This window comes from Cornus florida, unplaced genomic scaffold (genome assembly GCF_030987335.1).
Source record: "Cornus florida cultivar Cherokee Brave unplaced genomic scaffold, ASM3098733v1 CherokeeBrave_3.0.0_Hap2_Chr05, whole genome shotgun sequence".
Lineage (NCBI taxonomy): Eukaryota > Viridiplantae > Streptophyta > Magnoliopsida > Cornales > Cornaceae > Cornus > Cornus florida.
The window spans coordinates 112740149-112803514 of NW_026775575.1; the positions used below are offsets into that span (position 1 = coordinate 112740149).

A 63366-nucleotide genomic window follows, 5' to 3' on the forward strand; every position below is an offset into this window, starting at 1 on the left:
CGAATCCCGTGATGAACTGCCAAATCTTAGACAGAATAACAAAGTTTCAACTTGCTATAAGCTGCTGATTAGCGCAAGCAACCGGACTTGACGTGGGTTTGAGCTTTGTTTAATGTGACAATCGGGAATTTTTTTTTCCCTTTTTCCCTATATTATTTTGTGCATTCACATGTTAGGGTCACGTAGGCCCATGTCGGGTCTAGTGTTTGGGATTTATTCCCGACACTATTTATATATTTATTTGAGACATGTTGACATGACATATTTATTTTATTTGACATATACATACACATATGTTAATATTTCTAGTTTTGTGGCCCATTTGTGATAAGTGAACATTTGGTGGGGCCTATGATTAACTAGAATAAGAGGTGCGTGTGTAGGGTAGATATTTCACGTGTGTAGGGAGAGAAACTCATTTTTTCTCCTCCCTTTTGCCGACAAAGACTCTCCCATTTTCCTTAGCTTTTTCATTTCATATTTCCACACATTCAAGGCTTAGATTCATCTACCTCCATTGGGATTCAAATTTATCGTAGAAGGAAAGACTGTAGAGCATATCGAGAGCAACAAAACCCACTAATCAATTTCGGATTTGGAGCACATTGTTCATTTAGAGTAGTTAGGGTTTGTTCTTAACTTGAGGTAGGGGTGTATTGTGCTTATAACCCAGGAATTCTTGAGATTATATGACCATTGTGTGAGTTATGCATGCACTTGTGTGTGGGGGTTGGATTAGAGAGCTTATATAATGACTTAATTGCATGTCCATAATGTTTCATTGAGTTCTTATATTAATTTTCATGTGTAACATGTTATTTGTTTCATTGTTGACATTATTGATGTTTGTTAAAGTGCTAAATCTTAGTGTGTACAATTACTTGTAATTAAAGTGCCTTACATGTTGTGGTTATTTATGAAATTATCATGTATTTGTTATCTTGTGAGGGTTAACTTTGAAGATGTATATTTCTATGATGATATTAAATTTTTACACACTTAAAATTTGATATAATGATAATATTAAATCATATGACTTTAAAATATCCAATTTGTTGACATTGCATCAAAGAGTATGCCGTTATAATGATTTGGATCGTAGGACATGGATTATGTGATTAGTATAATTTATGTGCGCTTGTGAAATGCAATTTGGGCATATCATGGTATATGGATTATTTTGTGGATTTGTTTGTTGATTTTGGGAAATACTCGGAGGTTTTTACTTTGAGAATGCGAGGGCTTGGCGCTTGCGGGTGAAATATAAGTTTCCCAACTTTATATTGGCTAATCAGTTGATTTCCGGCGGACTAGTAATCCGAGAATGACTATTTTTATTTAGGTGCATAGCATGGCTATGAGACCAAGAGTGTGAGTGTGTTCCGAGTTATCCCATTAATTGATTTCGACTTTTATTTTTAAGTAGACATTTATGTGTTATCGCAACTTGTGAATTTATGTACATTTCACTATATTGTTTATGTCTATCTTGATGAATGGATCAAATTTGTTTATGCTAGACTATGATGATCCTATTTATGTTTCCCTTGAGACTAGACGTTAGGAAATATGTTTCTTGTATTGTATGGCCATGCCATGTTTGTAGAATTTTGAGAAACCTAGTTTATATTCATGAGACATTCATACGAAGAAATTCGTTACTCACCCCATTGATCCTATATTTTTCAGAAAAGGGCATTGCCCAAGAGGAGGTTCCTCATCCCTAGTTTAATTGGGATCTTGACGATGTTTTGAGCTACCTTATGGTAATTGTGACATGCGTTGTATAGCTTACTTTTAGACTTATATTTTGACTCCTAGTGTATTTGGATAAAGTATTTGATGATACATGTATGTATTTTTGGAGGAGAAAAATAGCTTAGGAAATCACCCATATATCTTTTGGATTTTTGATGGAATTTTCTCTTTTATCTCTACTCATGTAATCCCATGATTTTATTTCTCACCTTATGTTTTAATGGGTGTAATGAGGTCATGGAGTCCATAACTTTTACTTGAATTGTATGTTCATCCTTATTATGTTATAACTTCGAAATTAAAATTATAGACTTGTGTAGTGAGATTGAACGATTATTGTATAATGTATATAAATGTGAGTTCAGTTGGATAGTTTAATGCAAATATTTAATTAATCATATTACTAATTATTATTATTATTATTATTATTATTATTATTATTATCTACTTACTTACTTACTTATTCATTTATTACTATTATTTTGTATCCTGGGCAATCACGAGTAGTCACTAATGTATTTTTGAGGGAGGCGAGTTCCATTTTGACTACCTGCCTGACTTATTTTCATTTTGTTATAAAACTATGTTCATATATTCATGGGTGGGTCATGACCAACATGCGTTATAATACTTGTACATTTCTACTTCTAGTCCAAGGCAGATTCTTATTTGAAACCATGACCATTAGTTTGGCCACGTACTGATTTTGTTACCTCCATGTCAACCATACCACTGTGTTGTCGCCCATATGGTAATCTGGTCATCCAAACCCTCGGCATTCAGCCCATTGATTTATTAATGAACCATTTGAGCATGAATGATATATGTGACAGGTGGAATCTGAGATAATTGATTTAACCCAGGGGATGAGGGTGTATTGTTTCGGCACTTGTATAGAGTGCTGCTGATGGTATTTCATTTTTATTTATATATTTAATTACTTAGTTATCTATTAATTTATTTAATTATCTATTTTTATTTTATTTCTTCGCGACCCGACTCATGGGATTTCGGGGCGTGACACTTAACCCGGAGACAGCAAAGTTTGAACCTGTTGTAATGAGACGAAGTGTTTTAAGGAGGGTTAAGAGTCTTGTCCAAAAACAACAATGTTGTGATGAAGTTAGATATGCCATAAGGTGACACCAGTGTGTTTCAGAGCTTGCAGTTGATCAGCTTAGCCAAAAACTGGTTTTCATCAATCACAAGATGAACCAAACCTTAAATAGTAGAATGACCTACTACAAAACCAGAATCAACAGGCAGTTCAAACTAGATTTGACAGGAAATCATTGGAGGAAGAACAGATCCAAACAGTGTGATTTACAAAATCAGAGCAGGACAAAGGGATTAATAAGATGTAGTGGTGGAGACGAGGAAAAACTTCTTAATTCTGCTTCCGTTTCAACAATTTTCCTCTTGGCTTATTAACTATGAAACAATAGTGTACCTCCTGCCGGAACTGCAAAGGTTCACAAACCTTGGTTGCTGGTACCAAGAATCCGGTTCTCTTCCCGGTTTCATATTTGTTTAGCATCACCAACTTGCTAACATAAACCCTGTAAAAGAACTCCATCTACTAAGATACTCTTTACCAGTAAGAATTTCAATTGTGATCATCCGTTTAAACTCTTAATTTTATCTGCTCAAGTCTTTGCTACTTTTAACACTTCGACTACTGAATTCCAAGTATGCTTCCTCCATCCTAAATGTAGCATGTTTGATTTTGATACATACATATGATAAATAAAAAATGCATTATGGGGTTACAAGCCTGTCAATGGAATTTGGTAACAGCAACTAAAGCCACCTACATACAACAATACATAGTTAATTTGGGGAAGAAATGTGTGTGTGTGTGTATACAGCATGTAAAATATCTACAACCCAAAAAAAAAAAAAAAAAAGCAAAAAAATGATGCGGATTCAGGATAGCATTCCGCTTAGTTGCAGCCACTTCCTAGATCTCAGTGGGTACCTAATAGCAAATGATTTATGATGAAAATCAATACAGTTCTGCTGCACAATTGCAATTTAAAAATGTTAGCTGTATACAATCATAAATAATCCACTCTGCTAAACTTCAGTTCTGCCAAATCAGAGCTGCATATATCAAGTTCAGCTATATGAACAATTTACACTCTTAGAGAATGCCAATGATATCATTAGTTACTGTTTCAACTTCTTTGATCTTCACAGTGACCCTTGGCACAATTTAAGAAAACAATGGAAGGGTTCATCTAAATTCTTAAATAGTACACAGTCGCGAATGACTCTTACTCTACAGAAAGTTACTTGGAACGAAGTATAAACGTTTTCCTTCAGTCTCTTGTAATTTTATTTATTTTTAATCAAAAGAATCAATTGATGTATATATTTTATCTTAGATGCATCACTTTTACAAAATGAGTATTTGTGACAGTGATTTGACTATACACGAGTATTCTGTACACAATCCCAGTTGAGGGGATGTTATCCACGTTTCCTTTTTCCTGCAAGAATTGGTTGAATATGCAATTTCCTATTGAACGCCTCGTTGAAAAGAAAACGAGTCTGGAAAGCCGAGATGATTGGGAGCCATGCCAAAGAAGCTATGGGTGCAAAAAGAAGAATGCCCATTCCATAATCATAAGCTCGAGCAAAGACCCGGGTGAAATCCCACAATCCTGTATCCTCTATCTTGGGTCTCACAGCTTGTGCAACCTGAACAAACCAAAATATCAGTGCAAAAAACTGATTAAGAAAATCACGTGTCTTCTTCTTCTTTTCTTTTTTTTTTTTAAAAAAAATATTTATTTGGCTAAGCCTACCAATATTAAACCCCATCCTGTTGGCAAAAATGCCAGACAGCACACGATCAAGTCCATCAAAGAGAGTTCACAGATGTAGGAGAGAGTTATTATGGTAGATAGGACACCGAGGAAAATAAATGCTTTAAATAGCCTGAATGCAAGGTGATATTTAGCACTCAACCGTTGCCTCCCCACGTTCACTACCTGTGTTAGCATGTTGAAATCATGTGCTCATTAGAATAAGTTATACACTGACCAATCAAAGCATAAGAAAATAATAGAAGTTGAATCAACCATTGCAGAAAGGTTATCATCAATCAGATGCATGGAACTACTTGATGAAATTACACAGTAGTCAATTAGCAATCAGATAGAAGCCAGAGATGAAAAGGAGAACACATTGTACTACTTGAAAGACTTTTAGCACATGATGCAGGAAGAGCTTTCTTCAGAAAGGTATATTGACCATCATAACAAGAAGAAGATAGTAATATACAGAACTTACTTAACACAGGCAACGGTGGCAACAAAACAGATTTTGTTGTTGCAGATACTCGTGTTGAAAAATTAGTAAGCTTTTGACAAGTATAACTTAAAGTACTAATCCAGAGTCCCAGTCTCAAATGAGGAAATTGAAGGAAGGAAATGAAGTTGATCATAATATGAAGCATGGCAAATGAAACCACGTTCCATGCATCTGATTGTAAGCTATAAGGAAATGAAGTTGATCAGGATTCGAAACCACGTTCTCATGCTTGATAGCCAGACATTTTACCAGTGCTCCAGGCAATGGTCCCTTATAGCTTACTATATGGGTCAATTTCAACGTCTAGGTGATGGTTTTCAAGTCTGTAAATTTGGAGGGATAACATCTGCATGTAATCTTAAGCTTTATGGGAATTTCAAATAAAGAATTTCAGCTGTTCTAGAATATACTTCTTTATCAAACATTCTCCTTCAAAACGTGCAAAAAAATCACTGCACTATCTAATCATTTAATATTTGGTTACACTTAATACTTTATGGTCCGGGCAGGTTTTTCCTAACCATGTCATTACATGAAAACTAAGTGTCATAAACATTAGTTTAACGTTAATTACAACAAATTTATAATATGTGGAGAACATGGGCTGGGTGAAGGGGTTGGGACTTAACATCTAATACAATGACTAACCATATCTCTTGGATCAGAATGGAATTGATTGGATGACTAACTGTGATTTCTATAAGTAAACTCATTTTCACAAAATTCAATTCAAGACCCATGATAACAGTAAGCAATATTCAAGACCCATGACTTAACAGGCGCATATAAGTAAATAAAAATGCATTTAGACATATTATCAAATAAAAGCATCAATAGGAGTTTACCTTGACTAACAGGAAAATCACAACAATGACAACCCACGAGAGCACATAAACTATGAAATTTTTGTTCTGCCCAGATATATCAAGGTGATAGACCAGACCATACTGGTAAATAAAAAATCTGAGAGAGAGAAATATTTCAATCAACCTAGAAATCAGCCCAGAATGACGAAGATGAGCTTGTTCATGGTTCCACCAGGACTGCCAACTCTTATCCTGATGGATTCCTATACCACCTTGTTGCTTAATCCACTTATTCCAATCTTTCCAATCATCCACTATCTTGCCCCAGTTAAATCCAGAAGGATTAAAAAGAAATGGTGCAAACAACCAAGTCAACGACATGAACCAAATGGCATATGTGATTAACACATATGCCATACTGTTTTGGTAGGGCCGTCTAAATAAATCATAAACAGTCAACAGGAGCAGCAGTTCAAATCCTTTCACGAAGTGACTTCGGGAATATAGTCTATAATTCTCTGTGAAGCTGGCATGAAACACCACAACCTTACGACCTGTGGGTCTGTACTTGGCGCCTCCATGAAGAATTGTTCTGCCATAATAATGAGATTTTGTTCCAAGAGAGAAAGTGAAGAATACAGCAGCCAGTTGCAATTGCATGAGGACAAAATCCTTCAGAGCAGTAAGAAATCCTCTCTCAAGTCCAATCTCAATCACCATTGGTAAGCCCGTTAAGAGTCCAAGCTGGATAAATGACTCAGAAGCTAGAGCTGTTTCCAGGGATTTTATGTTCTGAATTCTGGCCTCAAGAAGGAGTGCTTTTTCCAAACCACTAAGAACCAAGTAAAGCTGCCCATAAAGGAACACGTAAATTCCAATTACTGATATCTGCAGAGTTTCAACACAGATGGAACAAGCGTGAAACTTCAAAAATTCAATTGAATCAACACACCAAATTACTATGTCAAGGATCAGCAATTGTTACATATCAAAGAAAATGGAAAGATCAGCTCTTTTCTTTCCTTTTCTTTTTGTTCAAAACAAATAGCATGTAAAAATTAAAGATAAATAGATAATACGATATCTAGTATAACTTCTATGCAATCCATCAGAATTCAGAAATCATGACAACACTTTGTCATACAACTAACCTTTTTTAATATATACTTCAAGAGATCCTACAACTTCACAATTGCAATTTGATTATTTTCCCCGGATTTATACACGCGTCATGTGTCCAGAAAACGGAACACATTAAGGAAGTTTGCTAGGTGATTTCTTTTCTTTTTCCCCTTCTTATTGGTCCATTCGGTTATCACTTATCAGTAAAAGTTGATTTTGCACAACCTTCCAGTTCACAGAAAAAGGGAAATTGGTACTTATTACAGATCTTTCTTTCTCCCATCCAGTGTTTTTTCAAGGCCCATTGTACTTGTACAATAATGTCTAGTTTTTAAGTCAGTTACCATTACTTATCAAAAAAAAAAAAAAAAGTCAGCTACCACATTTAAGCCAGTCAATCCGTAAATTTTCCTAGGTAAAATTTAATCCTAAAATGTTTACAGATATAAAAATCCAATTCCAGTTCCAGGCTGAAATATGGAGGTCAATCTAAATGGATGTATCATATTCTACTATTCTTAAAGTTAAAATATTTTCAGGATTCAGACAAGTTACCAGGCTGTTAAAGTAAAACCCAATGGTTGTGAAGTATAATGAAAGCATCCGGAAGAAATCAAACCGACGACCAAGGCGGTATATATCACGGCTTAGAGTCTGTTCACTGTTTCCATTTGCTATTTTCGCTTCAAATTTTGAAATCTGGTTAAGGCCTACATCACGACCTTTGCCAACTTGCATATACTCCTGGTATGTAACATATCCCCGTCGTAATGTAGAATTAAACCCTACATTAAACCAGTTGATCTGTAACTGGAACTTAAACAAAAGACAATATATCTTCAAACAAGAAAATGAAGGTAACTAATTCCTACCAGCAAAAACATCCTCACTCAAGTTAATTGTCTTTGATGCTTTGCTTATGCCACCTCTTGTTAAGTGAAAAACCCTGTCAAACAAATCAGGATGTCCATAGTGGAATCGTACCCTGTATAATAAATTTAAAGTGAAAGAAAAACAAAAATTGGTCAAGATCAGTTGACTGGCAATACACAGCAATCAAAGCTTTCATCATGGAAAGCATAGTGAACAAAAATAATGGAATTGCAAACAATAACCAACGGAATTTTCTAAATCTAAGAATAAGATGGATATTGAGAAAAATAATCCTCGATTTTTTTCTGTGGCTAGTTGCCATCATGAGCATGCAAGCAAGGCATCCATTACCTGAGAGGATTCGCTAGAAGCCTTTGACCAATAGTGACAAAACTGCTCTCTTGATAAGACATGAACCATGCTAAAGAGGAAATACTGCAATTAGTGAGACAATATCAGATTCTTAGGCTTAAGTTCTAAAATGGCAAATATACTTTCTTACTAACAAATGATTTATTGAACACTATCAGCAAAATTTTTAGAGTTCAAATAGTTTTATCCTAACATAGGCAACATTATTCAGAAGGAAAAAAAAAAAAAAAAAGTTACAAGTTTCACAGCAGTATTAACATCAAATTAACTTCAAATGAAGAGCAAAAATCCACTAACTTGGGTACCTAAACCAGCCCCATCAGCAAGACATCCAACTCAAAACCACTGCAAAATCCCGGCAGATTGGAGTGTGTGGAAGGTCTGGGTCTCATTATTCCTTCTCCGGAAATCACTACAGATTATTATGTTTAAAAACCTACCTCAGCAACATGGGAATGCAGGCATTTGTATTTTTGTACAGACTATCAAACTTTGAAGCCCCACTTTCTGAGCAAACAAATTTGAATAGAAGTCTGTGAACTAATGAACTAGGGGTTTGTAGAAAGAAGAATAAGTGGAAAGAAAGAGTAAAAAAAAAGTGTGCTTAAGTTTGCCACGACACGAATTATATTATCTATGCATGCAACATGGATAACACTATTACATGACACAGAAAATAACAATTTTTTGGCAAGAAGAAATTATTGGAAACCTGATCTCATAACATAAGGATTTCTGCATTTGCTAAATTATCACATATAAAAAAATGTGGGGATAGATTCTAACAAGCTGGCAACACTATTTTTAATTGGAATATGGTTGTTTAAATTTATTTAGAAATTTGTGTTTTCATCTTACCGTTGGTATCCTAACCAGGTTTATGGTCATTCAACATTCTCAACCGACCTTCTAATCATCACTATCTTTTGGTTTATACCTTTTAAATGAAAAGGTTAACTGCTAATTTCAAAAGGTGAGAGTTTTTTATTCATCATTCTTTTCTACGAATTTTATAATTCTCTTGTGGAAATCCTCTCTTCTATTTTCTAGAGAGTTTTAGCACTAAACTACAAGTTGTCTCCAGTTGCATTTCCATTGGTGATTTTATTGGATTTTTGACCTAGCTGATATTAGCCACAAGAAGCTTAAGAAGGGGAAATTTAAAAATAAATAAATAAATAAAAGAAGAATTCTGGAAAGGGGTATGATATCTTCACTTTGCAAAAGTACTTTCATATTTCACTTGCTCTTTTTTAAGAAATGACATAATTGTCCTTAAAAGAATTCACTTTACAGTTGTCTCAAAAAAGTACTCTTACACTCCACTTTGTGGAGCAATTGTGTCATTTCCTTTATTAAGAAGGGGATATGATATCGGCACTCCACTTTTTCTTCATTTACACCACTTCAAGTTTTTAATAAATGAAATGAAAAAATTAACCCTCAAAAGTGAAGTGCAAGAGTACTTTTTAGAATAAATATGGAGGAGAGAGAGTGTTTTGGAAGTACAATTATGTCATTTCATTTTAAAAGAAAGCAAGTGGAGAAAGGTGACATGTGAATATCATTTCCATTAAAAGAATCAAATGAGTGTGAGAATATTGCTGGGAGTTCAAATACCACTTCCCTTTTCAGATTGGTTATATAGTCAAGCTTTAGGTTGTGTTGAGTCTTAGTTTAAAATTTTTTAGGTTTGGTTTGTCGCTTGTTTAATTTTTTTTGTGTTATATCAAGATTTTGGAGTCAAGGAATTTATGCTAATTATGGGAATTGTTGGAGGTGAGCAATAGTTAGCCCCATGTGTGTTTGTAAATGGCCCTTGCCCTATCGACACAATATTGTCCGCTTTTGACTCCCCCGGACCAGAGACTTCCCAGGTCACCCCTCCTAGTACTACTCCAGGTTAAGCATGCTTAATTCTGGAGTTTTAGTAGGCTCACGGCCGTCACGGCTTTAAAACGCGTTGTGTCATAGAAGGGTGATGAACCTACATATAGCACTTCACTCTTCCATAACCAGGCGATGTGAGAATTGTGAGCACACGTAGCCTGCTCCCGCCCATCGAGCCTCACAATTCCACCCCCCTTGGGAGCCTGACGTCCTCGTCGGCACACTTCCGGCTGGGTGAAGCTCTGATACCATTTGTAATGGCCCTCACCCTACCAACACAATATTGTCCGCTTTTGGCTCCCCCGGACCAAACTTTCCAAGAGGTCACCCATCATGGTACTCCTCCAAGTTAAGCACGCTTAACTCCGGAATTCTGATGGGTTCATGGCCATCAAGGCTTTAAAATGCGTTATGTTATAGAAGGGTGATGAACCTAAATATAGCACTTCACTCTTCCACACCCAAACGATGTGGGAATTGTGAGCACACGTAGCTCGCACCAGAGCCTCACCTCTCACAGGCCTACTCCCACCCACCGAGCCTCACATGTGTGTGTGTACACGCGCTCTTTTCAATAGAGATCAGTTTATTAGGTTCTTCTTCCTCTTCTTCTACCTCTGTTCTTTTTCTCTTACTTATCTGCCCTTGTTAGCCTTTAAAAGCCATAATCAGACATTATTCTATTTTGCAGACCTGAATCCTTCTATCTTCTAATTGTTCAACAGTAAAGCACACAAAAGAAAACAAATCAACCAACAGTACCATACACGAGTTAATGATTCACAATTCCTCTGATTTCATTCCTAAAAACCAACATTTTTTTTGATAAGTAATAATGAATTAAAAGAGGCATTTAATAGGGGAACGTGTCCCATAAACATTAGAGAAACCGGGGTCTAAGGCCCCAAAGAATCCAAAAAAGTAATTAAGTCATCAGAAGAGGACATTCCTAAAAACCAACATTACTGAACCAAAATTAAATATAACCTTTTCTCTTTCCTTTTAGCATTCAATTTAATATACCAGGCACCACACTTTCTGCTGCCCAGAATTTCAAGCAACCTAAACTTTAAAGTTATCAGGTGGTGGTGAGGTTTGAACTTAGAATCTTGTCTGTTATGATATCATGTTAACTATCACCTAATCTAAAAGCTTAGCTGTTAGAGAAGGTATAAATTAAGTATTTATATTCTCTAATGCCTTCACTTGCTAGCCCATTTAATTCTTTCACATCTGAAAATCCTCAAACTGTTCTTCCATAACTTAAATTTGTAGACAATCCTTTACCTAAGCCCTCCACAAGATCAATTCTAGGGTCTCTACAATTACTTCTACAATGTTTTCCTATTTAAATAACCTCATCAATTGGATAATCAAAACTCATAGAATGCTCACCACATTTGTCCTACTTCACTAGTTTAAGTACAGATTTTTAACCATTATATTCTATACAACCACAGCAACACATTGTGATAAAGAAATTATCTGAAAGGGGGTGAAATGGTGAATCAAGAATCAGAAATTCTCTTTTATTATGCATTGGTTGCTTGGATCTGATCTATTTCATTCCTCTCTTGCTTTTTTCAATTTTTAATTCCTTTTTTCTATTCAATTGTTTGTCTTGTATTGGATTTTCTGTTTCAACTTCTGCAGATTAAAACTTTATTTCATAATATATTGTAATAGGTGTTTTTTTACTTCCACAACCATTCAAATTGTTCATAATTTCCTAAACCATCATAGAACAGGAATTTTCTTATACTACTTATTTAAGAAATAAAATTCAATAAATGACAATGAGTGATACAAACATAAAATAACTGTCAAGTTAAAAACATGTTGACAAACCCGCCACATACCTGAAGAGTGTAGCAAATTGTGTGAAAATTTTATTGTTCAGGACATACATGGCAATCGATTTTCGGATTTGTGGCCCATGTGGAATATATTCTTAAATTAGTTATGTATTACTGTCTAAAGAAATCTTCAAATTCCTGCCGTGTAGTTTACTATATATGTGCATCATGCATGATGTGGCAGTTATAATTGAAAGAGTATAAGGAGCTAACCTTCCTGTGAATATGTGTTCCCTCAAACCAAGTATAGTAGGAGACTTCCGTCCTTGGTGCCGCATAAATTCTTGTAGAACATTTCTCATTTTGAAAGCTTCTTCCATATAATTATCCTGTAAGAATGTGAATGTAAAAACAAAATGGGTAAGAGCTACTAATCTTTTACGAGTAGGAGGAGGAAGAGCAAACCTGGTTCATATCAATCGCTTGGAGAGCTTCACCACGTGTAAAAATTATGGCATGATTTTGGTTTTCAGGTTTCCCTTCCCCAATATTTGGTGGTCCAGGAAGTTTTATGCGATATATCTCCTATAAAGTTTGACAATTCAACAATAAAAAACAAGGATGCATATCAAATTACACATGAAAAGGTGACAGACTTTCATCAAATAAGCAGATTGAATGAAAATGATAAATATTCAAATGCATTAAAAAAGCATCGGTATTGCAAGGGTAATCAATGTAGACAATTAAGTAGCTTGTGGTGTATAATGCATGGTGGTGGTCATTACCTTTTAGTATTTAGGCAATTCAAAAAGTTTCCACCACATTAAGATGACTTATATCACATGGACTTATTTGATGCTAGACTATTCAAACAATTTCGGCTAAAATAGTGAAATGATCAAGTATAATTACTGATGCAACCCAGATGTAGTCTTTATTAGAAGTCTGCCTGTGCAGGAATAAGGTGGGAGAGTCCAGGACCACCACATCATGAAATATTTTAGCTTACTTCTTTATTTCTAGAACAGAGAAGCATACAAGTCATTTTAATGTACTTAAGGCTGTTTTTTATTTCAAATAGTGGGCTTTTTGGGCGTTTGATTGGGGGCGGGATGTAAATTGGGTCTTGCACCCAGGTTCTTTTCTAAGAATTGCTGCAAGGAGAAACTGTCATTTTTAGGATTTCTGTTATGTTATTGCTACTGTTGCTTGTATTTGGGAGAATTGAACCAGCATTACAAACATTAATTTTCACTTCATTGTCATGGAGAGTGATATAATTTACAACAGAGAAAAGATGTACTTCAGAATTATTTTTATTTTCAAGCAAGAACGATATAACTACAAGAGGCAGGTCCATCTTGGGTATTCTCTTGCTTGTACAGGCATCCAAGACATTATATTAGAGCAACTAATCTAGATTTTTTTCTTTCTTTTCTTCTTTTCCCTTACTTTTATTTTCTCCTTTACATCTTTACCATTAATTTTCTTATAAAACCAATTGACACCTCCATGGATCGTAACGTCATATATGAGAAGATGATGGTTTGTCATTTGATGATCATACTTGATATAGAAGATTGATAGAAATTAATGCAGCTTATATATGCAGTGCCTCATTCAAATATTGCATTTGCAGTGAGACTTGATAATCAATTTGTATTAAATCCAAGACAACATAACAGGAAAAACAGCAGATCATGTTCTGTAGTATCTCAAAGGAACTCTGGGAAGAGATTTATGTCCTGTAATCAAAGTAGTAAGAGATCAGCGTATTGGTATTGCACATTTGTTGGTGGAAAGGTAGGTATAGATGCTAAATATAGAGCTATTACTGCTACAACGTGTGAGAATATTTAACTTAATCAAGCCGCTTTATATATATAGCCTCTAATCCAGTATTATAAGGAAGAATTGAACAATTGGAGGTAGAGTGTAATTCAGAATAAGGCGATGAGGAACAAGATTCCAAGCTATAACATATCAGAAGATCAGTTAGGTGCCATATATACCAAGTTCTAGGAAGGAGTTGTTCTATTTGAACTATTTAACAGCCAGGCATGATTGATTTTTGCTCTACCCTGAGGGGAAGTAGAGTGATTCATTTATTGACGCAAAGGTGCACTTTACATTAATTTTATTTTTAGTAATAATAATAATATAACTAGAGGATCCGGACCCATCGTGGATATGCTTCTGTTGTTTTTGCAATCTCTTTCACAGTTTCACTCTCTTGCTCATACAAACATCCAGAAAATTTAAAATAAAAATTCAGGTTTAAAAGTTGAGTTTCCAATTAAAGTCTGCAAAGGTTTTCCACAATCTTTGGTAGTGGGAAATGTGGACAGGAAAAGATTTCCCAATAATTATGTTAAATAAGAAAAATATATATACATATATGTTAAATAGATTTTCTTTCTAAACGTGTTGTCCTTGTTCATGTTGTTTTCTCTTGTAGCATATTAAATTCTTGTGCATATTACTTTTTTGGTAGGGAATTATTGGGCATAATTAATTTTATACATGTAGTTTAGAGTTTAACAGAAAATGTAAGCACTGTTCCTCCAACACCTTTGTACTTTTAATCTAATTCCTCCCCCCTTCGGCCCTTCCTCGATAAAAATGAACCAAATGATGCTAATCAATTCAATTCCTATTTAAATCAGAGAAGATACAGAAGAAAGGTAAATAAAGAATAACACTTCAAGACGATACTGCATCTCTAGCAACTACCCTTATTGTATTAAGCTTTAACAATTTATGGAAAAAAAATGTATCCAGTGCCTAAAGAATGAAATAAAAAGGTAAAAAATATGGTTGGTACGGTGGAATCATTAAAAGTAAATTAACAGTGGGGGAGCCGCATGGCATCCAGAGATGCCCCAGCTCAAATATTTTCTCTTGATTTTCTGTTCTATATATTTTTCTCTAATTGTAGATGTTCCCAAACTCAAAATTGGGGGGGGGGGGGGAAAGAAAAAAAAAAAAAAGACACTTTAGTCTTTTAGTCCACAATGAAAAGTCATTAATTTCTCTTCAAACTCAGAGAGAGAGAGAGAGAGAGAGAGAGGGGAGGAGGAGGAGGAAAGGGAGAAGAAGTATGTTACAATGTTTTGGCATTTTATTACGTCTAGTTTTCTATACAAGAAGTTCTTAGTGTAGAAATTTTCTATTCTCCTCATACGTCCCTTTATTCCTACTCAACTTAAGGTTAAAGATTTGTCTTTACTCTATATTTTGTCTGTAATCTAATTTATTTTCTTAATTTATAAAAATATATATATTTGTAAATCTATTAGTTGTGTTTATTTTCACCATAGTTTTAGGGTTGATGACTTGTGTTTACCATCTAGATTTTCTTTTTCTAAATTAGGATTCCGATAATTTTTATTATATAATTTATATTTATTCTCGAAATCCTACCATATTAAAATTGCTTTGAAAAAATATATGATGCAGTCTAAAGTGATCATAACGAAATCTCCAAGCAAATGCTGATTAACACCACATATTGCAGTGCATATTTCACAAATTGAACACGGACATTATGAATGCATGACATTTGAGTTATGCTAACACAACGAGCAATAATCTAAATTAAAAACTTTACAAATTAAAAGAATGTTAGATTAAACATATTGACTACTTAACTATGACCTTATAAATGATTAAACTACAAAATCTTATGGCCTAATGAGCTATTATCAGATTAAAAAATAGTAAATTATGTTTTTTTTTTTTTAAATAGTACATTATGTTTTTATGTACTATTATCAGATTAAAAAATAGTACATTATGCCATTCAACCCACTTACCTTCGCTAGGTTGTATGTTTTGAAAAAGCATAATTAATTGCAATGACAGAGGTTATCATGTGACCTTTCAAAACATAAAGAACTTGTCGAGAACAATTATAAAATAAATTACACTAAGCAGTTTCATAAAATAAATTCTGTAATTGTTATTTAGTTCAATTTGGAAATCAAGTAATAATGTGACTCTTCTTTCTCCAAGAAAAAATATCTTTATATATGGTCCAGATTCCAGAATACTAGGAATTCGTTCAAATAATTCACTGAATTCCCTCAACATAAGAAAACTGTTTATCATGTATTAATCTTTTATTTCTGATTGCAATAAGATATCAAAATAGTCTGTTACCTGGTCAAAGCCATTGACAGCTTTAACTAATATGGATGAATATACTTTTCGAGACTTATCTGTTGCAATCTCTTCTTTCTCCTCAACATAAGCAACACGCAAAGAGGGGTACCTTCAAGAAAATATTGCATAGGTGAATATCACTAGCTTCTAAATTTTGTTTCAAGCAAATATTGATAGGGGCGACTGAATAGTGAAATAGTAAACATTCAAGCTGCAAAGCGTGAGAACACAAGTTCCAGCCTAAAAGCAGTCACTCTGTGCAAAGATAATGGAAAAAATTACATCTTCTTCAGCCCCCCTCTCCCAGCAACCCAAATAGACGCGATTAACACTTATTAATAGCCTTTTTTCTTTTATATCGAGTATTTCATTACTGGAGGAGGACTACCTTATCATTAAATCAATTATGTCATGGGCCTGAGGTTCTCCAGAGGATTTCTGTGATCCAAACATTTGACAAGATATAACATGTGTGAATTTCATGTCTGCATGTGCATCTAGTTGAGCCGATAATGTATCACTTCCCCTCTCGATGGCATCATAACGTTGAAGAATATCTGGATAAAAAGAGGTCATTTGAAAAAGGATTATAGTGATTCCAGTCCTTATCAAACATCTCCAGCCTTTTAAATGGGCCTTTGATTGGACTCTCACTCTAATAACAGTAGCATCAAATATGCATTTTCAAAAGAGAAAGTTGAATACTATTGTATTATATCCCAAATTATGCATTCATGCAACATACCTTCGTCTTCAGCCATGTCAAGAAAAGCTTGTAACTTTAAGGCTTTTCTGTAGTACATCATTCCTCGAACTGGTATAACATCATAAAATAAAAGTGGAGGGGTTATATTCACCATAACAATATTATCAGATACTTCTTTAAAAAAAAAGAAAAAAAAACTATAATCTCAAGAAGAATCTTATTATTATTATTTTTTCTTTCACCTGTTCTGCTCAGAGTTTGCCCCCTGAAAGAAGTCCAATTTCTAAACTCTTCCTCCAATTCCACATTTAATTCATCGGAATATTCACTCCCCATGCGTTCCAAAAAGTTTTTCCACTCATCTGAGAGAAAAAAAAATAAATTTGTGAGGGAATCAGTTATGTGTGCACATTTAAATCTAAATGGATGAACAAAAAATGCTTTTTGAAAATTTAAAGATGTTCTAAATTTTAGAAACCTGGATATATCTTCTGCATATAAAAGCCGATGGAAACCCCTTCTTGGCTTGAATGAAGCTCCTTTGTTGAGAATGTAACTTCTTCCATGTAGTGTGGAGTCAAAACACTGCATCCAAAAGAGAATTACTGGATCAGCAACAAGCTATTGGCTTAGGTTCATCTCTCTATTAGCATAATTGAATTGCATCAGTGTCGTGTAATTTGATGCTGGTATAAATTGTTAGTATTTATCTATTTCCCACATGATTTCAGATAATTACTTTAGGAATCTTCTTCATGGTAACTATCAGCATTCATATGGCGAGATGAAGAAACTCGCACAAACAAATATATACAATATAAACTTTGGCAATGGTTCTGGTGACTCCAGACTTGCATAAGGAACTGTATTTGATGTGGTAATATAACATCACCATATTAAGTTTCAATTATAGAAGTTGAAAATGTGGTAACACAACATCACCAATAGAAGTTGAAAACTGGACAAGAATTGAAGGAGAGAAGTGAAAATTTCAAAGATTAAGAAGAACAATCATGAAGCTATGCACTTTAAATTAGTAATGTGGTCTATTTGACACGCTGAATCGCTTAAAATACATCAAATATTGTAATAAATTTCAAAAGAAATGGACTTAATTTAGATCAAGCTTTCATGTGTATTCTAATAATAAAGTCTGTATTTGTATCCTATTGAACCCTTTTATGTTTTAATTTCATTGACAGCATCACTAACACTGTTTCTAGTTCTACAGAAAATCTATTCCTTCCCAGCTGGTGAATGTTAGCATATTTTTCTTTCTTGTTTTATCAGTTATTCTCTCATGTTCCTTATTGGCAGTTTCCTATCAGTGTTTCCATGTTGGATCTTGACTTTCTATTAGGTAGGGAAGGCAATCAGATAAATTTGGGACATGGCACTCCTTCCTTTGTAGATTTGTTTTCTTGTTTCCTTTTGTCTGTTGTACTAAGTTGCAAATACAAAGTTGCAACCTTCAGCACCCTTTAACGCATCATCTTTGATTATTTACTTATCAGAAAAAGGACTGCTCGAAAGAAAAAAGAGAGAATGTTTTTGTATTATGCAAAAATTTATCATTTTGAGTATCCATGATACTTTATCATTTTCGTGTTTAATCTCCACTATTTACTTAAAAACTGCAAGAGACAATGTCTAACTATAAAGTCAGGACTCAACTTCTTAATTTCATGATTCAGGTGTTAAATATATTTCTGGCGTCTTTGCAGTCAAAATTAGGTGGCCTGGTTACCTGGTGACAAAGACAAACTAGTTTGATACAAAGACAAAGCAGAGGTCGCTTCTCTTCCAAGTGTTAATTCATTTTCTTGTACATGAATTGTAAGACATGATATCTATATCGATAACCACTAATAGCCATGAGCAGTGCATGCGCAATAAGGGTTCATATGTACTCCTTTCCCGACCCAACTCGGGAGATTGATACCGTTCCCGGTCCCTGTCCCAAACCTCTGACGGCACATGACAGGGAATAATAAAACATTCTGAAACTGAGCCAAGATTTACAGTTAGCATTTAATCATATATTGTGAATCAACTCGTGACCCAGCTTCTAAATATTTAACATGACTATTCAACTCTTCGATATATATCTATTATTTGTACATGTTGCACACACATTCTATTTCACAGTAGATGATTCTCGGAGAGAAGGCTGGTTGTTGTTTTTATAAACGATCTTTCCTACCTTTATCTTAGACTTTTGATAGAGGCTGAATGTACATGAAGATGCATGATAAATACATGAATTGTTAGCAGAACATGCAAAATCCGGACAGAACGGGTTTTGCTTATTTCCACCTGCTCCTTGTCCTGATTGCATTTTAATACTTTCTCCCATCCTGCCCCTACCACATTTAATTGCACCCAGAACTTGTCCTTTTAGGGAAGGGGAGGGGTCGGGTGGATCAGGGCAGGGCAGGGACCTGAGATCAGGCAAAATCGACATCCCACTAGTAGGTGAAGAAATGTTTCTAAATCAGCAACAGTGCTTTCATTGAACAAATTGGATTTTGTCGCTCATGTGATAAAATCATTTGAATAATCCTTTGCCATCGGAAAGCAATTTTTGTCAGGGCCATCTGTTTTCATGAATCACGAGATTACAATAACTTAGTTTCACATGGTCATTTTTTTTCTTTTCCTAGTTGGTACTAACACACGCTTGTCTCTTCTGAGACTTGAACCTCTGACCTCCCTTTTAGGAAGTAAGAGGTTGATACCGCTAGGCCACTGGCCCGTTGGTCACATGGTCATATTAAATAAAAGGTGAACAAAGTGTGAGGCTCAGTGGGCGGAAGCAGGCCAGTGAAAGGCAAGGCTCTGGTGCGAGCTACGTGTGCTCACAATTCCCACATCGCCTGGGTGTGGAAGAGTGAAGTGCTACATGTAAGGTTCAATACCCTTCTATTGGACAATGTGTTTTAAAGCCGTGATGGCCGTGAACCTATCAGAACTCCGGAGTTAAGCGTGCTTAACCTGGAGTAGTACTAGGATGGGTGACCTCCTGGGAAGTCTCTGGTTTGGGGAGCCAAAAGGGGACAATATTGTGTCTGGATAGGATGAGGGTTGTTACACAAAGAGAGTAGGGGGTCAATTATCTCATCAAAAATTCCATTCATACTTGTTCACTTGAACAATTACTTGACTACAAAGAGAGATAGGTTCGGCCACTGCTTCTTCTTACGTTGAGGCTATCTTGTGAGACTAGGTACCTTGTTTCTGTCTAACTTGCAGCCAGTCAATGGTTATCCTAGGTCAAGAAATAGGAACAAGGTGACTCAACTCTCAAGTGCCTTGGAGACACCAGAGAAGAGGAACAGGAACCTTGTATTCAAAAAACAAGGTGCACTAAAAGAGTTATTCACAAAACTACTTTTTGGATTATTTGTAAATTGTAAAATTATTTGTATTTATACCTTTTCTTGAACCACCTCTTTCCCTTCTTATTCCCAAACAAACTAAATAAATAGAAAGTTACCAAATTCCTCTTAAATCTTCTATTAAGGGTTTAACCAAAACGTAGATACTGAAGAAAATGATGATTTATTTTATGTTATATATGCCACTTTTCAATGTTTAAAAATAAATCTTTTGTCATTAGACTACCGATCAGGTACAGCTAGTGAAGGTACAGTTGTATCATTCTAGGGTGCAGAAAGAGATTGAAAGAAGAGAGAGAGAGAGACATTCTTAATAAACTCTAGGATATTACAGTAGTGGCACTGTTTCAGACAATTGTAGCACAAGACTGATGACGATAATAGCACTATTCTACGTTGTGTTGCTTTAATTAAGTTTGTTTCATTTTATTATGTATCTCAACAGAGTCATTCCTGTTAATAAGTAACTATATGATCACTTTTTTCTTTTACATTATGCGAACTTGAAAGTTTGGTGCATAAATGGAAAAACTGAAAACAGAGCAAATATAACCACAAATTGCCAAGAAACACAAAACGGACAAAACAACACGACCTGACCTGAATGACAACATATTGCGCACTTTAGGAGCATTAGGCATATCCATAAAGAGAGAAGTAGCGAAAAACAAAATCCGCCTCCGAGCCTCTAAATTTGCTGGTACATCCATTGCTTTATCTTTGACAGTAAGCAGCAAAAGGAAACGCTTGATCTGGCATCCAAAGGTTGAAGCATTTTTGTTATATCATATGTATCATATTCATGTTATTATACATGCACATACGTTTATTTGTGTTTATACATATAATTATATGTAAGATATATACATCCATGTATTACTGATCGAAGACACTCATGTCACAGAAATGACTGCCAAAGCCAAAACAAGATTCCTGATTTTCCCAAATAGAAGGATGAAGCCCTGTTGTTGACAAATTTAAATAGGAACAAACACAGATATCACAGAAAAGGAGTAACAAAATCACCTTTTCATTCAGAGGGCCACTATCTGGCAGTGGGAAATGGATAGATTCCTTCGATGCAAACAATTGTGGTTCAATGTTACTGAAAAATTCAGTTGAATCTTCTTCTCTCTGTTGGAAAGAGTAAAGAAAATCCAGTATTCTGTGTGCATTGAAAATGAATTTCAGTACGGTGAATATTTTAAATTAATCAGATAAAATTAAAGAACTGACTGCACTGAACCTGGAACTATTTAGCATCATGTCATTGGTTACAAGCTCAAATGTATCTTGAAGTACTTCCACAACTTTACAATAGTTCTCTTCATTTCCTTCAACCTTAAATAACAAATTTTTTAAGGCTCAAAGAAACAGAGAAAACGAAGCACATATTCAACTAAAACTAAAGTTTTGAAGTTAAACAGATACCAGAAGTTCTACTAAACTGACACATTTAGCCTGTAGAGCAGGTAGCTCGATCATCTTGAACTCCTCAAGAAGGCTTGATCTATTAAAGCTTTCCTCAATCTCATCAAAAATGCGAAAAACAATCCTGAGAAGCAAGCGACAATGGGAACAAGGTGATGGAGACAAAGTGAAATGAATGCAGAAAAGTCTTCAGAAAATGGTCTAGCAATAGAAGAAAAAAATTGCAACTTTTATATATCACTCGCTAAAATGTCCAGAAACATATTTAAGCCCAACAAACATAGAAGAGAGTAAATGTCAACAAACGAAGAAGTAACTCTACCTTCTCTCTAGATCACCCACAAGTAAAATGTCAAGGACGTACTTAAGTAATTCATAGCCCTCTTTTACAGCGCAGTACATGTAATAATCTTTTCTAATCTTTCTAATAAGATTTGCATCCTTCCCAACATAATCTCTTGAAATGCTCAAAGCTGTTGAAAACTGGTAAGAATAGGAAAATAAGTGTTGAGATCAACGATATGGGAACATAGATGCCAAAAAAAAAAACGAAAAAGAAAATTGAATATGAGCACTATTACCTTATTTGATAGAAGGAAAACAGGCCATTGAACTACACCAGATAATAACTCTGATGATAAAGGTATTTTCATCAAATCCATCTCCCTGTTTTTGAGAAAAAAAAAAAAAAAAAGAATCGGTTAAGGTATTGTAATGGACGAAAACTTTATTAAAGTATAATCAACCTGTTGCTTATCAAGTCCTCCTCTCGGAAACCACTGATAATTTGATTCCATACCAGAACAAACTTAACAACATTATTCTTTCCATTATCTGACACCTGAGACAAGATAATTCCATAATCAGGCAAAAACAGCACACAAAATCTTTCCAACAATCTAGCCACGCATCATAGAGTTGAAAACCTCATACCTTCTGAAATCTATGGTGTAAAAAACCTTTCCAATTTCTGTTTTGATCATTTCGGGATGGGGGTGGGATAAGGCACGTATGAAATGCAGATGGCAAGGACTGGAATCTACTTCTCAGCATGCCTAATGTCCGAATCTACAAGGACAATAGAGGTCAGACTGCAAGCATATTAATTTGAGAAGAATAAGACATCTTACCTCACCAAGATGATGCAAAATCCCATAAACTCCACCAAATATTGAACAGAAAACAGAATACCAAATTTGTGTGTCCATGAAATATACCTGAAACAAAAGCAAACCATTATGTCATGCATGAACTCTTTGCAAAACAGAAATTTTAATTGATCAGAGAACTTGATTCATATTTTCAAGATGTGTTAAAGTAGGTCTTTACTATATTAAAATAAGCACCAGTCCAGTTCATACATTGAATGCTCAGTCACAAGGAACTGATTAGGACATCTAGAAACTCACAAGTATTATGGGAGCCCAAACAGCTGCGATTGCACCAGCATTGCTCTTGACTGAATTGGTAGTAACTCTTAATGTTAGACAAATGAACAACAATAAAGCACTAATCCAATTCTATAAGCAAATAATAATAAAAAGAGCCAATATTACCTTTAGGGAAGAGCTCATGCCAGTCGTAATTTTTTACCCCAATTTTCATGATTTGTCTTGTTGGTGCTATAAGTGGCTTTATCTGCAAGATTTTTTTTTTTTTTAATGGCACCAAAAGTCTACAAGTCAGCTTAGGCATGCACAATCCCTCACATTATCACCATTAGAGAGATGATATATTATTCCAGGGTGTTATAACTTATAAGCCCATCTAATTTGCTAATTATTACATCGTGTAGTTAAAAGTTCACAGTTAAGGACCGTGTTTATATTAATTCTATGCTCATTATATTCCTCTGAAATGTTTCTTCTTCTCTTCTTCTATTATCAACCTCACAGAGTTAACCTTGGAACCTTCAAATGAATATTCATTACAGCATCAGAGTAGAGAATCTTCAGAAAACATTAGAAACCAAAGGATAAGTTCATGTGACCATAATGCTGTTACCAGCAACTATACAACCAGGTCATTTCATTATGGAAGTAAGGACTATTTATCAAGTGAGATCTAACACCCAAATATTGGTCACCCTTAAATTGTGGGAAAACAGAAAAGAAATTAACTGTTGTATAAGGTTCTAAGAAAACAGAAAAAAAGTGCAATTTATGATTCTGGGTGATTAATCAGAGTACAGTTACATGATACCGAATGCCCTAGTTGATATGGCCATTGTGACAAGGGCAAAAGGTAGGGTCTGGATCCTCTGCTGTAGCGTGTCCCGGATGTAGCGTGCCATAGAGTTTTTCAATGCACTTAAATGTAATGGTTTTGATGTTGAAATCTAGAACAAATGTGTTGAAACCCAATTTAAGTGCTTTGAAAATCTCTACAACAGGGACCAGCTACAGCAGAGGATCCAGACGCCAAAAGGTAATACCTAGTGTGAACATTGTAAGTTGTAGCGGAAGTATAAGCTATAACATAATTACTCACCTCAAAGTTGTAGCTAAATGAGAACTTGCTTAGCAATAACAGCACCCAAAACAGTGTGTACCTGAAATAACACAAGGACAGACCTCAAGAAGGGATCCAGAAAACAAAACAGGAAAATGGACCAAAAAAGCTTTTATAACAGGGACAAGGAAATACTTCAAAAGGGAGGCTTGACTTTCTTGCATACCTCGTCCAACAAATAACCTGGGCTACATGGTGCAACAAAATTTAGAAGGAAAATTTAAATAGTTCAGAATCAACAATAAGTCACAACTATAAGCATCTTATATCCATGACAAAATACGACACAGTCCAGCAAAAATATTAGAAGATGAATGTTGGGAACCTAAAAGAGAGACTTTTATCGATTATAAACTAATAAAGAATCATCTGAAAAATCATAAGTGCCCCATTATTTCAATTCAGATGTCAATAAAACACGTCTCTAGAAAGTAATAACATATACTTTGTCATTCAAATTACTTGATGGAGTCTCAGATGACTAAAGAAAAGAGAGAGAACTATTGTATAGAAATCAATTTTCTGCCTTCTAGAGATAGCAAAGAAATCCAACAGGCTTTCCAATAACCCAATCCTCAAGAGTTACAATGACAGATGGGATTAGAACCAATGTTCCGTGGGGTCAAGTACTCAGTCGTGGCCATCATATTCTTGATTGGACATTCCTTTTCAGTATGCATCAACAAGTTTGTGACTAACAGATTCCATACATATGGCCATGTCTCTTCATTTCTAACACAAGTACTCTGCACAATTTGAAATTCCCAAGTACTAAATATCAAGGTTTTCTTTTTCATACCCATACCTTACTCCCATAATGGTGTAAGACATAACTAAAAGTAAAAAAGTTTTGTTTACTATTAATTGGATATTGGGTGATAATTTAAGACAGACTATGGCTTTAGAATTTGTGAAGGCAGAAGAGGGTACTAAAGTGTCTAGATTTTGTAAGCTGTACAACCTGAAGAAGTAGAATTTCAAGACAACAATGATTTCAAAGTTTGAGATGTTGAATTGCCTAAAGTAAGGGAGAGGATAGAGTTGTGGAAGTAGAATATTAGATTACATGTAGGACTCATAATGACCTATTGTGATTTTATAAGCAAATTCAATACCGATAGGAAATAAAAGAAGTAGAATCTAGTAACCACCCATGTAATTGCTTGGGCATCACATCTGGTACTAGGGCTGCATTACATTATCCTGGAGTATTTCACTGCTGTTGGAACATTTTGTAGAATGTGCATGGCTATACAGCTTGCTAGTTGACAACCTTGAAATAATAAGATGAGGCACTTCAAAATTAGGAAACTTCAGAAAATTTTGACATGTCAAATGGGACCTAAAACTCTAGCTGACCACAAATTAACAAAACTAAGCACATCTACAAACAAAAGACCCATGTCCTAAGTATTACAGACAATGCCTACAAAATATGAAAATTCAAGATATGCGGACAGCTCAATTGAAGTCAAGAAAACTCAGAAAACTGAACCAGCAGAATACAACCTTAAAGGAAATATGAACTAAGATTTCATTCGAGAATTTAGCTATGAAAGATCCAAGTGAGCTTCGCATAACTTGATGGTAAAGAAGATAAGGATTGGGCTACAACATCCTTCTTGCACCTGCTTTTAGACCTTTAAAGACAAATAGCATTGTTCTGATCACTGAGATTTCACATTAACTTTTTCCCAGTGTGGTTTCTACAGACCTTTGCATTATGATAACCAAGTGGAACCAATATTATCATTGCCAATGCTGATTAAAATAATAAAGCTTTTTCCTAAGTAGAGTTGAATTATTAGAAGCCCTTTTTTTATCAGCTGCAGCATGTACTTAACCTGATCCAAAGCATGCAATTCTATGACAGGTGCTTTTTCCATGCAGCCCTTTACACTTTTAGTGAAGGTAATTATAGTACATTGAAGTTGAGTACATCTAGCAAAAAGAATGGACCTCGTGTAGCTACATCATTTAATAATTCGTAAACTAAAAACCGAAGACCCCATTATCCAGTGCTGATCCAGCCAATACAGCGTTCCATAAGGGATGGATTGGAGAGATACATAACCCTTAGCAATATTGGCACCAAGTGACTGCTCTTAAACTCAAATCCAGGCTAGAACACTCTGTAGTCCAAGTTTGTACTACCATTCCACCATGACCAAGCAATTCAATGTGTATAGATGTAAGCATGTTGTAAAGAATAGAAGCCGCGCTGAATATGAATCTATCACATCTTCAATAACTTCATACATCCACTTTATATTTATTGCACAAATAAGGCTTCACCATAAACTTTGCTTTAGGCAAAAGATAACGTTTAGAACATGTAATGCCTATGACTATTTGTAGCGGCATTATGAGTATAGCAATAACATGTGGGCACAGAATGCCCTCCTCTAGTAATTATCAACTTATAAATATATTTTGTTGAAGTATTGATGCAAATAAAGAATGGTGCCTTGAAAAGCATCTTGTTGTTTAATGAGGTCAAAGTTCATCCTTGTTTCTATAAAAAGTTAATAACAAGGTGTGGAACTACTAAGATAATGTAATACTAATTTAATTGTATATAGTTTTATATGTGCATAAAAAATTAAATTTTTATTGTATTTTTTTCCTTCCATAATTAATAATGATTGAGAGTTATTGTAACGACCCCAACCATATCCAAAGACAATATTGTCGCTTTTGGCTCCCCCGGACCAGAGACTTCCCAAGGGGTCACCCATCTTGGTACTACTCCAGGTTAAGCACTCTTAACTCCGGAGTTCTGGTATGTTCACAGCCATCACGGCTTTAAAACGCGTTGTGTCATAGAAGGGTGTTGAATCTACATATAGCACTTGCCCCTTCCACACCCAGGCGATGTGGGATTGTGCACCTGTAACTCACCCAGTGTGGTAGCCTACTGGTGCCACCTGCACACGCTCACACACACCCGCCCATAAGGTCACCACAATCACCCCCCATTTGGGGCCATCGTCCTCGTTGGCCACACTTCCGGCTGGTGGGTCAGGCTCTGATACCACTTGTAACAACCCCCACCCTATCTAGACACAATATTGTCCGTTTTGGCTCCCCTATACCAGAGACTTCCCAAGGGGTCACCCATCCTGGAAACACTCTAGGTTAAGCACGCTTAACTCCAGAGTTCTGGTAGGTTCATGGCCATCATGGCTTTAAAACGTGTTGTGTCATAGAAGGTTGTTGAATCTACATATATCACTTGCCTCTTCCACACCCAGGCGATGTGGGATTGTGCACCAGTAGCTTACCTAGTGTGGTAGCCTATTAGTGCCACCTACACACGCTCACACACAAGGGCGAACCCAGCCTTTTTGAATGAGGTGGGCTAATTTTGGACTAGACTAACTTTGGACTGGGCTACCATTACTATTTTTTTTTTTTTTTTTTTTGGGCTGGGCTTAAAGTAGTATGGTAAAAAAAAATTTTTTTTTTTTTTGGGTGGGCTGAAGCCCAGCTTCGCCCACCCTTGGATCCGCCCTTGCTCACACATACCCGCCCACAAGGTCGCCATAGTTATATATATATATCAGAGTATTTAGTAACAGAGTGTTAGGTGAAAAACTAAATTAGTGTCTCTAAGTATACAAGTTTTGAAATTATAATTTAATTCATACATGTATTTTTTTTATACATAGACTTCTCGTGACTTTAGGAATTAGGACGTAAGGTATATTAGATGTACCAAACTAATTTAGTTCTAAGTACTTTATTTCGATTAGACTAAACTTTTTTTTCTTTTTTTCTTTTTTTTTTCTATGACTAAAAGTATATATATTAACTTCAACCTTTTATCCTTAAGATTTTTTGGATCAAAATTTTTTATTAATTAAACTTACACCTATAATCACATATATCTAATTATTAAACATCAGAAGACAAATACTATACTGTTCATTGTTTCATCTTTGAACTTGAAATTTCATTTTTGTTCATAATTCAGGAGATATGATAGTGTCTCAAAAGAGTACAAAGTAATCTTATAATTAAAAGGGTAGTTTTGGAAACTACAATCACTTTCTTTTCACTTTCATTCTTTCCAAACTCACAAAACAATATTGTTATGACAAACGCAACGAACCCAAATTGAATCAAGAATCACAACTAGAAAAGTAAACACGCCACACAAAGAACACAAAGATTTATACGTGGTTCGGCAACAGCCTACATCCGCGATTAGGATCTGGCGAAAGTTTTCACTATGTGTAAAATCGGAGATTACAAGAGTTCATCCCCTCACTCTGTTTCTGTATGAATTCTAGTGTCTCTCTCCCACAATCTCTTAAGTCTGAACCCACAACATATGTACCAATTTATAGAGTTACAAACATAATTCCTTCTTAGACAAGGATTACAATCCCTTAGAGGCCAAGACTTGCCAAATAAGAAATTACCTACTAGAATACAACTCTAAAATAGAATCCTAATTAGAATAGGAATTTGAGACACAATTTCCAACAATCTCCACCTTGGCTCAAATTTCATCCAGTTATTTCTTTCGCCGCCTCCAAATGCCCCTAAGGGCCTCAGCAACTGCATATACCAATCAAGTCCAGACAGTGTCTGAACTTGAGTGTAAGAATGACCTTAGTCATCATATCTGCCGGATTCTCTGTTGTCCCAATTCTCCTCACTGCAATAACACCCTGTGCAACCACATCTCTAAGGAAGTGAAACCTGACATCAATGTGCTTGGTCCTCTCATGGAGCATCTGATTTTTAATCAAATGTATGGCACTCTGGCTGTCGCAAAACACAGTCAAATCATCCTGCTGCAAGCCCAACTCACCAACCAAGCCTTTCAACCATATAGCTTCCTTCACCGCCTCTGTAGTTGCCATGTACTCAGCCTCTGTAGTAGACAATGCAACTACGTGCTGCAAAGTCGCCTTCCAACTGATCACACTCCCACAAAGAGTGAAAACATACCCTGTCAAGGACCTTCTCCTTTCAAGATCTCTAGCATAATCAGAATCAACATATCCACTCCCACATGTGTCGCTGCCTTTGTCATAGACTAACCCAACATCTGCAGTGCCTCGCAAGTATCGTAATATCCACTTTACAGCCTGCCAATGGACCTTCCCAGGTCTATCCATGTATCTGTTCACTACACTAACTGCATGTGAAATGTTTGGCCTAATGCACATCATAGCATACATAAGGCTACCAACTACACTAGCATAAGGAACACGAGACAAGTGTTCCACCTCCTCCTCGATCTGTGGTGACAATCGTGCTAAAAGTCTAAAATGGGCAGCCAATGGAGTATTCACAGGTTTTGATGCCTGCATACCGAAGCGTTCCAGCACCTTCTCAATGTATTTCTTCTGTGACAAATACAATCTGCCCGCTCCTCTGTCCTTGTGAATTTCCATTCCTAATATCTTCTTTGCAGCACCAAGATCCTTCATCTCAAATTCACCACTAAGTTGAGCCTTCAACATGTTGATTTTAGACATGTTCTTGCAAGCTATCAACATGTCATCAACATACAGCAACAAGTACAAATAGGAACCATCTGAGAGCTTCCTGTGATACACACAATTGTCAAACTTACTCCTACAGTAGCCATTGCCAACCATAAATGTGTCAAATCGCTTGTACCACTGTCTAGGAAATTGTTTCAACCGGCAAACATGATCTTCCTTTCCCAGAATCTCAAACCCCTCAGGCTGATGCATATAAATTTGCTCTTCCAACTTACCATGCAAGAAAGCAGTCTTGACATCAAACTCCTCAAGCTCCAAGTCATACAGAGCAACCATAGCAAGTAACACCCGGATTGAGCTATATTTCACCATAGGAGAAAACATTTTATTGAAGTCCATCCCTTCCCTCTGTGTATAGCCCTTCCCCCACCAAGCGTGCCTTGCACCTTGCATCTTCCACCCCTGGAATTCCTTCTTTTTTCTTGAAGACCCATTTACAGCCCACAATCTTCTGGCCCTTAAGCTTTTTAACTAGCTCTCAAGTCTGGTTCTTATGAAAAGACTCAATCTCCTCACTCATAGCAACAGACCACTCTGCTAACTCTCCACCTGTGATGGCCTCGTGATAAGAACGTGGCTCATCAATATCCTTTGCCAAACTAAGTGAATAAGCAACTGAATCAGCATGTGAAAACCTATACTTCTCAGATGGCCTAATATCCCTCTTAGGCCTGTCTCTAGCCACACTATACTGCTGCAAATGTGCATCTCCCTCAGCCCGAAATTGCACATGCATGTGAGTTGACCGAACAGGACTATCCTCTAACTGAACCTTTACATGCTCCACCTGCTCACCAACTGCATGTGAAATGTTCCTTCTGCGGAGTAAGCATCGCAGACTTATGAAAGGTCACATCCTTGCTAACAAGTATCTTCTTTCCCGAAGTCTCTGGGCACCATAATCTGTATCCCTTAACCCTAGGTTGATAACCAAGAAATATGCATTTCTTAGCCCTCAGATCAAGCTTCCCCTCATTCACATGAGTATACGCTGGACACCCAAATATTCTCAGATTACTGTAACTTGCAGGAGAACCAGACCATACCTCCTCTGGAGTCTTACAGTCGATGGAGACCAATTCACCAAGTAACTAGCTGTAGAAACAGCTTCAGCCCAAAACGCTTCGTCTAGCCTTGCATTGGACAACATACACTGTGCCCTCTCCTATAGCATTCAGTTCATCCATTCTGTAACTCCATTCTGCTACGGAGTCTTCCTCACTGTATGGTGTCTCACAATCCCGTGAGTCTTGCAGAACTCATTAAATTCCCCATCACAAAATTCCAAGCCATTGTCTGTCCTCAAGCGCTTGACCTGTTTTCCTTTCTATTTCTCAATCAAGGTCTTCCACTGCTTGAATGTAACAAAAGCCTCATTTTTGTGCTTCATAATATAAACCCAAACTTTCCGAGAAAAGTCATCAATCAGCGTCATTATATATCTACCACCACCATGTGAAGTAACCTGAGAGGGACCCCAAAGATCAGAATGAATATAATCCACTGTACCCTTGGTTATGTGAATTCTTGTATTGAACTTCACTCTGCACTGCTTCCCGAAGACACAATGCTCACAGAAATCCAACTTCCCAATTTTCTGACCACCAAGCAAACCCTGCTTACTCAGAACATCCATCCCCCTTTCACTTATATGCCCAAGCCACATATGCCACAATCTGGTAGTATCTGAATCCGGATCCGAGGACAATACAACAACTGAACCCGTGATTGTGCTACCCTACAGAGCATATAAACCATGCTTCTTCAGTCCCTTCATCACCACAAGAGCACCCTTGGAAACCCGAATGACTCCACCTCCAGCCTTATAAGTGCACTCGATGGAATCCAGCGTACCCAGGGAAATCAAATTCTTTCTCAGTTCTGGTACATGCCTGACATCAGTCAATGTTCTCACTATGCCATCATACATCTTGATTTGAACTATATCGATACCTACAACCTTGCACGCCGCATCATTCCCCATCAGAACTTCCCCTCCATCAATAGATCGATAAGAGGTAAACCAGTCCCTGTTTGGACAAGCATGAAACGAGCAACCCGAATCAAGAATCCACTCATCGCAAGAGCTACCGACTGAAATTGTGAGAACATTACTACCATTTGAATCATTACCCTCTGCAATAGCCACACTTTCAATTTCAGAGGATTTTACCTTTCCCTTTTTATGCTCGGGACAATCCTTTTTGAAGTGCCCTTCCTTGTGACAGATGAAGCATCTTAACACCTTCGTTTTGTTCTTAGACTTAGAACAACCTTTGCTGCTAAGCCCTCCTTTCTGATTCGTTATCCGTCTAACAAATAAACCCTCTGCCGAACTTTCTATATTGCCCTTAAACACCCTTTTCTCCAACTCCTTAGAATTTAAAGTTGCCTTCACGTCTTCCATGGACAAGACAGTTCTGCCATACATCATTATATCGACAAAGTTCTCATACGAGGGTGGTAGAGAACACAACAGAATAATAGCCTGATCTTCATCCTCTATCTTAACATCAATATTATTCAAATCCATGATGATACTATTTACCTCGTCAAAATGGTCTTTCAGAGACGACCCTTCGTGCATCTAAAGAGTGAACAACCACTTCTTTAGTTACAAGCGATTCGCAAGAGATTTCGTCATATACCGGGACTTTAACTTCTGCCACAGCCCATCCGCCGTAGTCTCTCCAGCAGCCTCTAGCAGAACCTCATTACTTAAGCACAACAAAATCGTACTGTGTGCTTTCTCCATAACCTCATCTTTGTCCTTGATCTTTTCTGGCAGTGCATCCTTCTCCTTTAGCGCCTTGGATAACCCTTGTTGAACCAACAAAGCCTGCATCCTAACCCGCCACAGGTTGAAATCGTTTCTGCCGTTAAACTTCTCGATTTCCAGAAACTTGGACAACATTCCTACTTCGAACCGAAAGCTCTGATACCAGTTTGTTATGACAAACGCAACAAACCCAAATTGAATCAAGAATCACGACAGAAAAGTAAACACGCCACACAAAGAACACAGATTTATACGTAGTTCGGCAACAGCTTACGTCCACGGTTGGGATCCGACGAAAGTTTTCACTATGTGTAAAATCGGAGATTACAAGATTTCAGCCCCTCACTCTGTTTCTGTACGAATTCTAGAGTCTCTCTCCCTCCCTCAATCTCTTAAGTCTCAACCCACAACATATGTACCTATTTATAGAGTTACAAACATAATTCCTTGTTGGACAAGGATTACAATTCCTTAGAGGCCAAGACTTGCCAAATAAGAAATTACCTAATAGAATACGACTCTAAAATAGAATCCTAATTAGAATAGGAATTTGAGAAACAATTTCCAACAAATATTTTCTCACATTTTTTTTGAAAAATTTTTCTTACTAACCAAATACATGACGGAAACTTGAATTTCTTTTCCTTTCCTTTACTTTCTTTCACTTTCACTATCCATCAAAAATTTCTATCTAACCAAACGGACCCTTAGGGAAGTGGTAAAATGTTATTAATGCTATGTGGATATTCTAAAGTCATCCAAGAGAAATCAAGAGTCATTAGAAGTTATATAAGGTACAGCCCTCTCTCTTCTGTAACAAGTGTTAATCAATATAATTTTGAGATATTATCAGATTATTAACTTCTCTTCAGGTTTTTCCAAGATTTCCCTTTAGAAACCTAGGCTCCGACAGTGATTGGAGTGATTCTAGTCTATCTTACTGCTGTAAGAAGACTTCCATTTCTCTCTGTTTGCTTCAAGTATGCCTTTAAAACTTTAACTGATTATCATTGGCATATGATCATAATTGATTGCTCTGCACTGGAGTGTTCATTGTTGTTTATTGATTGCAAAACATGCCTAGGCAAGAAGAATATAGAGAGAGCCTTTTGCAGATAGTTAAAAGCATGAACATTAAATTACCAATAAATAAATAAAAATACAATGCGTGCGTTTAATAATTTATGAGCATATTATGAGTCATTATGAGCCAGGCCCAGAAACAAAAAAGTTTTAGCACTGTTGATCCAAAAGCATCGCAGAAGGAAATGACCTGTATAAATGAATTTTACCTGTGTCCACCATGACAAAATAGTGCATATATGGCAGTTTGATGTCTCAATGTATCTGCCAACCACTGGTACGAAAAATAGAACCATATTGATTGCATTAGTCATCAAGTAAAATGCAACAGCCACCATGTAGGAAGAGTAACACCATTCTCCAAGCCAGCTCCCATATTGTGTGGAATAACAAGTATATTTTCTTCTAGAGCTAGCATAACAAACAGGAAGAACGATGGTCCATATAATTGCAACAACCACCTTCAGCACGTGTTTTAGGATTTGAGAGAAGTCTGTTGTGAATCTAGCCTTCCATGTAAAGGCGATGTCAAGAAGAGCTGCAAGACCAAACATTTTTTCAGATTTCTGTTGGCAAGAAACACCCTTCTTGATAACACATAATAGTATAAAACTGGAGCATGGACTTCCCCAGTGGGCTTAACTCCCGATTTCTTAGACAAGGCCACTTGGGAAGCCCCTTGATGCCACTGGAGGTGGCAATAATGTAATGAAAGAAGTCTAAAGATTCAGCTTTCAAGATTAAAAACCTACCAAGCATTTCTATTTACGCTAACTGCCACCAAATCAAGTGCAACAAGCCACAAATATACTAATTAAGGTATCAAACACATGTAAGGCACAATAGTGATAAAATAGATGGCACTATTTTCCTCACTGCAGTTCCTTCAATATCACTAGTAGAGAAAATTACTAAAAACACCACACAATTTACCAAGATTTTCTTAAAACAAAAAAAAAAAAAAAAAAAAAAACCAAAGGAAAAAAAAGGGAGCAAATCATCAAAATTATATCCAAGCAACTTCTGAATCCAATAGACAAGCATTTTTTTTTTTTTGCACAATTAAGTAACAAAATCACAATAAAAGTGCTTCACATTCAATAGGATACCCAATCCTCAAACACTGGAAACAACCTCTTGGCATATGAAGGCTTTTACAGTTGTCTATGACTATGCAAACAAATTATTGTAAAGCAGCCAAACCTACTCCAGATGAATGCTTTAGTGGCAGATGAACATTCGAAAACCTTCAACATTTATTGTATCACCAATTCTAATAATTACAGCCTTCAAACAATTATGAAGCACATATACAGCCAAGAAGAGAAAAATAATAACAGATGACCAGTCCAAGAAGAAAAAAGGACTTTCTAAAAAACCATATCTAAACAGTAAGCTGTACTAACAAGAACATCAACAAGACAATAACAGGTCACAGTTCAAGAAGAAAACAGACTTTATAAAGAGATAAAACGTCTAAAGGCAGAGTGCATTGCAGTGACTGAGGAAGTGAAGAAGCTATTTGGTTGAGAGGTTTGGTTAGTAATCTAGCTTACAGTAGAAGGTGACTATTGTCCACTGTGACAGCTAGTGCGCAACATATTTGACCAAAAATAGAGTAATAATGAGAAGACCGAAAAAGATTTATGTCAGATATCGCTTCATCTGCGGGGTCATATCTCAAGAGATTATTATAGTGAAGAAGATTGTTATACTAAATAATCCAGTAGGTATGATGACCAAAGTATGTTCCTGAATTTGGGTTAAGCACTGCTTTAACTTAATTAGTCTATGCAACTTAGTCTTGGGGGGACCTTTGTGGAAGGTCATGAAAGAATTAAGTTATTTTATGAGGCTTGATAGAATTCATGCTAAGGAGGAGAGATTGTTTTTTTTTTTGGGTGTCATGACCCATTTGTTCAATTCATGCACGGTGTAATATGGATTTCTCTTGTATTTTAGATTTAAGAATGCAAGGACCAAATCTGGGGGTTCTGACTTCTGAGAGAGAGAACTCATTGTTACAAGGAGGGTTACAGTTTTGTGAGTTTGGACAGCCACTTTCTTGTGCTCTCTTTGTCCTCGTAGTGATTTTTCCCCATCATTTTGGTCAGTGGACGTCAGCTTAAATCACATAAATGTTGTTTACTTTGTGTACCATTGTTTTGGTGTCCTTCCCTATTTCATAATCATATTGATCTCCGATCTCATATTTGTTGCAACAAGAGCAAATGAAAAAATCAGCCTTGCAGTTCCTTCAAAATAAATAGACCTAGCTATTATCACTTGAGAAAAACCATCATTCTCTTGGACTCTGTTAGGCTTACTCTTTCCTAGTGTAGCACAAAGATAACTGTCTACAACACCTTCCTTGTAACTGTGAACTTCTACATTACCTCTGTCACAACAAAAGAATTTCCGGTTCTGCAGTCATAATATTATCATGACGAAATAATCAGAGCCGCAATTTGTAGTGAAACAACATTCTACTAAATTTGTTTTTTTATAATGAGAAATTACTGAAGTGCAAAACATAACCACACCTTCTATGAGTTTAAGAATAGCAGATGTAATGAAGATGCTCATGATATCCTCAAGTACAGTTGCTTCAAATACTTGCAGGGGAGATTCCAAATCATGAGATGCCATAATTATCATTGCCTATGAAGCAACAAATAGAGTTCAGCTTCCCAGCCAAATTATTAGAAGAAATAATTTTTTAAGTAAACAGATTTAGCATTTTAGGTCACACCTGAAGGGCAAGAATAAAAAAGCTCCACATCCTCTCAAAGCTCCTGAAAATCTGCCAAAATGTTCGGATTTCCACAAAAAATGTCTTTCCTAACCATTTCTGCTCCCCTACTTTTGTGGTAGCCTGAAAATCACCATGAGAATAATAAACGAATTTTGGAAGCAAACATTATGGGAGAACAAAAACATGAGAACAAAGAATCACAAAAATATAAGCAGGAAAAGCAGATTGTCTTGGTCATAGTGCAATAAAGAAGAACAAAAAATGCAACTGACAGCAACAAAATTTCAGAAAATACCAAATGAGTGCCAACCCATGGAAAGAGTCAACTGAAATCTTATTACTCAAATTTTGTGTCTCATATAGAATGAATTAAGATAAGTCCTTTAAAATGTGTTTATCATATATGCAATCACTTTAAGTCTCAGTTTCAATTATCTTCGAGTTCATTGTTGAAATCATCATTCATACCAGAAAAAAGGGTGATGCGTACATCAATCCATCAATTATTCTTTCCATGTGAATATTTGATAATCTAATACATAATTGTTTTTCATGCCGCGCCCTGCTTCGGGCGGCCCCGCGGGGGGGGGGGGGGGATTGGGGCTCTTTCTTGGGTCATTAAAAACATTTAGAGATTGAGATCTGGAGAGATAAAGTTGCACCTCTCCAAGGCAAGAAATCTATTAAGCACGGAGACCGACATTGGATATGGACACTAACCGCCACAGACATACTCAAGGAAAATCTTAAAATATGTAGGACACTGATATAGTAAGGACGCAACAATAAAGAATATATTTTTGTTTATAAATTTATAGAATGTATGGCGAACATTATGTGTCCAGGTTTATTCAGAAAGTGTCCAGGATGTGTTGGTTGGGCGTCCGAAATTAAGAACTCTTTTTAAATAAATAAATAAAAATGGACCCATCCCAGATGAATTGGACATGTGTCAAGGTTTATTCAGAAAGTGTCGATATCCTGCATGTGTCCTCAAAGAAACGGCTCCTTAAGAGTGATCGTGTATATGCACACAGCACGCACTACTATACACAATACACATATATACTTATGTTCATACACAGACACGGAGGCATGCTTTTGTATGTGCGCATGCTAGAGTTGAAGAGTTGACAGATAGATGTGCATGTACAAAAACCTGGAAGTAATAGTATTTTCTTCTTTTTTTCCGGAAAATTGAATTTCTATGTTTAATTCAACAAGCTAGATGTTTATGGTCCAGAATGTAGGGTCTAGCAATCAGAGATTTAAGTTGGATTGCCATTAATCTCTATAACTGTAACTGTGAAACGTCTTGAATAGGTAAATTGGCAGGCAAAGTTTACCCCCATTTCTTCATCCATCCCCATTTCTTCATCTTCATTTTCTTCTATCTTCTTTTCCTCAGTAGTATTAACCAATCCCCGAGCATTTGTGACCTTTTGGTCATTCAAAGGCTGTACACAGAAGAAATCATGGTCCAGACGCATGGGCCAACCTATTTGGAAACAATCAGGACACCTGCAGATATATCATAAACAAAGACAACTTTCCTAAATAATGACTTGCAGAAGTGCAATGAAGCAAACATGTCATTCAGATTTTTCTTTCCAACCAGAAATACTCGTTCAAATCATCATAGTTTCTCCATGTAGAATGATCAGCTGTCCCATTTTTGTTTTTCATGGCTTCCTTCGGCGATTGAAAAATAAAATAAAATAAATTAATAAATAAAAAGTTAAAAACTATATCAAAAATGATATACAGAACGCATTTTGAAGTTTGGAGTACCTCTTGTATAACCCTGTATATTGGGCTAACTACTTCATTAAGAAAAGACTCGGACTCTCCTCTGTATGCTGGCATGACCTTTTCCCTAGTTGTCATGCTAACAGCGCCAATCAACATACTGTGCAATTCATATGCCATCTGAAAGAGAACAGAAATAGATTTTGTTGCAGAACACCCAATTTACCTCCAGAAGATGAATGAAGCTATTTATCATCTAAATGCTGGAATTAGAAAAATGCGTACTAGAGCATTAAATTAAAAGTTAAAACCATAATATTTGCTTTATTACAGGTTTGATCATGAGTTTTTGCATTGATGTATTTGCCTAGACAAAATCTTTCTGTAGTTTATCAACTTAATGCCAAGCAATAATCAAGATTATATCATTAAATAAGCTAACAGGATTAGATATCAATTTATATTCAGATTGCATGAATCATTATGTCAAATCACGCAAACAGGTTCACAACAGGAAACTGCAGAATTGAGGGGAAAAAGTTCCATGAATCCTTCAAAATGAATGCATGATATTTAATTTCAGTTTTCATTACAGTGCATCATGAATCAAGAATGTGTTAGGTCAATAGGACTTGGTGGACAAATTTTGTAAAAAACTTGGAGTCCGAAATTTTATTTTAGCTTTTGATTAGATACTCAAAAGTTAGTTGAGTTACCTCTGTCCAAGGGAATTTCTTTTAAAACTTGGAGTACCCTAATTAGAGGATTCTCCTAAAAGGAAATTTTACCGCTTTTCAACAACTAAAATCGATAAAATATAAAATCAAGTAAATATGAGTAATGAATTCCAATGACGACGGTCATTTTTCCTTAATAACTAGATTGGAATTTAAATATTCTAATTCTTACCATGTGTGGTAAGGATAGCAAAGCACCAAAGCAAACCTGCTCACTAAGAGATCTCCATAACTAGTTCCACTCCAGAGCTATGGTCCTCCCTCTCAATGTCCATGCTGATCAAAGAAAATCCCTCTGCAGCTTCTCAATCCTATAAGCCATCTTAACCTCAATTCTGAAGTCTGAACTAGATAGAAACAGTAATCGACTAAAGGCAGTAGCTTGAGGGTAATTTTCCCCCCCTCTCCGCCCGCCCCCCCCCCCACCAAAAAAAAAAAAAAAAATCCTAATTGGCTAAAGATTTCCCCTAAAATTATAACTGAAGTCTATCACCATAAAAAAATCAGCTAAATATTGCATCTCTTAATAAGCCATCTTAACCTCAATTCTGAAGTCTGAACTAGAAAGAAACAGTAATCAACTGAAGGCAGTAGCTTGAGGGTAATTTTCCCCCCTTCCCCCCACCCCCGACAAAAAATTAATAATAATTCCTAATTGGCTAAAGATTTCCCCTAAAGCTAAATATTGCATCTCTTAAGTCTTGAATAGTTGCTTAGATGGAGATCAGAACAAATGGGAGAACCAAAAGATAATGATGTCAGGAAGTACAGAGGTTAGGTTTTGAATGTGCATGTTTCAAATGTAATTTTGGGTATAATGTTATTCTTAAATAAAAATATAAGATAGAATGTTTTGGTATACATTTAGTCTGTCCCAAAATGATGCATACAAATTATTAAAGATAAAGAACCTTCGCTTGCTTGCTCTTTACCAAATAGGCAAACATCTGTACAACAATATGCTTGTTTAAAAGCGCGATCTAAAAACTTACTCAGATAAAACTGAATTTTGTTTTGAATTAATAATATACAAAAAGAATAATTTTATTCATGAGGGAATAGCAAAAGAATCCCACTTACATGGTGAAATATATAACAGAGGCACTCTGGCATGAACCGTAGGTTTGCAGCCTCTCCCCATATAAGAAGGTAAAGCCCTATATATAAAATTTTATATTGTTGGGCCTCCTGCTTCAAATATGGTAACCTGCATAAAAAATGAAATATATATATATATATATATATATATATATATATATATATTATAGTGAAGAACAAACATCACTTGAATATTCAAAGCCTAATAAATGTTCTTAAATAGTATTAAATAGTGTTAGGAATTGTGTCTCAAATTCCTAGTCTGATTAGGTTTCTATTTTAAAGTCATATTTTGTTAGGAAATTTCTTGTTAGACAAGTCTTGCGCTCCGGCATTAGCCAAAGGACGTTATATCTTGTGTTTGTGTGTGATTGCTTTGTAAGCTTTCATTGGATCTCGATGTTCGCGTGTTTTTGCTGCCACAACAAATAGCAATCATTCAATAGAACAAGTAGAAAGAAAGGCAATGAAAGATGGAAAGGCTTTGATAAAATTCCTATGTCTATATAAAACATTTTAAAAATAATAAATAAATAAAAGAAGGCCGGAAGATTGACTATTTTGTTAACATCTGATAGAAATAACAAGATTTCACACTTTCAAAGGATAGAAGTATTAAGTCACCCATCTCACCTAATGTTGCTTTTTCTCCCCAAAAACTTGCACCAATTTGTATAATTTTTAAAAAACTTCTTCAACAATTCATCCACAGCTTCATCTGCTAACTATGATCACAAAGATAATACATCTTTTAAAATTGAATAACAGACCAGTTCAAACCAATAGATTACATATGTAATTTAAGCACACCTTGGACATATATGTTTGCTTATGGATTTGCCGAATATGGGTGTTGGCAAGGAGTAAAATTAGGTGCTCCTTCTGGTTAGCAACATTTCCTTTCTGACAGGAAACAAACAATATGAGTGCAAAAAAAATCCTCAATTTCCGAAAATAGACAGATAGAAAGGGAGCAGTACATAGTCTACAACACTAGTTCCCAATTTGCAAACTCAATACCATTTATGATGTAATTCTATACTCGCAGAGTGCAGAAAAAGGAAAACAAATAAGAAATGTTAGGAAGAGATACCTGAAACCCAAAGCAAATTTGAAGCCAATCAAACAAATCCGTGGAAGGCACACGTCTTTGAAAGTCTCCAGGAAAAGGTAAACCACGAACATTGCGAACAGCAGCCACTGCAGCTTTAACCTGCAGCATTTCATTGATTAGTGAACAAACTAAATCCATTCCATCACAGTTTGGTTATGCTGCAACATTGGCACAGATAACTTAGCTCAAAAGCTGCTAGTTAAACATACCAGCCTTTCAACTACAGCAATTAGGGGCTTAATGACTAAATCATACAGAGAGGCTTTCTAAAAAAAGGGGAATAAATCTCAATAGCTTATCTCTGTGACATCAAACCTCAGGGAGTTGCATTATTGCTTCATGAACACCTGCTTGATCGAGTGGAAGAATGTTATATGGCACGTAGAATTCAGATTTTCTATTGTTGTTGTCATTATCTGCAAATGCCTATCAAGGATATAAAGAGTAGAAATGAAGATATAGGATGTAATAGAACAATCTGCTACATGTTGTAAAAGTCCTATTTCCGTGATAACTATAATAAATGGAAGGAAAATAAATTACAAAGAAATAGGGAAGGAAACAAGATAAACCTGAGAGCCAGCTGCATGTGTAACTGTGTTCAATACTTCAAACAAAGCAGAAGCAATTGCACATGCTTTAATCAACTTCCCTCTGAGAAAATTCAGGCATAACTTCTTTATCAGAAACTAAAGATATCTAATACATTCAGCAGAAATGCAGCAAATATAATATCCAGAAGTGTGGGATCAATTACCTATGTTCAAAATTACATTCTCCACCATGTTTGATAATGTAGTCTTTGTAATTACGATAAACACGTCTAAGTTCACGTAAATCACTCTTTTCCTTCCGTTTTCTAATAGTAACTTCTTCGTCCTATGAATTACCAAAGCAAACAAAAAAAAAAAAAAGTATTCCAATAATATAAGTAAGTAGTTGAAAAAATTTTGAAAAATAAAAGGAAATAAGAAAATTCAAGAATGCATCATCTGGTATTCTCACTGTATGAAAATTGGTTAATAGACAGAAAGACTAAAAACCCATCTGAGCAAAACATAAATAAATGAGGGAGTGGTTGCAAACAGAGAATCTACTACTAGGTGAAAGAATAATGTTTAGATATACTACACAGAGAATCTAAAACTAGGTGAAAGAGTAATGTTGAGAGATACTCCACGTCTTACAAGAAATCTTGGAATGAACATTGTTACTTTTCAGATAGGAAAGACCACGTTATTATAGCTTTTGAGACATGAGGTAAGACAGATACATTATTCACACAAAAAACTGGGCAGTTGCTAGTTGTGGAGAAGTATATCAGGACTTGGTCTTAAAAAATCAAGTTCAAGTGAATTTTCTCACCTAATTAATGGAATTATTTTGCTGTGCGAAGGTTTACTATGAAATCAAAATATCAAGTACATAGATAAGTAAGGCCTTGTACTTTGGCTTTGAAATAGACTACAGTTACTCAGGAAAAGAATTACATCAGTAGTTCACAAAAGTTTACAATGACATACAGGGTGCCAATGACATTCAGTCATCTAGAATACATACCTAAGTGAATCAAGATGCAAATTGCAACAACTCAAATGCACAATTATTTATAAAACAAAGTATTAATGGACAATAATTGAAATATTAACTACCAATGTATTCATAAGAAGGTGCTATTAAAGAATGAGACGTAGAGGTTCAAAATATGGAGTTTGATTCAAACAAAGGTAGGGCAATAGACTAATTGTCATTCCTAACACTAGATTTTGGGCAGTACTATTTTTCCTCCCATGAGTCAGATAGAATCAATCAGAAACAGGTTTTTATAGTGAAAATGTTGCTTGGTTTTGGAACTTAACAAAGGCATATGAAAATGTAGTGAAAGGACGACTTCATTGGGCATGAACAATAATGTACTTGTACTAACTGGAAAAACATCACACAATCTTACCTCAGTTACCTGATATAATGCTAATATTTCAAAAGCTTTAGTGGAATCATGTCAAAACCAGAAGGGGCTGGAATAAAAAACATTAGAAAGATATGTAGAATACCAACAGGCCGTGACCTAGCAGTACCAAGCCCCTACTTCCCAAAGGGAGGTCAAGGGTTCAAGCCTCAGTGGAGGCATGTGTGTGTGTGAGTACCAACTAGGAAAAAAAAAAAAAAAAATTATATGTAGAATAAAAATTGAGAGAAGTGCATTCACATTCATGAAACTGTTTCTGTCAAACAGAATACATTTTAGTATTTTAACAGGTTACACACGTGCATATATGTGTACACCCCCCCCCCCCCCCCCCCCCCCCCCCAAAGCACCACCACCGCCACCACCAAATTTGCTCTTTTATCAGGAAATCAATTAGGATACCTGTTCAAGTCGCTGGAGAAGAGAAGTTTTGAATTGTCGCACACCGCGCCCACTTGAATTTCGGTCCAGGTTATGTGCTACTTCAAAAGCATGAAATCGACCTGCCCACAAAATCCTATCACAAATGAGCAATAAACTTCCAGCGTATGAATGTAAAATGTCACGTGTTTGTTGTCATTAGCCATAATATCACCAAAAAAAGAACTCCAATTTCTCATATGCTCCATTCGGTGGCTAAAAAAATGTGGGAAAATTAAATAATATAGAGTTGTTGTTGTCAGGGGCTTATTTGTTATTACTTATATAATGTTGGGGCTTACGTGTAATTTCTGAAACTTGTTATTATAAATAGAATGTGGTGGAAGGAAGAAAGTATTCTTTCATTCGTTCTCTCTTTCCCCATCTCTCTCTTTTTCTCTCATCCACTTTCTTCTCTTTTTCTTCTTCTTTATCACTTACTCTTAATTTGATTGTATCTTAAAGTCAACATGGTATCAAAGCATGGTTTGTAAAGCTCTAGGTGAGTAGTCGAAACCCTAGGGCAAGTTTGTGTAACCCCTAGTGGGTGTGAAGGGTTTTGAAGAGATTTCAAGATGGGATTTGTTTGCAAGGAAGTAGTGTTAATCACATCCACACGTACCATGGATCCAACTTCGCGGTGAGTTGATTGGGAGTCGCAGGGGGCAGCGAGCCCCTACTCGGGGTTGGGGCGAGGCCCCAAAATTTTTTTTTTTTTTGGACCTGTTTTTTATCTATTGTAGTCTCGATTGGTTTTTTTTTTGTGTTCGCGAGGTTCTGCAACAACGGCTTTTTCTTCATCGTTCGCGATTCTGGTATGGTTTACTTTGTCGCTTTCTAGGGTTTATGTGGTGACTGTGTGGTTGCTTTTTATGCATCTCAGAAGACGGTAATCTTTCTAGTTGAAGTTTGTGTGTTAGAGGTGGTTCTCTACGTATTTTGTTGCTGCTTTTGTTTCTAAGGATTATATACCCATAAACTGTTTGATAAAATGTCTGGCTCAGAGCTATGGAGTGGATGAGACAAACTATATGGAGTGGGCTCAATCTGTTCATATGCATATCACTAGTCGTAGGATAATTAACCATATCGAAGGGACTGTCACATATCCCTCCAAGAGCGATCCTGAATTCAAAGAGTGGAATGCAAATAATGCACTAGTTATGGCGTGGTTGTTGCAGTCAACACAGCCACAGATCAGCAAAGGGTTTCTGTTTGTGAAAATAGCTAAAGAGCTATGGACGGATGTGGAAGAGACGTATTCATCGGTTGGTAATTTTGCAAAACTGTATGAACTCCAACAATAGATTTCAAGATTCAAGCAGGAAGACCAAACTCTTGCCACATATTACCACACTCTACGTGGTAAATGGGAAAAGTTAGATCACTACCAAGACTACATACCTGTATGTGTAGCTGATGTTAAAGCATTTCATGTTCTGTTAGAAAGAAATCGAATCTATGAGTTCTTGGGTGGTCTGCATCCGAGATACGAACATGCTAGGGTACAAGTGTTAGGCAGGTATCCAGCCCCTACTTCTGTTAGAGATGTGTTTTCATATTTCTAGACTGAGGAGAGTAGAATGAAGACTATTTCTGCACCTGTATACACTAAGCCTGAGCCAGAAGTACCATTGTCTGATAAGTCTGCTCTTGCCACACAACAATGGAACAAGCCCAATCCTACAAAAAGAGGGAAGCAAGATGACAAGAGCAAGTTAAGGTGTGATCACTGTGGGCGTATGCGCCACACTAGGGAAACATACTAGAAACTACACGGTCGCCCTACTCCAACTCCTGCTCATGCGAATGCTAGGCCTAGGCCTAGGTCTGGTCCATTTAGGGGGTTATCTATGGCACATATTACAGAGCGTGAGACTGCTTCTACCGGTCATGCCTCCTCAAGGCCACCGAGTTCTTTGTCCGTGGCTGAAATTGATGCTCTTCGATATCTACTAGCATAACATTCCTCCATTTCCACCTCTGACTTCGCTTTGACAGGTACCTCTCATTCGACACATCAGGTTTCCACATTATCTGGTGGGCCACCCTGGATTATTGGTTCAGGAGCCACTGATCACATGACTGGTATGGCATCTGATTTTTCTTCATACATTCTATGTTCCGGTAAGGATAAGGTTAGAGTGGCTGATGGCACCTTCACCTCCATTACGGGGAAGGGCACTGTTTCTGTCTCTCCTAATCTTACCTTATTCTCTGTTCTTCATGTCCCAAAGTTTACCAATTACCTCTTTTCTGTCAGTCACATTACAAAATGCTTGAAGTGTAATGTAACCTTTTTTCCATCTCACTGTGTGGTTCAGGACTTGGACACGGGGAAGACGAATGGAAGTGGACGTGAGGACTGTTGAAATATATAAATATTTCTATATAATTGTGGAGTAAAATCCTCCACCAATCACGATGATCCGGTTAATTTCCTTCCAACTATAAATATTTCTATATAATAGTGGAACAAAATCCACCAATTATGGTGCCTCATTTGACTATTGTACACCTTCCATATTTTCTTATATTTACCATGCCTATATATAAGCTCTTTGTACTAAAACAAAATATATCGGAATAATAGAAATGTAATCCTTAATGGCCCTTTGTCCATGAACGTAGGCCTAAGTGCCGAACCATGTAAATCTCTGTATTTTCCATCTTCCGATTATTTTTTATTTACATTTTATATTTGCACATCAAAATTTTGACAAGGACAATGGCTTGTATTTGCTGAACGCGAGGCCAACTTCTTATTATGTTGCAAATCAATCTAGTATTAGGAATAGTAATGTCAATAAAGATCTGTTAATGCAATGGCATAATAAACTAAGTCATTTACCTCTTCCTGTTTTGAAGCATGTGCTTCCCCAATTTGCTTCTGTTGAATCTTTTGAGTTAAATTGTGAAACAATGCGTTCTTGCCATAAAATGTCGTGTTTCTTATCCTACTAGTATTAATAAAAGTACAGCTCCTTTGCAACTTGTTCATTATGATGTGTGGGGTCCTGAATCTACTACTTCGTTACTTGGTTTTTGTTTTTGGTTTGGTTTTTGTTGGTTTTTGTTCTTTCTCCCCTTCACTAATCTAGCACTAACTTGATCGTCGGAGGCTCTTAGACCGGTACCACACCGGTGCCTTCCTGATCATCCTTTTTCTTCTTTCTCTTCCAGGTACGACGTCACTTTGGGTAGCCGCGGAATCCTGCATCAACAGTTGGCGTCGTCTGTGGGAAACAATACTAGTTTTCTAGAAGAACAATGGTTCAGTTGCGATCCGGAGTCTATCTCGGAGAAGGAACCCAACACCCCTCGTGTCTTAATGGTGGAGGCCACCATCAGCCTGAAGGCGTAAATCAGTCACAGCATGGTGATGGCAGCCACCATCAGCCTAAAGGCGTAAATCAGTCACAGCATGGTGATGGCAACCACCATCAGCCTAAAGGCGGAAATCAGTCGCAGCATGGTGAACCAAGCAACCATCATCAACATGATGGTGTGAACCAGTCGCGTCATGACAATGGTCATCAATTACACCATAACGACAACCAACCCCGTCTCAGGGATGACCGACCTTGCGCAACTCAGTCTCACGGCAGTCCGAGCATGCATTCCGTCATTAGAGCGCGCTAAGGTGTGCTCCAAAAGAGGGGGAGTGTGTCGCGGCATTGGAATAACATGTTTAAAACCTTAGTCAAGGTATGAACCAGTTGGTCCAGCAAAATGCAGTAATCATTCGGCACCTAGCTATCCCTGTAGTACCCGGAGAACGCACGCCTCATTCTTGGCGACGGGATATATCTGATGTCGGAGAACGCACCAAAGCTACCTACATTGATCAGCAAATCCAGGATCTTAAATTGAAAGTGGAAGGGATGGCCCAAGCCCTGAAAGGAAAAGGTCCTGCCACAGTCGATGACCTTGTTCAAAAGACGGATCTACCTTTTAGTCCTGAAGTTATGGCTCTCCTATTGCCAAGGAAGTTCAAGATGCCCCATCTTGATAGTTTCGACGGAACTTGCGACCCCCTCGACCACTTGGAAACTTTCAAATCGCTCATGAACTTGCAGGTTGTCCTAGATGAGATCATGTACAGGGCGTTCCCTACCACCCTCAAAGGATCAGCCCGTGTTTAGTTTAATAAATTGAAGCTAGAGTCTATTAGCAACTTCGATGAACTTAGTAGGCAGTTCATAGGGCATTTTGTTGCAGGGAGACAACACCGAAAACCAGTTACCTATTTGTTGAATGTTAAGTAAGACAAGGGGGAGGCGTTGCGTGATTATATTAGCCGGTTTAATACGGAGATATTACAGGTCGATGAGGTGGATGATAAGGTTGCCTTTACAGCCTTCCTGGGAGGATTACAATCCTCCAAATTTCTTTTCTCTTTATCCATGGACCCACCAAGCAGTATGGCAAAATTATTTATTAAGACCCAGAAACATATGAATGTTGAAGATGCTATGAATTCCAGGAAGGGCAAGGGAGTCGACGACAAAAAAGGAGACAAAAAGAGGTCAGCTACTAGCTCCAAAGGCGAGAGAGACCCCAAATTCAGAAAGCCTGCCAATGATAAGTCCCTGAGAGTTCCTAGGGGGCGAAATAGCTACACTAACTTCACTCCCTTGAACACTCCTATTAGTTAAATCCTAATACAGATCCAAGAAGACCACCTTGAAATGGCCCCCTAAGTTGAAGTCAGATCCGACAAGGAGGTCTAAAGACAAATATTGCCGGTTCCATAGAGACCATGGGCATAATACCGATAATTGCTTTAACTTTAAAAGCCAGATAGAAAGCCTAATTTGTCAGGGGAAATTACACGGGTACACAGCAGATCGTGAGAAGGGTACGATTCAACCTACCTGCGAGAACAGAGAAAACAACCCTCCTGACCACCCACTGGGGGAAATAAGGATGATCTCAAGAGGACTCACGTGCGGGAGAGTCAAGCTCGGCACGAAAAGCCGACATCAGGAGAGCCCGGAGCTCCATAAGAGTCAACGAAGTTGGGATTCACGAACCCCCAACAAAATCCCCAAGAAGGGAACGTCAGGTCATCACCTTTTCGGAAGAAAATGCCAAAGGAATTCAGCATCCTCTTGCATGATCCCTCCTTTAATTAAAAAGAGATTTTAGTGCTGAAGGGCTGGACCTTCAGCATGGCAATAAGAGGCTCTAACCATGTGGGCTACATGAGCCCATGTGTATATGTTCAACAAATAAAATATGTATACGCTATCCATACCTATTGACCCAGTTTATAAAATATGTCAGGGTGAAGAACTCAAGACATAAATATTTACATTCTCTAAGTTCGACATACAAACACGACAATGGGGGGCAACTGATAAGGAGTATTCACCCAGGAAGTTTGACCGCCATTCGAAGTCTATAAATCAAGATAAACTCCAGTGCCTCGGATAAAAATGAGCATAAGTTCTCCCTCCGTGTTAGAGAAGTAAGAGGCATAACACTCTTATTTTAATACAACTTGACACCTCTATAAAGGGGGCATTCGGGTCAACAGAAAAGGTACGACACAAATCCCAAGGCAATACCTCTCTTTCTCCCCTTCACCGATCTAGCACTAACTTGATCGTTGGAGGCTCTTAGGCCGGTACCACACCAGTGCCTTCCCGATCATCCTTTTTCTTCTTTCTCTTCCAGGTACGACGTCGCTTCGAGTAGCCGCGGAATCCTGCATCAACAGTTTTCGTTACTTTGTTGTGTTTATTGATGACTTTAGTCGATAGACTTAGCTTTATCTTATGAAAACCAAAGATAAAGTTCATTCCATTTTTAAAACCTTTCATAGGATGGTATGTACTCAGTTTAGTTGTCCCCTCAAAATCCTTCGATCTGATAATGGAGGAGAGTTTATGTATGGTGGGCTTGCCTCCTTTTTTGTTGCTAATGGGATTGCCCATCAAACCTCTTGTGTCGATACACCACAACAGAACGGCGTAGCTGAAAGAAAACACCATCATATTACAGAGGTGACCCGTTCTCTTCTAATTGGGATGGGAGTGCCTAAAAGTTATTGGGCTAATGCAACCTTTACAGCTACATACCTTATCAATCGCATGCTTTCTAAGGTTCTTAGCTATCAATCCCCCTTCTCTGTCTTACACCATGACACTGCCTTGTGTACTGTCCCTCCGATAGTGTTTGGTTGTGTTTGTTATGTTCACATTCATCATCGCAACGACAAAATGGACCCTAAGGCAATCCGATGTGTCTTCATTGGATACTTCGCCACTCAGAAAGGGTATCGGCGTTATAACCCTACCATTCATCGTCGCTTTATCTCCATGCATGTTACATTCTTTAAATTTGTTCCTTTTTTTTCCACTACTCGGGATTCTCTACAGGGAGAGAATCCGTTATCCATTCAGAGGGAACGCCCCCTTCTTTTGCCTGCTCCCATTCAGGGGGAGTTTCTTACTGAGGTGCCTATGTCTAGTCCTCCAAACACTACTGATTTACAACAGGGAAAGCAGCCAATTGTCTATACTAGAAGGGCAAAACAAGTCATTGACTCACCCAAGGACTAAGAAGTCTCCCTCGATCCAGGTAATTCCTTAGTTGACATTGATACTCTTGATTCTTTTCCCAATAGCATTCCTGTTGATCTTAATGTCCCTATTGCCTATCGTAAGGGTGTTCATAGTTGTACAAACCATCACATATCTCAATTTGTATCCTATGATGCCTTATCTCTAACATATCGTGCTTTCACTTCATGTATCTCCTCTGTATCTATTCCTTCTAGTGTTTCAAATGTTCTCAGTTAAACTCCATGGAAGAAGGCCATACAAGAAATTAAGGCCCTTGAGAAGAATGGTACTTGGGATATTATTCCATTACCTAGGGGTAAGAGACCAGTAGGTTGCAAATGGGTCTACACAATAAAGCATCATGAAGACGGAACAATTGAGAGATATAAAGCTCAGTTAGTTGCAAAGGGTTTTACTCAGACCTATGAATTGATTATCTGGAAACATTTGCTCAAGTTGCCAAGATCTATGTTACCTGGACTCAGGTGCGGGTGTCGGACACGGGTGCATGTCCAAAGGTCGGATCCATCCATCTATCGAATTATAGGACACGGGGACACGGAATAAAAGTGTCCAAAAGTTGGACACGGACACTTGGACACTTGTAGGAAAAGAAAAAAATGTACCCTTTTTTATGCTAGACCTCAGTTTTTTAATGAAAAATTGAATAAATATATAAATGTAAAGATAGCAGCGTGGAGCCTTCCAAGCTCTATTTTTTTGTGATGCAGGTTTTCTTTTTTTGCTCTGTTGTTGCACTTGTACCTGTTCTTACAGTTGTGGATGCAACTGCAATGTGCTCCTGTGTGGGCCTGTTTTAGTTTTGTTTTTCTGGGCTGCCTTTGGGCTAGGCCTTTCCTTGTACAGTTTCTTTTTTTTAATGAATGGATTTACTGTAAAAAAAAAAAAAAAAAAAAAAAGGTAATACAACTATTATAATAATATTACCTTATTTATAAAGTCAAACTATCAGGTCAAAAAATTTGCTCGAGATTGACCGATAGATATTACTTAAATAAAATAATACAGCTGTCCCAATACAGTTGTAAATTGTTCATAGCTTGGATAGTGTTTTACAGCTGTAAAACATTATCCTTGTTAAAAGACCAAACTCTCCCATATTTTTACATCCAAATTGACAAGTGGCATGATTGTGACCGTTGAAGGGTATTAAAAGCATTAGTAAGAATGTGAAAACACGCTCGGCTGTTACAAAATTTTGTGTAAACCAAAGCGCGTACACTTCAGCCTTCTCTAACCTTCGAAAGACGCTACTTTTGAAGCAAACCGCCATTGTTGTACCAGTAAGTTTTCTGATCTCATTAATGGCAACCTATTTAACAAATAAAGCATGAAGAAAGTTCGCAATCCTTCACAACTACCAACCCAAACATCTTTGTTTGAGTTTTCGTCATCTATCAGCCGTGGCCGGTAGACGCCATGAAGGATCCGACTCAGATCCAGTGTCCGTATCCGTGTCGTGTCGTGTCGACACGGACACTTCGGCCTGAACAGGCGAGTCCAGGTAACACAGGCCAAGATGAACTCTATACGTGTTCTTCTTTTTTTGGCAGCTAATTTGAATTGGCCCTTACATCAGCTAGATGTAAAAAATGCTTTCGTTCATGGTGACTTGGAAGAAGAGGTGTATATGACTATGCCACCAGGGTCTAAGCTCGCCAATGGTCAAAATTTAGTGTGCAAGCTAAAATAAAGCCTTGTATGGGTTAAAGCAATCGCCACGTGCTTGGTTTGAGAGGTTCAGCATTGCTGTGAAAAGAGTATGGTACACACAGAGTCGGGCAGATCATACTCTCTTCATCAAGAAGCACCAGGGTTGCACCACTACCCTTATTGTATATGTTGATGATATTGTTATCACTGGAAATGATCCAGAAGAGATTTGTCGGATGAAGTCATTCTTGGGGACAGAGTTCGAGGTTAAAGACCTCGGATCATTGAGATACTTTCTTGGCATCGAGGTGTGCAAATCAAAGAAAGGGGTGTTCATTTCTCAACGGAAGTATATGTTAGATTTGTTGGCTGAAACATGCAGGCTTGGAGCTAGACCTATTGATATTCCCATTAAGCAAAACCATAGGCTTAATGATGTAAATGGAGACCCACTAGATGATGTGGGAAGATTTCAGCGATTGTTTGGGAGACTGATTTACTTATCTCTCACGCACTCGGATATTGCCTACGTTGTTAGTGTGATTAGTCAGTTTATGCATGCTCCACGTGCACCTCACCTTAAGGCAGCTCATCATGTCTTCGCCACCTCAAGGGTTCACTTAGTAAGAGGATATTGTTTGGCAGTCATAGCCACTTGCGTGTTGAAGCCAATACTGATGCTGATTGGGTAGGGTCTGTGACGGATCAACAATCTACTTCAGGATATTGCACATTTGTTAGAGGTAATCTGGTTTCATGGCGAAGCAAGAAACAATCTGTAGTAGCAAGACCTAGTGCAGAGGCTTAGTTCAGATCCATAGCACATGGAGTTTGTGAGTTGTTATGGCTACGTACGATGTTGGGTGAGTAGGGTTATCCTGTTCGCAAGTCAATGAAGTTGTATTGTGACAACAAGACTACTATTAGCATTGCCCACAATCTAGTTCAACATGACAGGACAAAGCACATTGAAGTCGATCGACACTTCATCAAGGAAAAGCTTCGTCTTGGGCTGATTTGTACTCCATACGTCAACACACATGATCAGGTTGCTGATATTTTGATTAAGGGTGTGAGCAAGACTTGCTTACAAAATATGTTAGTCAAGCTAGGTATGATAGATATCTTTGCACCAGCTTGAAGGGGAGTGTTGTCAGGGGCTTATTTGTTATTACTTATATAATGTTGGGGCTTATGTGTAATTTCTAAAACTTGTTATTATAAATAGAATGTGGTGGAAGGATGAAAGTATTCTTTCATTTGTTCTCTCTTTCCCCATCTCTCTCTTTTTCTCTCATCGGCTTTCTTCTCTTTTTCTTCTTTTTCTTTATCACTTACTCTTGATTCGATTATATCTTAAAGTCAACAGCTGGGTCAGGGCCTTTTATCACGGCCTTTTATCACACGGGAACGGAGAGAAGAAGAACGTCCCTCAACTAAGCCAGAAATAATTATTTGACTTCGTTAAAAAAACCCTATTTTTCTATGACTACATTCTTTATATAAATAAATAACAGAAGGGAATAGCTAGGGCAATGTTAGGGCTTACTTTGCATTCATATTGCTTATGCTTTCTAGTAATCCTTTGATTACTATGATTTATGTTTTTGCATCCATCATCATACATCTAGCATGATGAGTGAATCAATTGGTCGTTGAATCATTTGTTGCTGCACTCATAGGATTTCAACAACAAAGCAAGGAGATAGAAAAATCCAGGGTGAAGCAGAGTTCATTAGTTAACAAAGCCTGTCAACGAATCAGCAATAGGAGGATCTGGAGTTGATCTTGCGTAAGTCTGAGTCGGGAGAGATTAAGGGATCCTTGGTCTTAGAGTCCCTTTGACTTAATATGTAGTAACTTCTTTCTATAAGGTGGATTTTATCTATCGGGACAGGGCTTTTTTTTTAACTTAAAATATGGTGTTTTGTGTGTGGTTGGTTGATTTACTTTACTGATTTTATTTTTGTTGCATGCATGATAAACACAATGGTTGATTGATATTGATCAGAGTTTAAGGTTACGGCCTATTAGTTTTCTAAAATGATGTTCTTGATTGGGTGGTTATTTATAATTAAACTACTACAGCATTTATGGTCTATCAGTTTTCTAAAGTGAAGTTCTTGATTTTGGGTGGCAATTTATAATTAAACAACTACAGCATTTACGATCTATTAGTTTTCTAAAGTGAAGTTCTAGATTTTGGGTCGCAATTTATAATTAAAAAACTACAGCATTTACGGTCTATTAGTTTTCTAAAGTGAAGTTCTTGATTTTGGGTGGCAATTTATAATTAAAATACTACAACATACAGAAACCCAATGAATAATTTTGCTCTTGCTTGTTCATAATATTTCTGCAACAAGATGGCATGAACCCAGTATTCCAAATTACTATAAATCAATACTCCAACCCTCTACTTAACAGTTAGAGAACCAAACTAGAACGAATCACAGAAGACTTACAAAGATAAGCCACACGAGGCTCTTCAAATTCAATCTGATTCGCAACACGAAGAAACCGTTGAATCTCCGAAACCAATGTCACCGGCAACTTCTCACTGTCAAAAGGATCGGGCACGGGATCGACGCCGGAAGTGATTGATCTTGTATAGGGCCCAGAATTAGTACTGTTATACTCTCTTCTTCTGTTACTACTCCTACCTTCATCAATGGGTTCTGCAACAACGATCTCTGACGACATTGTTGAGAACTCGAAAAGCTGGAGTATGCAGAGAAATAGTGCATGGTTGTGTGCGCGTGTGTATATATATAGGATCTTGAAAGTATATACATCGTTGTGATTGTAGGATCTGCTTTCTTTCTTTTGGGCGCTTTTTGGTGAATGAAAAAGAGATTGATGGTGTGATCTTTTGCTTTTGCTTTTCAAGTGTGTGTGTGTGTGACTGTAAGGTGTTTGTTTTCTTTTTCTCTCTCTGGTACAAGAGAAGGAAGTGAGATAGAAGGTGGGAAGGGTTTTTGGACTGTTGAATATAAAGCGAACATGGAGGCTCTCTTTTGAAGGTGTGATGAGCGGTTTTTTATTGTTAGAAAACTAACAATTATATGCACTAATAATACGTGTTAGACCCTAGGGTTTTACTGTTTTTTTTTTAGGAGAAAGATAGACGGACAATAATGAGGCCAGAAGCACTTCAAAATGTCGGGGTTTAGGCCCTAGGGTTTTAATTTGTTGATGGAGAGGAAAACAAATTCAGAGAACTAAAAAAGTTCCCAACAAAAAGGTAAATGGATGCAATAATATAATATAATATAAAAAATAAATTATATGGAGATGGAACCCAAATTTGAGAAAAATCATCCCTGGTTTTGTTTTCAAAAATCAGAAAACAAAATATTGGCATTCTAACACACACACGCACACACATATATATATACTTTTTATTAATTGTGAGAGGAAAGCAACATACTTTATTAATTCAGCCTAATATTCAATAAAAGAATGGGTTAAAATCATTAAAATCCATCTAATATCAAAATCGTGCATAAAATCCCAGCAGAAATTAAAAATAATAATAAAAAATAAAATTATGAATTAACAAAACTTATAAAGGTATCCAAACCCAAAACTGTTAAATGGGTTGTGAAATGTCACTATTTAATATTAAATTAAAAGTTGTAACTAGTATTTTAAAATTACAAAAATAATATTGGGTGAGAAATAGGTCATCAATCTAGTGAGATAACAACCCAATCAACATTAAATAATATTATTATAAAGGGATATTTTTGTAATTTTAAAATAATAATTATAACTTTTAATTTAATATTAAATAGTAAGGTCAAATTTGACATTTCACAACCTATTTAACGGGTCGGTCATCGGTTCGGGAGTAACTTGATAAATTTTGTTAGTTTATGGAATTTTTTAATTCTACCGGAATTTTATGGTCAATTTTGAAAGTAAAGAGGTTTTTATGATTTTAATCCTAAAAGAATTCAAAATTTGGCATTTTTAGTTGAATATTTAAATTTCAAAAAATTATATATCTTTCCAATTTGAATTATGCTGTGTTTGAAGGGAGGGAGGGATGGATGAGAGAGGGAATAAAATACCTTTTCCATGTTTGGTTGGAGGGAACGAGGAAGCAAGGATAGCATCCCTCCCTCCTTTGTATTTTTCTATCCACCCAAAATAGGAAGTAAGAGGAGAGAGCAAAAAGTAATAACTAAGACAAATATATATATTTTAGTTTTAAACTTCCTAAAATTTTGGAATAGATAAAGAATTTTTAGAATTTTAAGTAATAAGGGTATATTAGTAAAAATAATATAAAAATCTTTTTTTCCTTCCTTCCAACCAAACAAAAAAATGTGTTACCATATCCATCATTTCTATTATTCATTCCATCCAACCAAACAAAAAGTGATTTGAGAAACACCTTTCTCTCCCTAAGAATGCCTCATCCATCCCATCCCTTCCATCTATTTTTTCATTTTTCCAACCAAACATAGCATTAATGTTTAGAACAAATATGATCCAAGTGGTTCAGAAAGTTGAGTAGAAAGTTGACCCTCATTTTAAACAAAAAAAAAAAAAAAATTGACTCAAATTACATCTTATTAAATCTGAACCCAACAAAGTAATGCAGCTCAAATAAACTTAAAAGTTGGGAAAGAAGCCATTCCTTTATGGTTGCCCTCGTTTTCAAAATACTTGTTGCCCATTACTTGGGCTTCCAACAAATTTAGAAAACATAAAAGTAGAAAAGCAAAGCATAAATAAAATTATAATAACTCTCTACTGTCAAGGAATGCAAAGACAGGAAGCAAAGGGAAAAAAACACGCTCAATATTTATGGGTCCAAATATTTAGAGTGGACTGGGAAGCTTTTGCATGCAATCACCTTTAATATATATATATATATAATATTTGAAAAGATTGGCAATTTCGTGGTTGTTTACTCCTGAGTGCGCATGAGTCATCAACTTTATCTTTTGGAAGTTTGATAGAACTTGATAGGACTCTTATAATTTTATTGACCAGATTTAAATGAACGTGGTAATAAACCAAACCATTAAAGGTAATGCAACAAAGGAGTATATACAAAAAAAAAAAAAAAAAAAAAAAAAAAAAAAAAAATGATCATACTTAATTTCCCAAAAAAATAAAAAATGATCATTCTTTGCTTTTAATTTTGGTAATAAGAATGTAATAAACGAAAAAAATGATCATACTTAATTTCCCAAAAAAAATAAAAAATGATCATACTGTGCTTATAATTTTGGTAATAAGAATGTAATAGACTAGGCCAATTATATATATATATATAACAAAGTATAACTATAAAATTATAATTTATTATTATAAACGGGGCTGACTTTTTTCATCCGCCTCATAAGTATGCAGGTTTTCAATCATAATTTTATTCTCATTTCATAAATATGCAAGTTTTTAATTCTAATTTCATTACCGTCTCATATCCGTTCTAAACAGGACGACAAAATAGAACGAGGTATTTTGTCATCCCTATTTATAAATTAAAACATGAATGAAAACATATTAGGATTTGAGATTTCCCCGCAAAATTCAGTTTTATTATGCATATTAAATAACACACATGCACTTGCCACTTATCTAATTAAAAGTTCATTGAGAAAGAGATTCACACAAGCAAGTTGGTCCTATTGTTGTTACCCATATTTCCTGCGTACCATCCAACCGACACTCTGGTGCACATGATGCACCACAACCCTTTTGGTTGAGATTTAAATATAAATTTTAGTTATCCTTAATCCACATGTGCATACCATCGCTACAGCTGTTAGTAGCCGGCAAGAACCACAACCCTTTTGGTTGAGATTTAAATATAAATTTTAGTTATCCTTAATCCACATGTGCATACCATCGCTACAGCTGTTAGTAGCCGGCAAGAACCAGCTTCTGCTAAGATGATAACACCATATTTTTTTTGCCATTGCTCTGGTGAATGTAACATGAGATTAAATTATTAAAAATGATCTCAAAAAATTAAATATAATAAGTTATAAGATTGTGAGAAGAGCATCTTGAATCCTTGATCAGCGTGTTAAAAGATTTTTTTGTGTAAAATATACACAATATATAAAACTTTTTTATCTGCACTAGTATGGTAAGATATATTGTCACTTCACTAATGTGTAAAATTGTTATTTATTTTGCACAATCTTTTTGCACAATCATATCAACATATTTTCTCTTTTCTTTTTTTCTCATTCCATTAACGAATTAACCCTATGTTAGGTTACGTGGGTTTTGGACATAACACATGGTTGGTTGTTATGGACAGATATACGTGGTTGGTTATTATTGGCGAATATATTTTTTACATAAAAAGTATAAAACAAAGACCGGAGCCATAAAATAATTAGTCCAAAATTTTTGTTTAAATCTAATATGACAAATCACATTTACAATATATATATATAGACAATCATTAAAAATGCTCTAATTATTGGATTTGCATGTCTCCTGCTTGAAATTTTCACGGTTTTATCTCAAGCCTCTCAACAGCTTTGTATTGCATCTCTGTTTTTGTTCTTCTTGAGATGTTAAGTATGGGACCTTCTGATACAGAAATGTAAGATCCTTTTAGGTAATATATAATTTCGGAGCTTAACTGTAATGACCCGATCATTTTCCTTCCTTTTCTTTTTCTCAAATTTTAAGGATAAATTTTTTTCGTTTAATTTTCTTTTCCGAGTTCTGTTTCTCGTCACTTGGTGTCGTCTCGAGTGCTTGGAAATGGTTTCTGAGAGTCTTTCGTTTGGATTGACAACTTCCTTTGAGGATTGAGTCATTTCCACATTTTTACTTTTTAGACACTATTCACTTTTCGTTTGTCTTTTCCCAGTTTTTCACTTTTTGGCATGACCTCACTTTTTGTGCTCGGAGTTGGGTTTTGACTTCGCGTATCTTCATTTCTATGTGGTTTTCACGAAATACGTATCTTTACTTTTGTACAAAAGTACTCTGGTTGCTTCCGGTGTCCATAGGGGTATGGATGCACAATTCTTCAGAATCTTTTTTCTTTTTTTAGGATATTTTTCATAAATATCTTTTGAAGATATTTTATTTCAGGAGTTTTTAAGAAAATATTTTTGGAAGATATTTTCATTCTGGGTTATTAGTGCAGTTAACCCTTTTTGGAGGGGCCATTGTGCAATTAACTAAAGTTATTGCAAAATACCTCGTTTTGAGTTTGGATCATCGTAAGGGATTTATTTTCACATTTTTTCGAGTCGTGTACTCTTAGAATTTCTTTCTGATCGTTTTTCTCCAGTTTCAGGGTTTTTGGCCCCGGTTGCCGCCGAACTTGTTCAGAACATATCTCTTTATTCGGGACTCAGTTTTCGACGCTGTTTTGTTGTTCATATTTTCTCATCTCGGTTCTTTTTGTTCACGGAGTTTCACTATTTGAGCGCGATTGCTCAAATTCCACTTTTCCGGATCCGGCGGGAGCCGTTTAGGGCATTTTTTTTTAGTTTTTCTATAAATAGGGGGTCTTAAGTCAAAAAAATCAGATCTCATCATCTTCCTCCCCTCTCTTAGCCAGATTCCACGGCAGCCATGGTTGCACCCTTCTCTCTTCTTTTCCGGCCACTTCCCTCGTGTAAAACGCCGCAGTGCCTTAATGTTTTGTGTTCGCCTCGACAATGCACACCTTTCCCCCTTATTAGAACCCATTTCTGACCATTTTGTGAGTTCGGGTTTGAATTCAAGTTGTGATTTTCATAGGACTTCCTTGGGGTTAATGATCATCGTGTTATCCCCGACAAAACTTCGAAGTATCGTCGAATTCGGAGCACTTTTCTTTCGGTAGGGATTTGAGATTTTCATCTTAAATTGAGGTAGGGGGTGTTATAGGTTATTATTTTTGTTGTCTTACATGCTATTGATGTTTATGTAACTTAATTACATGCTTTGGTATCAAATCTAAAAAATTTATTATTTATTTTTCTTGTATGAGATTTAATTTTCTCGGTTGGTTATAGTTTGGTTTAAACATGTAGTATGAAATTATATTACCCATTGGTATGTTCATTGACATATATTAAATTGAGAGCATTTGAACAAGTATTGAAGATTTTAATTAATATTTTTTTAGAATGAAAAATTAATTCATGTGGCCTTGTCTAGCTTGAAATTAATATGTGATGTCATATTATATTAGGCCCTAACATACTCTTCAACGTATGTGAATTTGAGAGTAATCGGAGGTGTTTTAAAATCTAATAATAATTAATTAATTTCGTTAATTAATTTATTCCAAGTGTACTATTCACTCCATTGGATTTTCGACTTCATTTTATTGATGTACATGCTATATATTTTCATATATATTAAATCGGTAATATTTGATTAAGTTTTGAAACATTTCATTTTATTATTTTCTAGTATTAAAGTTCAATGCTCATGGCCATATCTTGCATGGAATTCACTTGTGTCATGTTTTTAAATCAAGTCTTGACATGTTGTATAATATATATTAATTTGAGATCATTTGGATGAGTTTCAAAATCTAGAGATTTTAATTAAAAGAATTAATTAAAATCCATTCAATAATTCTATGAACTTGACCAAGTTCTAACTTGGCATTCATGATTTTCTTGACAAATTCCTTCACATATATCAGTTTGAGAATGATCAGATAAGTTTTGAGACTTACATTTATTTATTTCCTTTGTATGGAACTTAATCCACATTATTGTGTCTTGTATGAAATGAACTTGTAACTTGATATTGAACTTGTCCATGACATGATCCTAGACATAATTTGTTCGTAGAATGTTGGACTTGCCTTGTAATCTTGAGAACTTAATCCCTTAAGTTGATTAAATTCCCTTTTATGCTTCCATCGAGTTAATCATGCCTTGATTTTGAATCCTTGTTAAATTTATGAATCGGACTTATATTACATGGACTTTTATCTTTTTATCAAGCATCATGACCCTTTGTGACTTGGTTTCATTAATGTACTAAATGAACTTACACGATTATCTTGGAATGGTTTAATTACTCATGTGTTGCTTAGTAAGTAATTGAATCATTAATCTTATACTTGTAGTATATTTATATCAATGGATTTCATGTGCTATATATCTTAGTTCTAATCTATATAAATGCACACTATGATTTCTTGGCATTTCACATGCCATCATAATTGAGAACTTAGGGCATGACTTGTGTGTTCCAAAATCTTGGTTATGCATGAAATGTAGTTTAATGCATTACTTGTATTTTGATATACTCTTGGTTGCACAACTTGTTGATTTTGGAACTTGAGATATCAATCAAGAATTAACATGGCTATGACTTGGTTCTAGTACGGGAGATAGAGAGTTTCCTACACTATAGTGCGCATTAGGGGAAGGTACCCATGGGTTAGTAGCTCTAAAGTAATCCCAAGAGTACGGTTTTAATCCGGGCGATATCCAAGTATCCACATTGGTTGATTTCACTCTTTAAATTTCAAGTTGCTATTCCTTGAAAATTTAAAACTTGTCGTGTTATGTGAAATGCTCCAATCTTGTTAATTGCATAGATATTATGTCTTATCATTGATTTCATGTATTACTCCTATCGTGTTAATTGGAATGTTCCAATCATGTTAATTGCATTGGTAATATAATTCTTGTTAACTTATATTCGAGTATACTTCATATCGTGTTAATTGGAATGTTTCAATTATGTTAATTACATTGATAATGTGATCCTTGTATTCTAGTATCTTATTGTCGTGTTGTATGGATTATTCCAAACCTTGCTTAATTGTGTTGATAATGCAATTCATATTGATCTATATTCAACTATCCTTTCTATCATGTTCCTTGGATTATTCCAATCTTGATTCGTTTCATACATGTATATGTATCATGATTCTTGTTGATTACATTCTAAGGTAGCTTAGGATACTCCCTGAGTCTCTCATATTGACATAGACGTTAGGTGGCATAAGTTCCTTTAACATGTTTCACCTTAAGGTGATAAAATCGTAAAATACTAGGTTGATGCATGCTCATTTCCTACGAGTAGCTTTATGTTACTCACCTCGAAGTTACTGGGGATTTGTTTAAAGTACGAAGGCTTAGTTCGTGATGCTCATCATTCCTTAGATGACTTATAGCTTTTAAGTTTCCATTTCATGCAAGTGTTAGCATAAAATGTCATTTTGTAGCTTTGTTTATCAAAACTTGTATTATTTGATTCCATATATGTAATGTATACATAAGTACACTCTTTTCAATGTATTTGACATGTATGAGTTGAGGCCATAGGCCAATGGCATCAAATATGTATTCTATGCACTTTTATTTTCAAGGTTCAGTATGGAAATATTGAAAAATGTTAAGTCTTTGTCACCATGTTCGCATCGGGTGTAAGAATTCCATTTTTTTTTTTCTTTCGTAGAGTCTCTATGATCATGCATGAAGTGTGGCTAATGGTCAAACACCATTTTGTTCTAGAATTCGCATTTTGGTTTCATTTATTGCATTTTGAGGCATTTTTGGCCGTTGAGAGATCATATTTTGCATTGAGGATATTTTGAAACCGCAGACCATTAGGACGCGTCTTAAATGTCTTTTTATATTTGCATGCATGTCACTTTTCACAAAACTCTTAAGTTTTAACTTTTGACCTATTTTTGGGCGGTTTTACAAATTTTTATGAAAAAAATCATGCATGGGGGTGTCATTCGAAGTTCTTCTTGGTTTTAGCATGTTTTGGATGATTGCATGAGGTTAGGGAATGTTTTCAAACTTGTTCGGATCATAAAGAATGCATGTAGAACCTTAGAGACGGACCGGATACATTTCTCACCCATTGTAGCAGCTTTTTCTGCTGTAGCAGATGTGTCGGTCGGCTTATGAGGATCCATCAGTCGGTTGACAAGGCCCTCAAGACTATTCCAGTAGCCTTTTATTGAAAAACATCATTTCGGCCAGCTGATCATTGGGGTTTGGTCAGCTAATGTTTGAGTTTCGGCCGGCTGACCCTTGCCGTCGGTCGATCGATCCTCCTTGGAGCTTCTCCATTTCAGTTTTTCTTGGGCAGCTTTGTTGCATCAACTTTGGGAGATCATATCTCATTCGTTTTAAATCCAAATTGGGTCGTTCTTGAGTTTAAATTCAAGAGCTTGAAGTTAGCTTTCCAATGGTACCAACCACTCATCAAAACTCCATCTATAGTGTGAGTTATTCCAGTTTTAGCCAGATAGGTTCGTGGTAACTCTTAAACAGAGAATGCCACTTTGTTTTCATTTCGTATCTTTTCCGTTCGGATTCAGAATTAGGTGATTCTTGAGTCTAACTTCGTTCATTTTTCGTTGTCTTTCCAATGGTATGCACGGTTGCACCCATTTCAGTGTGAAATGACCATTTTGCCCTTAGTTTATTTCTTTTCGAGTTTGGCATTCTTTCTTCATTGCTTGGCTCATTTGAATTTCATGACTTCATGGGGAGTTATATTGGTGCCTTAAGGATGGTGTACATCTTTTGAGGCCATTTTGCTTCTTTTGCTTCCGCATCATGGATCCGTTTCGGGTCATCACAGGACACACTGGGTTGAAAAATCCAAAGTTGTCACATTAACTTTTGAAAAAAAAAAAAAAAAAATTAATAACTTGTGCATAGATAACAGTTAACACTGAGTCCTGTTGTAATGTTTTGCTGAATCACAGGGCTTCTGATTTATTGAAAGATAATAATATTTCATTACTTTGTATACTTTAATCTCTCTATTT

The 63366-nt window shown here is 36.3% G+C and overlaps 1 protein-coding gene across 1 annotated transcript; it reads right to left on the bottom strand.

Annotated features, from left to right (window-relative positions):
• Positions 1-3750: 3750 nt before the first annotated feature.
• LOC132308660 (putative callose synthase 8) lies at positions 3751-54751 on the bottom strand. Its single transcript, XM_059806814.1, has 41 exons — positions 54089-54751; positions 43360-43460; positions 41746-41867; positions 41561-41642; positions 41304-41414; positions 40968-41087; positions 40685-40777; positions 40508-40599; positions 39857-39983; positions 38082-38219; positions 37906-37982; positions 37637-37811; positions 36288-36410; positions 36079-36196; positions 33745-34073; positions 24284-24336; positions 24128-24188; positions 23194-23275; positions 23047-23096; positions 22768-22854; positions 22571-22705; positions 22384-22478; positions 22219-22303; positions 21960-22120; positions 21638-21761; positions 21453-21547; positions 21233-21371; positions 20807-20958; positions 17287-17393; positions 17051-17170; positions 16848-16916; positions 16491-16659; positions 16100-16211; positions 12401-12520; positions 12209-12324; positions 8229-8312; positions 7877-7989; positions 7560-7789; positions 5922-6770; positions 4569-4754; positions 3751-4461 (listed from the first exon to the last, which is right to left on the bottom strand). Exons 1-41 carry the CDS (start codon positions 54324-54326, stop codon positions 4231-4233), a joined length of 5871 nt encoding a protein of 1956 aa, XP_059662797.1. The 5' UTR covers positions 54327-54751; the 3' UTR covers positions 3751-4230.
• Between the last annotated feature and the right edge of the window lie 8615 nt (positions 54752-63366).

Excerpts from the sequence above, each read along its gene's own strand:
- LOC132308660 (XM_059806814.1), bottom strand. The coding sequence starts at position 54,326 with ATGTCGTCAGAGATCGTTGTTGCAGAACCCATTGATGAAGGTAGGAGT. Across the intron at positions 41,415-41,560 it reads CACATGCAGCTGGCTCTCAG|GCATTTGCAGATAATGACAA; the intron begins GTTTATCTTGTT and ends TATCCTTGATAG. Across the intron at positions 8,313-12,208 it reads GAACACATATTCACAGGAAG|TATTTCCTCTTTAGCATGGT; the intron begins GTTAGCTCCTTA and ends CACTAATTGCAG.